General features: G+C 39.1%; 1 protein-coding gene and 1 pseudogene across 1 annotated transcript; both read left to right on the forward strand.

The window, feature by feature from the left end:
• Window positions 1–25,088: 25,088 nt before the first annotated feature.
• SEC62 (SEC62 homolog, preprotein translocation factor) lies at window positions 25,089–49,943 on the forward strand. Its single transcript, XM_039236514.1, has 8 exons — window positions 25,089–25,195; window positions 32,811–32,919; window positions 33,853–33,958; window positions 39,349–39,553; window positions 39,790–39,882; window positions 42,838–42,898; window positions 43,818–43,937; window positions 48,091–49,943. Exons 1-8 carry the CDS (start codon window positions 25,160–25,162, stop codon window positions 48,558–48,560), a joined length of 1,200 nt encoding a protein of 399 aa, XP_039092445.1. The 5' UTR covers window positions 25,089–25,159; the 3' UTR covers window positions 48,561–49,943.
• A 4,715-nt stretch (window positions 49,944–54,658) lies between these two features.
• LOC120234596 lies at window positions 54,659–54,858 on the forward strand (annotated as a pseudogene).
• The last annotated feature ends 7,172 nt before the right edge of the window (window positions 54,859–62,030 follow it).

The following is a 62,030-nucleotide window of genomic DNA, read 5'->3' on the forward strand; positions in this document are numbered from 1 at the left end:
CTGACGTGCTTTCCTGGCATGTACTATTACCAAAAAAAGCACTGTGCTTAATCTTAGATCCATGCATAAAAAAAGAAGCAGAGGACGCAGGTGAAGGAGGGTCTCAGCTCCCTGTACCTTTCTGGGGAAGAAGAGGAGTCTGGAGTTGCTTATTCACACTAAGCTTGATTTCTTTCCAGATGAATGACACGCCGGGGTACTTTTTAACAACAAACCTGCTTTAGAGACAGAAATGGTATTGGGCAATGAAATTTTCACTCAAATTATCATATAGAAATAGTGTTTAACTTTTCTGCAAATACTACTTTAGTTTTGAGCATAGAACAAAGGCCAGCAAGCAAAAGACGTCTCTCTTATGTTTGAAAACCAATCACAATGAAACTGTGTTTGCTAAATAGGATCTTCAACTTGTAATATTCTGTATAGACAGATTGAATAAGCATCCACATGATGGAGTGCTATGCAACTGTTTCTATGATGGAAGTATTTATTACAGCTCTTAAAAGGCAAAAATAGAATTTGCATTAAATCATTTTGCAGCCCTGAAAAATAAGATCTAGATGATGATCATGAATGACTGCTAACATCACAAATAAGGAAACAACCAGGCATTACACGCCTCCTTGCGGAAGTCCATAACAAAATCCAAACTGTGGGAAACTGCATGGTAGAAACTGTTTAATAAGTGTAAAGTAGAAATGACCTGATTATCTTCAACAGACACATTGCAAAGAAAAACAGAGAGGAAAAAGGAAAATCAATACCTTAAAAGATGCTAATGATTCATATCACCTAGATGTAAACATTCCGGAAACAGGTAGTGATGATGGTCGTACAACATTGTGAATGTAATCAATGCCACTTAATTGTACACTTAAAAATACTTTAAATCACACATTTTGTGAATATATATACATATGGAGAGAGAGAGAGATTTCCACAAAAAAATTGTTTCAAGATTCAAATCACCCAATACAATTATTTGGATGCCTACTGAATGCACTATAAACAAATTAAGTAATTGGGGAAATTTGAACACAGAAAAATTCAGTGCTATTGAAGAATTGTTACCTTTTTTAGATGCGATCATAATACTGTGAAGGTTTTTGTTTTGTTTTGTTTTTTGTTTTTTTGTTTTTGTGGTAGGAACATTTAACATCTCCTCTTAACAAAATCTCAAGTGCACAGTATAATATTGTCATTTATGGCCATATTGTTGGCCATATTGTTGGCCATTATATAGCAGGTCTCTAGAACATTTTTAAAAATTCACCTCTTTTTTAAAGACTTCCTATCTTTTAGAAACATATACTAAAACATGTACAGATAAAATGATACATGTTGGATCTGGGGTTTGATTTTACCTTAACTACAACATTACCCACTTATTATTTTATGGAGGCTGGCAGAATACTCAAGACTCTTGAGTCAGAGACAAAGGACTTTACTACTCACGACACAACAAGCAGCCCACACATTAGTATATTTGTGTTGGTTTTCCTTGCTCTCAAGTGCCACAGGGATAACAAAGATGGGCCTAGAGATTGCCTGTACATGTAGCATCTTGCATCCCGGCTGAGCGGCACTGAGCTTGGGGACCCACTAATTTTGCAGCAAGCAGTAAGCAGGCTTGCTCTTTGGGCTAGCGATGGAATGTTGGAGGCGAGTGGGGAAGAGATGTTATCTCATTTCTTAAGGTTACCAGTAAATGATTAACCCTGAAAAATGGTCCCGGTGAAAGAACAGTCAGGATCTTGCAGTCTTGGCCCACCCGGAAAGATCTGTAGGAACAAAGGAGGCCTGGAAAAGAATGTCTCTTCCAACATATCATGCCATGGATTTGCTTCAAAAAATCCATTGAGAAGAGGGGAGGATTAGTGAATCGGTGGGATTATAGGTGAAAAAACTTTGGCCATGAGTTGATACTTGTTGAAGCTGGGTTATGAGTACATGAGGGTTCACTATGCTATTCACTCTTCTTTTATGTAGTTTGAAATTTTTCCATAATAGAAGTTTTTTTAAAAAATGTATTACTCAAGAGTTATCGTATACAATATGTGTGGCTTTCTAATATTTTCCAATAGAATATTCAAAAATACATATTTACTACTTAAAATCTATGGGATATTTATGGGGCACCTGGGTGGCTTAGTTAGTTGAGCACTGACTTTGGCTCAGGTCATGACCTCATTGTTTGTAGGTTCAAGCCCTGCATTGGGTTCTGTGCTGACAGCTTGGAGCCTGTAGCCTGCTTCAGTTTCTGAGTCTCCCTCTCTCTCTGCCCCTCTCCTGCTCATTCTCTGTCTCTCAAAAATAAATAAAGTGTACAAAAAGTTTAATGAAAATAAAAAATAAATAAAATCTGAGGAATATTTTGTTTTCCATTAATACTAAGAGAATACTTCAAGCAAATGCAGTTACTCATGATAGTAAATATTTACATTGTAATTTTATTATAGCTATATGAAAAGTCTGTTTTATAGAGAGTTGTAGGCAATTTACTGTACTTGTCCATCCTGTCCTGAGGAAAATAAATCTCTCTTCACAGAAGCCAAAAATACAAGGTCTGAGGTCTTTGATATATCTGCTAATAGTCACAAGATATCATTGTGCAGCCATGAGAAGTAATCTCTCCAGAAGTTAATAGTTCACCTAACATCACTAGGTGTCATTTTGAAAAAATCTGAATGCTTTTAGGCTGTGCACATTTAAGACACAAAATGCATTTCTAATATATTTCACCACTACCCCTTTGGTTCATTCCCTACTAGGTAATTTTATTTTGCTAGCTAGAGTGACCATAAAAGGTTTATTGACTGATTATTACATTGAATTCAATGCTTACTTGCTTTTATTCTGCTAAGAAGTCATTCTCATCAAATAAAACATAAAAGCAAGAGTTGCAAACACCTTGTTACTATAAAAAAAAGGTTTACCACCTCTTGTCTTAGTCGGTCTGAGCCACTATAATAAAATGATACAGACTGAGTGGCTGACAAACAAAAGAAATTTATTTCTCACAAGCCCAAGGCTGGAAGTCCAAGATCCAGGTGCCAGCATGGTCAGCTTCTAGTGACAGCCTCCTTCCAGGGTGAAGCCTGCCAGCTTCTCATTGGGTGCTCACGTGATGGAAACCAGACACAGCAAACTCTTGTGTCTCTTCTTAGAAGGGCAGGAATCCCATCCACGAGGGCACCATCTTCATGAACTAATCACCTCCCAAAGGGCTCACCTCCTAATACCTTCACATTGGGGGTTAGGATTTCAACATACGAATTTGGCGAGGGGACGCAAACATTCAGTCCATAATACCTTCATCAGCCCATTTGCTGTCAGTCCCCTCTGAACATTTTTTGGTTCTTTGATGCCTAAAAAAATATTCAGCAATATCAGCTCCCCCTTCTGTATCTTTGGGGGATGGCGGGGGGTGTGGGGAGTAGCCAGGTTTTTGCACTTTTTCCTTCCACAGTTCCATTCTTATATAGAAAACAGCAAATTTCACATTAAAAGGGATGAGAGAGTTCCAGAAAAGATGGTAAATCAGCTGGTATAGGAACTTAGAAACCCTGCTTTTTAACTATACATCTTCCTAACCATGCCCCTCCTAAGTGCATGCCCTGGGAAGCACAAATATAAAGAGTATGTTTCCCTCCTGGTGGTCATTGTGGTGCTCCTGCCCTGCAGACCTCAGTCTTCATACTCATCATGGGTCCTGCCATCCCACCTTTCTTGCAGAGATGGCTCTGCACTGGGTACCTGAAGGTCACTGTCAAAATCTAACCTGTGCCACTGATGTGTAGCACTGGAGGATGTGGACTACACGGGGCCCAAGCATTTGTGTCAAGGGGGAGAGGCCTCCAAGCATAAGAAAATGTATAATGCATTCTGCTTAAAGTAAAAAGTACCCAGGAAACCTCTCCTCAGAGCAAATATCTCCAAGCGCATCTGTAGCCTGACCAAAAGCTCTACCTAAGAGAGAGAGCTGCGAAATCAGAAGAAAGAGAACAAGAAGAGGGAGACTCAAGGGAGAAAATGCAACCCGAGTCTACTGGCCAGCCAGTCACCACCCACGGCAGAACGGAGTCAGGGTAGTCATGTTTCCCACCACAAAGCACCCATCTTTTAAGCTAATTCCAAACACTACAGGGAAAAACAACACTGACTCACACATACAGTCCATTCCCGACCAGAACCTTGGCTCATAGAAAGAGAAAATGTTTTACTGTATTCTGAGTGGAGAAGAAGGGACATCACAGGCTGTGAGGGAATGCTCTCTCTAGTCACACTGCCAAGGAAGATGAGTGCCACCCGGACAGCACCTGGCAGATGCTCATGGCCCCTCCCCTTTCCCAGTCACTTCCTCCTACTGAAATCATTTCCGGGTTGTCTAAATTAGGGCTCTGAGTTTGGACTCTGCTTTTCCCAGATAAGCAAACTTACCCCAGAGTTTCGCCCACTGTGAGAATTTTTCAATTCTCAGAAGTCTCACCCGTCCCATCCTTGGAGGGGTGTCCCTCCCAGTCCTAGGGACCAGTGACAGACAGCATCCTTTGTTCTGCCTCTTGATTCTAAATTCCTTAGGCCACCATCCTGCCCATTCTAAATTCAGCCCACCTCACTCCCTGAGCACTTCCTGTAACAGGAGGCTATCCATTCTTTCTTCCAAATTGTTCAATTCTCCTACAGTGGTCACCTCAGGCCGTCTCCCACTCACTGCCCCAAGGTCCTGGGGAAATGACTCCAGGGAGACAGCATCAGAATCTCCTCTTTCCCCTAGGGCCCCATTACACACTAAGATACAGAATCCAGGAGCTATATTTATCAGGTAGCACTGAAAGAGTCTTCCTTTTGTGTCTGCAATCCATTCTGCTTCTCCTCTCTACTTACCTGGGCCCTTAAATTCTGTTTAAGCACTTCTAAGTCTTGATTCCACACTGTTGTAGAGCTCTTTGATGAACTTAACTGGACACATGGTGCAGAATCCGTAAGGCAAAGTTTCCGTGTCTGTTGTACATCAGAAGCCCATTTCTTTTCTAAGATAGGCTGTGCCATTGGCTGCCTTGAATCACAAACTAGAAATGCCATTCAGCTGCTCTCCGAACACTGCAAAATGTCCTGCAGACACTAGAAATTTCAGCAATGTCTGTATGGGCCAGGCAGATAACATGCTTAACTGTCAACCTGTTTTTTGATATCACAAGACTAATACAACGAGTCCTATGAAGAAAACAGTATTTGCTGGAGTTCTGTCAAATGCAGTCTTGTGCTTTGCCTTGATAATTTGCTGCAGTTTTCCTTCAGCTACCCGACAGAAATTACGACTGTCTACAAAGAGCGCTGGAACATTTGGTAAATAATAGTTGAAAACAGTTCTCCTAATATTTTTAAGACTCCAATTATAATCCTACTAAAGCAACATTTTCTTTTCAGATACACATTTAGTTCCCCAGACACTGGATAAATAGAAATAGCTTCATTCAAAATATCCAAAAGTAGGGGAGCCTGGGTGGCTCAGCCGGTAAGGCATCTGACTTCAGCTCAGGTCATGATCTCATGGTTCGTGAGTTCAAGCCCCATATCAGGGTCTGTGCCGACAGCTCAGAGCCTGGAGCCTGCTTTGGATTTTGTGTCTCCCTCTCTCTCTGCCCCTCCCCTGCTGGCACTCTGTCTCTCAAAAATAAACATCAAAAAAAATTTTTTTAAATAAAATATCCAAAAGTAATTTTGTCCATGTGAGGTTTTATTGTTTTGTTTTTTTTTATGAATTAGATGATGATCAGCTGGTTCGTTCTTTCATGAGATTGGAATTACTATGGTAATCCACCAGGTATCGAATCCTTTAACACTCAGCTTTTCCTAAATTAGGTTGGTCCTTAGTGCTTTTTGGTAATACCAGTGGTGTGCCACTAAAACCACTCATCTAAGTGAGCAAACACACAAAGATTCACAGCACAGGATTTAGAAAGAATCAGCCAACATCTGATTGTACAGGTTGTAACTAAGAGAGATATCAGCCACTCCAAAGGACAAATCTGTAAAAGGCTGTTGTCTGGGAGCATATGGACAAACTCTTTAATTCTGGCCTAATGACTTCTTCCATGCCCGAAGCATAAAAAATCATTATTCACCAGCCTTTGCATATACTCACCAGCACGTTCGACAAATGACATCCACAGAACAGATTCTAAGCACTGCTTCCCTTGTGGAGAACTTTCCAGAATGAATGGTCTGATTGGGTTACTGCTTATGATTACTGTAATTACTTATGATTATGTAATTCATAAATCAAGGCTTTGTTTTAAAGTTTAGGATAAGGGGAGGGGGGCCTGGGTGGCTCAGTTGGTTAAGTGTCCAACTCTTGATTTTGGCTCAGGTCATGATCTCAGTTTGTGAGATAGAGCTCCAAGTTGGGCTCCATGCCAACAGTGCAGAGCCTACTTCGGATTCTCTCTCTCTTTCTCTGTCTCTGTCTCTGTCTCTCTCCTCCATGCTCTCTCTCAAAATAAATAAATAAACTTAATAAAATAAAACTTTAGGATAAAGATCAACAATACAATGCAAGAATTCTTGTGAAGATTCAAACACTTTTCATAAACATAAAAATGTTTTAGGGGCACGTGGGTGGCTCAGTTGGTTAAGCATCCGACTTTGGCTCAGGTCATGATCTTACTGTCTGTGGATTCGAACCCCGCGTCAGGAGCCTGTTTCAGATTCTGTGTCTCCCTCTCTCTTTGCCCCTCCCCCGCTTACTCTCTGTCTCTGCTCTCAAAATAAAATAAAGACATAAAAGAATTTTAAAAAAATGTTTTATTTAAAGATAGTAGCTTGTTTCAATTATCTGGTTTTGAGATGGTGTGTCAATTCATGTGCTCTGTAACACAACTGCTATACTTCTCTGTTCCCAAATGCTAGTTCCTCCTGCTGAATTCGGGTAACGGAGAGACTAAGGAAGGCCAGGAGCACTACCAGTAAAAGATTTTAACCAAGGACAGGAAAACACACACCAAGTTTAATTTTTTGAAATGAAAAAACTTTCACTGTGCACACAATGTTTCTAATAATACTATTATGTCAAAGTTCAAGAACAAGATAACAAAGTATGCTTAAAATTTCCCATTGTTTTAAGAATTTTGTTTCTCTCCTATACAATGGATACAGTTGCCCTCATGAAACTGAAATACTTACATGGCAGTTAACACAGCTGACCTTGCGAAAATAAAATTAAATTTAAAAAAAATCATCATTTACACTTTCTAAGTTAGAAAAGAAATTTTAAAATATTTTTGACTCTCATTTATCTTTTCCTTGGGTAATCAACGAGTGTGTCCCTGTTACTTCATGCTATGCCAATGATAGCAGTTTGGCCCTTCTTTAGCATGGACAAGGATAGCAAGTAATGTGAGTGTGACAATTAGTGCCAGGCACTTGATGTCCAAGAGGTGGCAGATGGAATAATATAGCGCCATGCGAATATAGGAACAATGCCATCCTTCATCATGCTCTCCTCCAGCCAGGGCTTCCTGGAAGCCACAGCTCTGCGAGAGACTTGACACCTCTAAGGACACTTCAGCCTGGGGCTTAAGAACACCTGAGCACAGCCCACTTGGCTCTCTGAAGAACTCGCACGGCATGTCTTCGTCAACTTTTGTTTCAATTTAATTCTATTAAATTTATTTATTTTAATGTTTTACTTATTTTTGAGAGACAGAGACAGAACGTGAGCAGGGGAGGGGCAGAGAAAATGGGAAACACAGACTCTGAAATAGGCTCCAGGCTCTGAGCTGTCAGCACAGAGCCCAATGCGGAGCTTGAACCCACGAACCATGAGATCATGACCTAAGCTGAAAGTCGGTTGCTTAACCGACTGAACCACCCAGGCGCCCCACTCTGGTATCTTATTGTGAATATTCTTTTGAGTATCTTTATACATCATTAATTGTATTCATCTTTCATTTCTCCCAGAACCTAGCACAATCTTGCCTGAGTACATATTCAGTAAAAGGATGAATACTTGAGCATCCAAACCAGCTCCTTTTTTTCTTTTCTTATGCTGGTGGAAATAATATAGTAACTGCTGCACCATATCAGCTCCCATGTGCTTGCCAAAGGAATTCCAGGTACTGGCATTTACCTGAAACCATCAAGAAACCACAGTATTTACTAACTGCCTCAGAAACCCCCCTTAAAAAGAGCACTTCAAAAGTGGAGAAGCCCTTATTTTGGAGTTAGAAGATCTAAGTTTGAATTCCAACTGGATCATTGTATTTCTCATTTTACTTCTTTAAGCCTCCACCTTCTAGTCTGTGAAATGAAGGCATCGACCTATAGGATCCCTAGCAGTTAAAATCTTATGATCTATCATCTATCTGTGTTTCTACCCAAACACACACACACACACATACACACACACACACACACACACGCATACACGCATGTGTAAATTTTTTACTTTCTATTGAAGAAAGGAGCCAGGAACTAGCCTTTGAGGTACTAGTATGACAAAATCTGGTTTTGTTTGCTTATTTTCTAAAAACTGAAAATCTGTAGGAAATTGGCCTACAAATACTTTCCATAGCTGGGGTGCATGGCTGGTTTAGTCAGTAGCATAAAATTTGTTTGTTTGTTTGTTTGTTTATTATTTCTGAAAGAGACAGAGCACAAGCAGGGAGGAGGAGAGACAGTGGGAGACACAGAATTCAAAGGCAACTCCAGGCTCTGAGTTGTCAGCACAGAACCCAATGCGGAGCTTGAACTCACCAACCATGAAATCATGACCTGAGTTGAAGTCAGATGCTGAACTGACTAAGCCACCCAGGCACCCCAGTAGCATGTAATTCTAGATCGTGGGGTTGTGAGTTCAAGTCCTACATTGAGGGTACAGTTTACTCAAAAAAAAAAAAAAAAAAAAAAGGATTTTCATGCCTAATTCATAAAATGAATTAAAACAAAATGATAAAAACATTTATGTGTGGCTTTTGTTAATTTTTAGTCAGATTCTCAGATGAATGCTGTAATTCTGTCTGAGGATCCCTCTCTTGTTTCATGGCTTTACACTCTGTTGTGTCATTAACAAAATACCTGCCTCTTCTGCCCTCCCTACTCCCAAGGTCACAAGCAGAGAACAGCTGTTCACTGATCTGTGAGTGATGAGTTCTGTCTGGTAAAGGAGCCTAACAACAGAATCAGAGAAATCCTAATATCAAAACAGGTTCAGACAGAAAGAGATTGGTAACTCAAGTGTCTGGGTGAAGAGAGCTAGGACCATCACCACCTACTCTTTCTTGCCAATCAAGCTTGGAGCCATTTTTCAACCCCACACTAATTCCTGGAGAGCATTTAAGAAATAAGATGTTTCCAATAGAACGTGGGCTGTGCGGGGGTCTCCTTCATGGCCGCGCCTCTTCACCTGCCTAAGTGGGGGTGGGTGAAGTGTGCTGGGGGGCTGCGGAGGACCATGCTGGGGGAGCCCTGGTCCTGGATGTCTGCCCACTCAAGTGCACCAGGGCCTTGGACCTCACCACCTCCAGTGTCTGCTTTTTTCCAAATAATCAGTCAGAACAGAATTGTTTATTTCCACTATGACTGAAATGTACCCACTTCTTACTCATTTCCTCTAGCGTGGGACATTTTGCCCCTCCACTCGTCGCACCACAGTGCCAGGCCTGGTCGGAAGCGTTGTCTGTGACTCCTGGGGTCTAGGCCAGGCTCTGCCAATCCAGTTATCACTGCTGTGGCCACCAAATAGGATGGGGCCTTAGAACCTGGGCCCTCCTGTTCCTGAGGTGGTGGGGAGTCAGTGCTGTTTCCAGTGTAGCTCGGAAAGCAGTTCTGTCTTCAGCTACAGTCTGCTGCTGCTCCTACTCCTTTTGTTACTAAACCTTGGATTTTATAGTTAAAAAGAATTAGTGATGGGGCGTCTGGGTGGCTCAGTCAGTTGGGCATCCCACTTCAGCTCAGGTCATGATATTGTGGTCCATGAGTTCGAGCCCCGCATCAGGCTCTGTGCTGACAGCTCAGAGCCTGGAGCCTACAGATTCTGTGTCTCCCTCTCTCTCTTCCCCTCTCCTCACTCATGCTCTGTCTCTCTCTGTCTCTCAATAATAAATAAACGTTAAAGAAAAAGAATTAATGCATGGGTCACATGGCTCAAGAAGGTATTCAGTGTTACGCCTCTGCTCCAATCCTGTCTTCCAGCTACTAATTACCCTCCTATAACAAGCAAAAATGTACATATATTCTTTTACCTTTGTTTCATGAAAGCATTAACATACTACGCCTGGCTTTGTTTTTTCTTTTTTTAATGTAACAAAATATTACATCTTGCCAGTGATGGAGTGAGTGCCTACTGCCTGCCCCACTCTTGCCAACGGTTTTATCAAAACTTTTGATCTTTGCTAGTGTGGTACGTGAAAAATATCCGTATAATTTTAATTGCTAAGGCTTGCCCTGTAGGAAGTAGCAAAAATGCATGCTGGCGGTACCTGTTCATACTCTACCTCCTGAAGAAGAAAAGAGGAGAGACTGACACCCCTCCACCCCTGCCCTGTGTTTCCGTTACCAAGCCAGCCCTCCCATTGGCATCCAGCATTGCCTCACTCCTGAGGTTCTTTGTTCCAGAGAGCTCTTTGCCTATGTCTCCTCAATCTAGTAGCATCTGGAGACTACCTTAAGCCTAAACCTGAAGGGCCGAAGGGAGGAGACTGTTTCCAGAACCCCAGCTGAGAGATCTGAATGGAGACGACCACCTAGCAAGAGCTGTGATCTTCAGCCAAGGACAGAAACAGACCACTGCCTCCCAGCAGGGAAGTGAACCAGCAGACTACCCGACCCTCTCTTCCCACCCTCCAATCTCCTGCCAGCACTCTCCACTGGCTGAATGGAAACAGAACGCTGAGGGGGAGGGAGACCACCGATGTGGGCTCCTGATCACAAAGCAATCCCCTGAAAGGTGGAAAGGGGATCTAGAGAAGCAAGAGAAGTCACCAAATGTGTGCTCACAAAATGGAAAATCTCATGTAACTTTGTAACTTGTTCCTCAGATTCTTTACTTTGTCTCTTGAATTTTCCAAGCTTATGTAAAGGCAAAGGTTGGGGCGCCTGGGTGGCTCAGTGGGTTAAGTGGCTGACTTCAGCTTGGGTCATGATCTCACAGTCTGTGAATTCGAGCCCTGTGTTGGGCTCTGTGCTGACAGCTTGGATCCTGTCAGATTCTGTGTCTCCCTCTCTCTCTGTCCCTCCCCCGCTCAAGCTCTGTCTCTCTCTGTCTCAAAAATCTCTCTCTCTGTCTCAAAAATAAATGTTTTTAAAAAATCAATGGAAAGGCAAAGATTTTCAGTCAGGACTGTCCATGCCTTACCCCAAGTTAGATTTTTCTGGTAGGTGGACACTCTACTGCATAGTAGCCATAATTGCTTCTGTGTCCCTTATAAGTTTTTTTTTAAATCTCATCATCTGGATCTTGGATTAGCACAATTAAAGTCACATAGAAGAAAAAGAACTGAATCAGAATGACATAGTTCCTATTATTCACTTGCAACAGGGGATAATGTCTTATGAAGAAGATCTGCTTATTTCCTGGGTTGGAAATAGCTAATGTGTGTGTTCTGAAGTAAGCTAGGGCAAATTATTGGTTTAACTTTAGATCCTGTGGTCTCACTATCTTAAGACAAAGGGTACAAACAAAGCCCTATTGATTTTAGTATCTAAATCTTAATAGTACCTCAGTCCCACTTGCTCAACTATCTGTAAGAGGCCCAATTTTTTATAGTGTCTTTATTTCTGGAAATTTGCTAGAATCCTTGGGCTCTTACATGTGTCCATATGAGTCGGTAATGCCCATCATTTGCCATTCTGGTAAGTTTGGCTAGTATTCCAACTCCAGGGGCTGGTGGTTCCATAGAAGTGACACACAGGACTGAAACTGCTCCTGCACCCATAGCTGTGACTTGCACACTGGCGGATCAGAAACTCAATAAAGCCTGGAGCTACATCTAGCGTCCCTGAGCTAGAGCCCTGCGGCTGGTCTAGCGGAGCTGGAAGTAAAGTGTTGTCCTTGAGGTTAAAGCTCCAAATGTTGACCTTAGAAAGTGAAGGGGAGATTACTCCCTCTGGGTAATACTCAGGAGCAGTGGTACAGGGTCCCACGACTTGAATCCAAAGTGTTAGTGCATTTAGTTTCACAGTTATTTGAATTAATGCAGTAAACAACCTTTGCCAAGGGTCACACCTACTGCCAGAGGTCTGTGCTTAGGTAAGTGCTACAACCTTCACCCCTTCTGAAACTCTGTTTCTGGGTCTGACTTCCCTGGCCAGGCTCTTTCTTCTCTTAGAAAGTACTCCTATTGCTCTCATGCCCCACATTGCTCCTCTGATGAGCACCCTGCCAGGCCATCACACGTGTTGGATACGCTATCACGGAGTTCTAAGTCTTTTTCTTGCAAAGATGTTCAGCCCTGATGTAGAAGGAGTGGATATAAACAAATTCATAAAGAGAGATGTTCCCTAGGTCCCCTCCACAAAACCACATGAGCTCTTTTCCAGACCCCTTCCCCCTCCTCCCCTGATACAATACAACCACACAAATAGCACAAAAGGGAGTAGTTCTTGTGGGGTGGAACAGAGAGCACAGTACCTAAAGATCACTGTGTTGTCTCCCATTCACAACCCATTCCTAAGTGATGGTCTCCAGAGAGTCAAGCCAAATTGAGAACTAACTAACTAACTAAATAGTTCCCTGCAGTAGTATCCCAATTAATAAGTGTAGAAGGAATGATGGAAACAGAAAACTACCATTTGGCAAACACAATTGTCATAATTATTTTAGGGTTAACGGACCCTAAAATGAGTGGGCAAAAGTATGATGAAAAGCGAAATATTTACATAGTTTCAAAGTGTCACTTCATTAGATGCTTATCAGTTTCAAAGGGAAGACAGTAACTTTCCAGTGATTAAAATCTGGCAGATGCCACCTTAAGTGATTAGCATCACCAGTGATGGGACACATCAAACATGTACATTGAGAGGCACAATTTCACTTCTGTGATATTCTTACCCAAAATGTGTCATCTGAATGTAATCATGAGGAAAAAACAGACAAATCCAAATTGAGCAACATTCTAACTGACCACTACCCTCCAAAGAGTCAAAGTCATGAAACAAAGAAAAATTGAAGATTTTTTTTTAAGTTTAAAGACTAATAAATCGTGAAAGCTAAATGCAATGCAGGATCTGGAGTTGGAACTTAAGCAGAAAAAAATATACATTAGTAGGACATGACAAAATTTGAAAGGTCTATAGGTTATTAGGTAGTATTGTCAAAATAATTTCCTGCTTGAAAATGGTACTGTGGTTATATAAAATGTTAACATCTGTACGCTGGATAAAGAGTAGATGATAATTCTTCATATTATTTTTTTGCACCTTTTTCATAAGTCGGAAGGTTTTTCAAAATGAGTAGTCGAAAAAATTTAAAAGTAAATTTTAAAAACCATGACTGAGCAAAATTCATTTATTACACTATAGGTTTGTGGACACAATAAAAGCATACATGTGAATTAAAAGAAGTAACTTCACTCTGGAATTTAAGACTAGACAAGCAAATTTCTCCTTTGATTAGTCAAGCATAGAATTATTCAGGCATTTCTTAAAAGCACAATCTAAGCTTTCAGCATTTATTTTATTGCAAAACTTGAAGGTCAGAATGGCAATTGTATGTAAAATTTCTTAGGTAATTCAAGTCTGTACTTGTAACAATATGAATAGATCTCTGACGGCCATTGTTTTATTATGGCAATAGGGTACTAAATACACTGACCTTCGTTTCAGCAATTCCTGGGTACAAGGTGGATGGAAGAGGAAAGTTTTCCAGTTGGCAGGTGAAAAATCAAGACCCTTCCCAATCCCTTTCCTGACAAAGTATAGTTTAGGAAAGGAACTTAGGACTTTTTTTTCCCTAAATATTTATCTTGAGACAGAGCGAGTGCGCAGGCGCAAAAGTTGGGGGTGGGGGTGGTAGTGGCAAAGACAAAGGGAGAGAGAATCCCGAGCAGGGAGCTCCCGGTGCAGCTCCACCTCATGAACCCTGAGATCAGGACTGGAGCCGAAATCAAGGGTTGAGGCTTAAAGAGTTTATGCCCCACCCCCACCCCCACAGGCTTGGGGGAACACTGCCCAAGGAGCTTTTGCCAGTCTGGGACTCTCCCCAGACTCTGCAGGAATTCTCTGGATTTCCTCTCGTCTGGGAACTGACGACTTCCTGCCAAGGTTACTTCCTCCTCGGTGAGGCTCCAAAGGCCCAAAGGGGAACCAGTTTGACGACCCTTGACTAAAAGGGTGAGGGATTTCCCCTTTTGCCCTTTGCAGGGATCCTTCCCTCCCCCTCCTTTCTCTTTTTGGCCCTCCGGCGCCCTAGACCCAGTACTTCCCAGACAACTTTGAAGTCCTCCCGCCGGGGCGGCTCCGGGGTGTGGTCTAAAGGTCTGAGGGCGAGCAGGTCGGACTGTCTTCACCTGTGAGGGCAAAGGACCCCTTTCCTCTGCTTTCTCACTGTGTCCCCCGAGGTCTGTTCCCAAAGTCCGGCACCATTGGCAGTTCGCCCAGGGTGCATCCGCATAGCTTGCAGATTTGGTTGGGCCCCTTTCCTGACGCCGGTTAACTCTTAGCCTTCTTTCGCTTTGTTCCTGCGGAGCCGGCTGCCGTCTTGATCCCTGGACAAACGTGTTCCTACGCTATGCGTCTGAGTGGTGAGTGCTACTCCTTTCCCTGACGGTCTGGCCTAACCAGTGTCTGGCTCTCCCTGTTGCCAGGGGACACCCCGACAGAAAGTGCTAGGCAATTTGCTGCGACACTCTTGGTGGGACCACCCAACTCGGGATGCCCCAACAGAATCGGTCGCCTTCTATGTGCAGCGACCCCAAAAAGTGTCAGTCGCCCCATATTGGCCGCAACTCCTCTCTGTGGTGGGACACCACCAGAAGAGTCAGTCACCTTGTATTAGGTCCGGTCCTTTTTCAGGTCAGCAGGACAACCCGACTGAAATTGTGACCACAAGTCGGAGCTCCATTCCATTTGGTTGGGATGCCCTTTTGGAAATCGGCAGCCGGTCTTTCCCAGTATGGGATAAACCCCCTCTCTTCCTTTCCACTCAATTTCGGGTTATGTTCTTAAAAGTTAGATCAAACTTGACCCCAAGGCCTGAGGATGTTTCCGGGCCTCACTACAAACTCCTAGGTCAAGAGGTATGGCCCTCCCATGGAACTCTTTCTTATAATACTATTTTCTAGCTTGGTCTCTTTCGCTGAAACTCCAAATGATCAGAAGTCCCATATGTGTCTTGCTTGATTTCATGACCCTGAATCAGGACCTCGACCTAGGTGCCTCTTGCAGAATGCGTTTGGCTGCTGACCGGACACCTCCTGACATATTTGCCACTGACTCTCTGTTCCTCCTCTTGGTAGACCCAGGGTACTCTTGCTGTATCTGGCAACTTCCCCCTCATTCATTTCCCATGTTAATGGCTATGATATCTGACATCAACTGTGCTTAGTCTGCCTTAGAAGGGGAGTTTAAGAAATATTGCCAAGCAGCTGCCAGTTTTGTTTTGGGGAAGCTCTCTGTCTTCTCTGGCCCAGCATGGACTATCCATTTTCACTTGTTGATGAGGAAAAAAAAAGAAAAACAAAAAAACAACATGGCGTCTGCTCTTTTGTCCAAGCTTACAAGCTTTAGAACCGGGAGTCCTATTTCTCTGCCCTCAGGCAGCACCTCACCTCTTCAGCCTCTTCCCTTCCCCTCCTCCTATTTCTGCACCACCTTGGGTGTGGCCAGCAAATCTGCTCTTACACCATCTTTGGTGCCTCCTGCATCTTGGACTCCCTCCCCTTGCTTTCTATGAGCAAAGAGTACCCCCTTGGACTTAACACCACCCACTTCAGATTTCTCCACAGGTGCCCCAGGTAGAAATTGGCAATGGGGAACAAACGGATTGACTTTTAAGTCGACCCAGGTGGAATATAATTAGGTATTTAAGCTAACTGAAACTTTTATTCTACCAAAGTTTGCTGAAGGTTAAATAAGCTCATGATCTCTGTTGGAATTTGTTAGCGGAAAAGATGACTTAAAATGATAGGTAGTGTGTCTCTCTCAAGTTTTCATGGGTAATTGTTCAGATAGATTTCAAAGTGTCTGGTAACCTGAAACTTTAAAGTTTGCTTAAATGATAAATTGAATGAATTCATTGGCCATCTAGGTCTTTTCCAAATAGGATGGAATGCTAAAGCATTGATTACGAAACATAACGTTTATCTGCTTTTGACATCTTATTGCATAAAAACTAAGGATATTCCAGTCTGCTGGAAAAAATGCTTTGTGTTTGGTTGATTCATAAATTTTCCATCCACAGAATTCTGATGTAATAGTTCACAATTGGTTACTAGTTTTCACTGGAGACTAAAATTTTCTAAGAGTTAAAATTCTGCTAAATAATTAGACTGATGGAAATAAGGGAAGTAACTCTGTATGTAGGAAAATAGGAGATGTGTAAGACAGATATAAGGAATAGGAATACATTTTTGTTGAAGGTAAAAGAAAGTAATTTTGTTCTAAAATGAGACTGCAGAGAAATGGCTTCTGACAAAAATCTGAATGTCAAGAATTGTAGAAGGTTTATGAAGGGAAGTCTTTGGAAAGGAATTTTACGCATGGTCAGGACAGACTAAGATTGAGATGAATGGACTTTACTTTTTAATGTTTGTTTATCTTTGAGAGAGAGAGACAGAGTGCAAGAGGGGGAAGGGTGGGGGAGGGGGGGACACAGAACCCAAAGCAGGCTCCAGGCTCTGAGCCATCAGCACAGAGCCAGACACAGGGCTCGAACTCACAGACTGCAACATCATGACTTGAGCCAAAGTTGGACGCTTAACTGAGCCACCCAGGTGCCCCAAGAAATGAATGGATTTTAAAAGTGCACTGGTATAAGATTGAAATGCTGCTTTCTTTCTGTTAATAAAAGCTTTCTTGGATTGTTGGTCTGCTCTTGATAAGAAAATGTAAACAAAGGTTTTTTTTTAATCTACCCAGAAAAACCAGTTTCTATGTTTTGTCTTTATCAGGTCTTTGATTAGCTGTAATCCTACTTAGTCTTGTGCTTTTCTGAGATTTTTTAACAAACTTCCCTGAGACTTAAATTGTAAACAAAGTCGCTTTGATTAATTAGGCTTGTTTACTTGTTATGTTCTATGTTCTGGGCTTGTTTACTTGTTATGTTATGTTCTGATATTCTGATTAATAAATTTTTTTAACATTTATTTAAAACTTTTTAAAAATGTTTTTCGATTTATTTCATTGAGAGAGAGAGACAGTGTGATCAGGGGAGGGTCAGAGAGAGAGAAAGACACAGAATCAGAAGCAGACTCCAGGCTGAGCTAGCTGTCAGCACAGAGCTGGACATGGGGCTCAAACTCAACGAACCTTGAGATCATAACCTGAGCCAAAGTCGGCTGCTTAACCAACTGAGCCACCCAGGTGCCCCTGATTATTAAAGCAATAAAATGAATAAGACTTTTGGAAATTAAAACTAACTAAAGCTGTGTTCAAACTGACTAAGAATTCTAGTTTTTGTGACATTTATTTGAAACATTGCTGGCTCTCTAGGGTTTGCTCTTCTAGATTAAGGGAACTTTCTCTTAAGATATGTGTGACTTACAGAAATGTGATAAAGTATTCATTTGTGAACCAATTGAGCATTTAACTTTTCTCTGAATTCAGAAACTCAGTGAGTATTCTTTTTTCCTTGACAATCATAGTTATTTGCATAAGTTCAATAGGAATCTGTTCTTGCAACAGGACATCATTGGTTATTTTAACAAGACTTTGACTGGAATGTCATTTTTGAGAGAGACTTGCATGGACTCTGATATGACCAACCAGCTTTAAGGGACTAAGGTTGACTTTATGAAACATGGAGCCATAAAGCCCATTGGAAATGTTGGCCTGATAATTTGCTTACAGAGTTCCCAGCAGCCTTACCAGGTGAGTAAAGAATGTCACTTCCTGGCAGGTGCAGGGACCTCAGGATATTTGGAGACTTCAAGAAAAGAAACTCACCCAAACCTCCAGGAATCGCCAGCATGTCTGACAAGTATGTGGGTGACCTACAGAGGCTACTAAAAGTTCAATCTAGATTTCTTTTTTTTTTTTAATATTTTTATTTATTTCTAGGAGAGAGAGAGAGAGACAGCATGAGCAGGGGAGGGTCAGAGAGAGAGGGAGTCACAGACTCTGAAACAGGCTCCAGGCTCTGAGCTGGCAGTCAGCACAGAGCCCGACGTGGGGCTCGAACCCACGAACCGCGAGATCATGACCTAAGCGAAAGTCGGACGCTTAACCGACTAAGCCACCCAGGCGCCCCCAATCTAGATTTCTTATGAAAAGTTCCAACAAAACAGATTTTAGAACATCTGTGTAATCAATCACTATTCTTGCTGAGTTTATGTAAAAAATTTGGCCACATTTGTTAGAACTGGACTTGTTTTTCAAACAAATTAGTCTTAATTTGGCTATCTCTGTAAATAAAGGTGATTTTAAAGAAAAAATTATGTTTCAATAAAACACCTTTTCAAATGTTAAATTCTAGTTCTGGAATTAGATAGTCCTGGAATGCTTATTTTCTGCCTAAGATAGACAATTTAGGGGAAACTTCAGAGAAATCACCACCATAGCTCATGTCTAGACAATCTTCATGCTTGATTTCCTATGGGAATAATAAGAGGATCCCATGGACATTTGCTTATTTGAACATCTGGAAAATGGAATGGATTTCCTGTCAATTGTATAACTCAACTATCACCTTGACCAATTCTGTGTCTGGGATGACAAAATAGTTCCTTAAAATCCAGAGCATACCCCACCCCATGGGATTAACTATGGATTTAGGGAAACAATGGATGGCCCCACTTACCTTAAGATTGGATTGGATAATGCACTTGGGGATGCCCATATCCCCAGACAAGTCTTCTCCCACTTGTCAGTGATTCCTCTTAATTAGGATATTGTTAAGGCTAGACATCAAGCAGAGAGGGCTTCTTGATGGTTTAATCCCTTAGCCTCCAGAGATGTAAATTACCAGTAGAGGCTTTAGCCAAGCATACAGCTACCTTTAACTAAGGTCATCAGGCAGTCACTCACAAATCCAAAAGATAGCCCTCCAGACTGAATGGCCCTTGATATCCTGACTGCAGCTCAAAGAGGAACCTATGCTTTATTAAAACAGAGGGTTATATATATATATAGTCCAGATTACCACAAAAATATTTCTGGATTTCTAACTGACATGGATACTCAAATTGGTGCTTTAAATTATCCCTCTTTTTACTTTAATGATTGGTTAAACTCCTGGACTAGAGGAAGATTTGTCAGCTTAGTTGGGTTTCTTTTAATTCTTGTTATTCTAATTATACTGTATGTTATATCCCTAGGACGAACTGACCACCAAACAGGTACAGTCCAAAATCTGACCCCTCTTTTCTTAGGTAACATACATCTAAAACTTATATCCGGAGATTGGGTATACCTTAAGACTCTTTCACAGGACAAAAAGCCACTCAAACCTGTCTGGATCAGGCCCTATCAGGTTCTCTTGATCACTCCCAACAGCGATAAAACTTCATGTCTTCTCCCCCTGGATCCATCTTTCCAGAATCAAGAGCATCCCAGCCCCAGATGAGGAGCCCTCTGCCAAGTACAGTTGTGAACAACTGGAGATCTATGCCTGTTACTCAAACAAGACTCAGGTGATACACACACAGAGACCTAGAGGCCCATAAATCTGGCCCCTTGCTAATCCCCACTCTCTTGCATTTAATCATTCTATGATATTATCTTAGAAAAACTCCCGGGATTCTTTCCTTCTGAAACTCACGATTTCTCCTTCCCAATTCCAAGACTTCATTCTCGACCTTTCCCTTCAGGAGGATCTCTAAATTTACTCGTTCAGAAATTATAACTTACCTGGAACTGTTTGCCCCTTACTATTTTGCTCTCACAATACAATCATGACCCCTTTTTGAGCTAAGCTTTGCCTTTCTCATTGTAACCTTCTTTTAGCTACTTCCTTCTGGGACCATGCAATAACAAGGATGGTTTTGGAAAGAAACCTGTTCATGGCTATCCTGACTCCTTCCCTTCTTAGGACTCCTGGCCTCAATACTCATGCTCCTCATTATTGGTCCCCCTCTCTTTAATCTCTTTTGTTAAATTTGTTTCTTCTAGAATCCAACAATTCCGTATATGAATGATGGTTCAACAGGAATTCCAGCCCATACCATCAGAGGGTCCTCTCCATAACTTCACAGAACCCCTGATGGACCAACAACTTTAGGTAGGGATGTCTATACACTCATCATTCAGCAGAAAGAAGCTACTGAAGATGAGACCTCCGCCTAAATGCCAGATATTTGTCATTGTCGATCTGTAGAGGCTGCCTGTAGGCAAACAGGCTTGAGCAATGGAATGTAAGGGCCTACAAGTGGTTACCTGACTGAATACAGACAGGCCAATCAGGTGCTCCACCTCAAAATACCTATAGGCCCCATCTGATCAATGGGCTACTTAAAATCAGGCACAGTTACCAAAAAAGAGAGAATTCCTTATGTTGCCTTACCTCCTTCTCTTCTGCCTTTGAAAATGGCCCCCACCCACTGCCTTGTTGCTGACAACCTCTCTGCTGCCCTGCCCGCTGCTCCCTTGCGGTGTATTCAGTAATCTACCTCCTTTGTTCTGCATCAAGTGAATTCTTTCACTGCCCATGCCACTGGCTTCCACTCAATGGTCACTCCACATTTGGGTCCCCTATCCAATCAGACAGACACTACTCAGACATTACATGAAGTGGGCACTGGACTAGACGTTGAGTCCGAATGGTTCAGTCTGGTAGAAAGGAAATAACAAATTATAGTGTGAACTTATATACTAACAATAAGTGCACAAAATGTTATAGGAGCTAGAGAAAGAAACAGTTGAGTCTGCTGAAGAGAGACTTCAGCAGGGGGTTCACTGTGGAGGGGACCTGTTACCTGACCTTTGAAGGATATGGCAAGTGGAAAGGGGAACAAGTAGTAAACATGTGAGTGTGAAAGTGCATGTGGGGGATGAGGGAGTAGGAGGAGAAGCATGGTCTTGATGAGGGATGGAAGCAGAAAAATGCTTGCCTTTAGCCTAGAAGGCTGACCTATAGCCTACATAATTTCAATAAGGATCAAATACGCATTGGTTGCTACATTAAAGGATCTCATGACTGCCTGTATATCTCACCAATAGTTAGTATCAAACTGAATGATAAGCACCAGAGGAATCTTACTAAAGTAGTTATTTACGAATAGAAATTCAAAGAAAACATGATCTAATACTCCCTGTACGTCCCCTCCACCTTGAGTACTAAGCACATAACCACCAGCTTCATACAGCAGAAGTGCAGCTCTTTCTGCCCATGGGTCCTGTCCTCGTGCTGCTTAGATGGCCTTACTAAGTTGCACCCGAAAATGTCTCAAGAATTCTTTCTTGGCCATTGTGCTTGACAACCCCGCAACAGTCTCAACAGTGTCAAAGATGAAAGAGGAAAGGTAGGCGTGAGCTAGGTGATTTAAGGAAGAAGATAGTAGTTAGATATGGCTAACTAGCAGAAGATGGAAGGCTAAACAGCAGAAGATGGAAGGCTAAACTCTTGATCTCCTGATTCCCTTACGATTAGAGTTCTGGCTCTAATTTGATTTTGTGGCAGGGTATCAGGACAAAAGTAATGAGGCCATCTTCCTGCTGCTGCTGACCTGTACTCTGCTGGCAGGCAAGGTCATGGAGTTACAGGGTCTTTCTACAATTCACTGCAGTGTCCAGTTTTGACTGGGAATTAAGAGGCAGTTGTAGCAGTGCTGGCCACAAGCTCTGATGCTGGCTTTCTAACAGAACAATTATCCTAGTAGTCTCTTGGACTCGGTATTGCTAATTGTGGATTCCTGACTCCCCAAAGATAGAGATGTCCCTAACTCATCTATGTTGCAGGGTAGTGGAAGTCATTCAGGCAGCCCCAAGCCTTTCAAGGATTTGGGAAACCTCAAATTCCCATAATTAAGTTCCTTTCTTATTTTTCAAAATGTTTATGTATTTATTTTGAGACAGCATGAGTGGGAGAGGGGTAGAAAGAGAATTCCAAGCAGGCTCCACACTATTGGTGCAGAACCGGACATGGGGCTCTATTCCATGAACTATGAAATCATGCCCTGAGCCAAGATCAAGAGTTGGACACAACCAACTGAGCCACACAGGAACCCTGGAAGTCCCTTTCTTATTAAAATACTTAGATGAGTTTCTCTTTTATTCATTGAGCCCTGACTAACAAGATGAAGATAAGGAAATCTAGCGTGTTATATAGTACTTTTTCAAAACAAAAATGCTTGTTTTCCAATGATACATACTCGGTGTCTTATCCATGCCATTTCTTATTTATGTTAGAAGTCTAAAGAATCAGCTAATTTAAAAATATTAATAAATTTTCAAATAAAATGGGGCTTTTATATTAAATATATTAAATTTATTTTTCTTTGTGGTAACAACTTTAAGTCATTGACATCAACTACATATTTTTATTTTTTATTTTTATTTTTTAAGATTTATTTATTTTGAGAGAGGGAGGGAGGGACAGATAGAGTATAACAAGCATGCTCCATAGTCAGTCCAGAGCCAGATGTGGGGCTCAATCTCACAACTGTGAGATCATGTCCTCAGCCAAAATCATGAGTCACATGCTCGACTGACTGAGCCACCCAGGCACCCCAGCTGCATATTTTTTAAATGCTCTTATAAAAGCCATCTCCAAAAATGGCCTGGCCTCTATTTGCTATACATCCCTATAATTTCTTTCTTTTTTATTTAGTCACACATCTATGTTTAACATATAAAATGGACCCAGAGAAAGTGTTATTTAAAACAAAAATATGAATGTACCAGTTTCCAGTTTACTTAAGTCTGATCAATGTGAATATATTTCTTTTCTTTTTAAGTTTATTTATTTTGAGTGAGAAAGAGAGAACATGAGCATTGGGAGGGGCACAGAGAAATGGAGAGAGAGAGAATCCCAAGCAGAGCCCAACTCAGGGCTCCATCTTGAGAATGGCAAGATCACAATCTGAACTGAAATCAAGAGTTGACAGCTTAACCGACTGAGTCATCCAGAGCCCCGGGAATATATTTCTATATACTATTTCCTTCCAATTACTGGGATGGTAGAACCCAAGAAGCTGAATTTTTCAAATCCCCATCTATTCATCAGTCCTCCAGAGAGGCAATCAACAGTGGAGAGCCCGTTTAATAAAGCATGGTAATGAGTCTATACGCCCAAAGGAATCTGGTAATGAGTGAAGACCTCTATTTCTCTATTCTATGAAGCAAGAAAAATCTAACTTTCAGAAAGAGCCCTAGGGAGAAGAAGTCACAGGGCTCAGGGGCAAAGAAAAGTTTTGCTTGGGCAAAAGACAGGAAGAAGCAATGCTCCCCTTTTGGTATAACCAGTAAGCCACCCAGGCGCTCTTCAATGCTCCCCATTTGGGAAAGAAAGAACGGTCAAATGACAGGAGTCAGATTTTAAATCAAATGGAAACCGGAGCAAGAAGTGGCTAGGATAAACTCCTTGCTACCTCCATCAGCCATCAAATATGTAAATAGAGTGCTGGAAAGAGTGTTTGAGCTGCTTTTATATAAATATTAAATAAAAGAAATTTGACATTTGGCTTGTGTGAACATTAGCCACCATGAATGTTGTACACAATTGGGAAGCCATGGGGTGGGGGAGTGGAAGATGGCCTGTAGCATTCAGAGGGTAGAGTTGGGGAGAATGATTAGGAGGCTCTCGCAACAGTAGTTCTGGTAGTAATGCTAAAGACCTGATCAAAGCAATGGCAGTAAGAATGGTGAGGAAGGGAAGAATTCCAGACATCTCAGTTGTAGAATCCATTGGAGTGGTGACTGATGGACAGAGAAGCATGGTTGGGATACCTTCAAAGTTTCTAATATGAGTAACTGAACAGTGATGAAGTTATCAGAATTTTAAAATATAGCAAAGGGGGCAGGTTTTGTAGGGGAGGTGGTGATTTTTATTTCCATTTTAATTTTCCTTAAGGAAATTCTACACCCAAGGTGGGGCTTGAACTCACAACCCCAAGATCCAGAGTCCTGTGCTCTACAGACTGGGCTAGCCAGGTGCCCCATGAAGTGATTTTTTAATTGGGACATTCAGTGGAGAAATCCAGGAGACAGATACGGTTTTTTGAAATTAAGCTGTAAGCATGGTAAAGAATCCCTAAGATAATAATAGTTTTAAGAGTAATTCACTCCCAACTTTTTAGGCTCTCTCTCCCATTTATCTTACTAGTTGCTTGTACTTCCCTAGGTTCCGACTCTTGGATTCTAAAGGTCACTTTTGAGAAGCAAGGCAGAAAATGGAATGGAGAATCCAAGCTTTGTTTTAGGTGAGACATACTACCTCATACTTCATATGGTAAAAGAAAATTAGCTTAGGTCTCAATTCTGCTGTCTATCAACTGGAGACAAGATAAATCAGTTCATATCTCTGCCCTCAGTTCTTTGTTTTCCCATCTTTTAAATGGGATTAAAAGAATTTACACATGGGGAGTGGGTAGGTCAGGACTCATTGAACATATAGGAATTGCCACAGAGACGTCTGGATTCCCTGAGTCTTTAGTAATACTATCTCTCTCTAAAAGCCCCACCCCAAACGTACTACCCTGAGTGGGGTGGGGCCCGGGAATCTGTATTTTAGTAGTTCCCAGGTGAGTCAGATGCTCAGTCAGGTTTGAGAACCAAGGACTCTTTCCAACCCTTCTGTTCTCTGAGCCACTTCTCATATTTCCTTCTGGTCCCAGAGATTTCCAGTTCCCGCACCAAAAGGAGACGAGGGAAGAGGAAAGAGAAGGCGTCAACACGGTCCGCGCGGGGCCCAGCCTCCCCCGGACCTTCTCCCTCCGCGGGCGCCGGACGCTAGCCGCCAGCCGCCAGATTACATAACGGGACCACGGCCCGGTCTCGCGAGGTTTCCACCCACTTCCCCCCCGCCCCCCTCGTTCCACGTCAGAGGGAACCGGGCGGAGCGGCCAACATGGCGGAACGCAGGCGACACAAGAAGCGGATCCAGGTAGTAAAGGCGAGCCCTGGGGTAGGGGGCTTCAGGGCGCTCGGGAGTAGAGGAAGCGAGGGAAGCCCCCGGGAAGGCGAGCGAAACCGAGGGCAAGAGGGGGCGGCGGTTTCTCCGCGAGGCCCCCGGGTGCGGGCTGCGTCGTTGTGAGGGGCCTGAGGGGGGGGCGGTGTTGGCGACAGCCGAGACCGAGGCGGAGGCGGTGGGGCAGCGGCGGAAGGTGAGAGGCGCCGCGCTCGGAATGGGCGGCGGAGGCGCGTCCGCCAGCCTGGGATTCCTGTGACTGCTCCGGCCCAGGCCTCCTCGCGAGCTCAGACGCCGACCTCCCCGGGCTCCTCCCCTCCCTTTCCTACCTCAGCCTCTCGCCTTCGTTATCCCGAAATTAAGGCCATGGTAATTAGGGTAGGAGGAGGCGGAGGACTGACCTAAAGCAGTCGGTTCTTTGTGCGCCAACGGGAGGACCGTGGAAGCGGGAGTCATCTGGGTTTGGTCAGCAGCCCCGGGGGCCTAGGCGACGGGCTGCCTCTCCAGATGTTCAGCTGCGTAGGACCCCCCCCCCCCTTCTCCGTGCTCGGAACAGTGCAGTTGAAGCTTTCCGGCTTTCAGGCGACACAGTGTAAATAAACACAACCTCGTTGGTCCTACAACGACCTGGTCGCGCCCAGAAACCTTTCACATGCCAGTGTGTCATTCTCAGAGCCTACATAACATCCCTCCCTCATTCCACATGCCTGTCATCTGTGCGTATCTCCCCTGCCGGTTCCCCTGTGGTTCTAGCTTTTTGCCAAGAAGATTAAATGTATGGAACATCTTGGACTCGGGATGTTTTTTATGAGTCCGTTGCCTCATAAGCTTATCTGCCTAGAAACCTTCGTAGGTTATCATAAACGGATATAATGTTGTAAGTTGTTAATATACTAATCACAGATTGTTAACGCTCACCATTGTCTTTCTGTTTCTTAGTATTTCGTTGCTTCGAATGATTTTTTTCCCCTATGTAATGTTTTATTTCTCCATTAAAAAAAAAAAAACAAAAACTATCACTTAATTGGACGACACCACAGGTGATTTGAGCCGTGCAAGTTAAAATTCTCCCGAAGGCTGTGAAGTACTAGGAGGAAAAAGATGCCAGTGGTCAGTAAATTTGGGATTTTGGAATTGGGCAGAAGTAAGAAAGTCTACGAGACAAATTGCCCCAAGTTCCAAGGGTTTAAGGGGATTATGGAAGAAATTTCTGATTATACTATTCCTAGTTTCGGAATTTAGTGTTATTGGTGGGGTATGGATATACAGTAACTTTCCTTAGAATTTGTACTGAAGTTGCCAGTCAGATTTGTACTTAACTGTACGTATATCCCAGAGTACATTTTATGCTCTTTAATACACATTATTTGCACAATTTCACCTTTAACATTGTGAAGGTGATCCTTATTCACTTTTGAAAAGCTGCCTTTTTTTTTTTTTTTTTTTTTACCCCCCAGCTTTGATCCTATATTAAAGAGTAAGGTAGATTAAGAAGCTGTATAGTAGGGGTAGTGGCCGGGAGCTAAAACTTGAGCCAGTGTGTTCTGTTTGCACCCTAGTTTCACTGATACTAGTTGTGTAACTTTGGCAAGTTACTTAACTTTTTACCTCAATTTACACATTGTAAAAAAGGATATGTACCTCAAAAAAAGGAGGTGTAGGGTTGTTGTGAAAAACAGGTGAGTCAGTGATTTGTTGTTAAAGGTTATAGAAGTTATTAAGAGTGTTTGGCATATAACCCCTTCCTTTTCCCTTCTCCAGAAGGATGAAAGATTTAGGGTGGTTTTGGTTTTTGTGAAGCACTCCGATATACTGAAGAAAGATGAACAGCTGTCTATTCAGTAAATAAACCATTAGGTTGTGAATTCCATAAAGTATAGCTACTTACCTAGTACTGTTTATTTGAGAATCAGATAAATATGTGAAGATCCAGTTGTTAAAAATCAGCTTGGCATATTCCTAAATGAAAATATATTAACATTTATTATATCCAACCTGGAGGTTTACACATAGCAGTGCTAGAATGTTGTGGAGATCTTGGGATTGCTACTTGGAGTGCTACTGTGCAGTGTTATCAAATTAATAAAAATGTACAATATCTTATATTGTCCTTGGGTCTCCCCCCCCAACCCCGAAATCAGAAACTGTAATATTGGCCTTACTTTAGACAAAAAGACCAAATGTAATGTCAAAGTTCACAGTTTAAGTTACAGAAAAGATTCTTTTGTAAGACCTGAATTTCCTGTTGGTTACCTGATGTTTCATGTTTAGAAAAGATTCTTAGGTTTAATAAATTCAAGTGACCTTGAATTGTAATTTGTACATTGGAGAAAATGATTGGTATGGTATCAGAGTTTGGAAAAGTAGCTAATTCATTTGCTTTTTCTAGTGTTGCATAATTTCAGATTCTGATACCCTATCAGAGTTGGAAAGAAGTGGACTATTTTGTCACATTTTCTTCTTAGATTCACTTTACTGATCATTGAGAACTGGAAATGAGCCACATGTTTATTAATGTTAGGAGATCTTAATGATTCAGATTCTCAAATGAGAGTGATTTCAATCCAAATTAGTGAACCATTTGAAAATAAATAATTTTTAAGATTTAAGAAATGAATTGCGTAAGTTTTAAAAAATATACAGTATGTGCGTATTGGTTAACAAAGTGCTTACTGGCCTAGTATCATGAAAGTTTAAAGTTGAGGAGGATTTTCAGATAGTAGAATTTGTTTGGAATTCTTTTGCACAAGTGTAGTTCTTAAGGAATGCAAGATGGTAAAGCTGTATAACCTCGGTACCCCACTAATATCATCCCATACTGATCGTCCTTTAAACTGTTTTTAGGACCTACATCTAAAAGTGTTACTAGTATAAAACTTACTGATCTAATATATCACTATCATTTTATAGATGAACTAAGGTTCAATGAGGTTTTGTGACTTGACCCAGAGTCACTCATCAAGGTAGTAAAACCAGATTTAGATCAAGTCTTCTGGTTCCCAGTTGAGTGTTCTTTCTACCTCCCCAGTGATAAAATAAAAATAATTTTAAGAATTGTTCTGAAATACTTTTATCCTGAAATTCTTATATTAAATACTATAACATAAAGATTTAACATGACTTGTCCCTGCTAAAGAGAGAAACACCCCATTTAGTATTCTGCTTATGTGTATTCAGTTGAGTTTTGGGACATTTAAATGGCTTACTAGTTCTTAGAACTTTTATAATCTGCATCTCAATTAATTTTATTGTACCCATCTGTCTTCCTAGCAATAAAACCCTGACATATCATGGGCCTATATGCTTAATTTCAGAAAAGGGAAGGAAGGAGAAAGTTTGTGACTATATAATCTGACTCTCTGAGACTTTATGAAGAAAGTAGAAAGAACCTAGGAAGCTAGTCCTAAATCTGAAAACTCCCCCAGAGGCTTAACTGAGGGCTTGCAATAGGAGTCAAGCAGTGGGGGTGGGGTGCGGGGTTGAGGGGGTATATACAGAGATTCTTCTGAAGGTTTATTAGTAACATGCTGTGTAATTTAAAGCAGATAATTTATCTAAGGCCCCCTCCAGCTTTCAGATTTTACTCTGTTAATTTATTTGCATTTCTCAAATATTTTATACTGCTTGTATGAAGATACAAATTTATAATTTGTTGACTAACCTTTTCTTTTTTGCTTACTTCACTTGACAAATCAACCAAACTTATTTCTACTGAATATAGCAATGAAAAACATTCTGTAAGGTTGAAGACTGGCTTATTTTTTTTTAAGTTTATTTATTTATTTTTGAGAGAAACCAGGACAGCACGAGGTGGGAAGGGGCAAAAGTTGGGGGGAGAGAATTCCAAGCAGGCTCCACGTTGTTAGCGCAGAGCCCAACAGGGGGCTCAAGCCCAAGAAACTATGAGATCATGATCTGAGCTAAAACCAAATTGGACACTTAAACCTGACTGAGCCACCCAGGGGTCCCAAAGACTGGCTTACTGGTTCTTAAGCTAATACTTTTTCTCAAAAAAATTATCCTAAGTACTGGCTAAAATAAAATGCAGCTAAAAATGTTAACTCCTATTTTATTATAGTATTTGCCTGTTGATCTATTTTAAAGTAAAAATAGTATTTAAGTAATTAAAAGAAAGTGTTCTAACCAGCTTGTATAATTTTGGATTGTGAGTTGAAGCAGCCAGCATCTTGGTATTTGGGTGCAAAGATGGCAGTCTAGCCTCAAAAACCTATTGGCTTTTCACTTTCTAAGACATTTGAGCTTATTCATTGAGCTATAAAGTTCTCTTCATTTGAGGGTTGAAGACCTGGCTTCTTTTTTTTTTTTTTAAGATTTAAAATTTTTTTTTATTTTGAGAGGGAGAGGGAGAGGGAGAATCCCAAGCAGGCTCCATGTTGTCAGTGCAGAGGCTGACAAAACCATGAGATCATGACCTGAACTGAAACCAAGAGTCAACATTTAACTGGGCCACCCAGGCACCCTTGGCTTCTCTGTATTAGTGGTGATGTTATTCCCAAAAGGTCTTCACTTTTTTGTTAAGTTTCTAGAAAAGTTATGAAAATACTCTGAAGATTTGGTCACATCAAAGGAGAACAAAGAGGGGAAAGTACTATAGTCTAAAGTATAAACAGGAAGAGAGTAAGACTGTTTTATACTCTTAAGGCTGCAGCAGGGCAGCAGTGGGAGTGACTCCGTGGTAGGATCTATCTAACCAGCTCTCCATGGTCATGTTCTCTTGATAGTCTTCTATAGAAACCTTTCTTTCTGGCTTCAGAGCCCCAGCAGATGGCACAAATTCTGTACTTTTCACTTAAAGGCATTCTGCAGTATAACTTACATGTGGTATAATCATCGTTTCATAATATTTCACAAAACAAATTAGAAACTTATTAATGATTTGAACTTGAAGAAGGACCAAGGAAGGTTATCAGTTGTGTTATAATACCATTATCTTGATAGAATTCACTACATTTCTAGGGAATTACTTCAAAGGAAATTATTGACACTTATAAAAAGTATCAATGGATTAACTGTGTCTACTTGGGTAAGATTATCCAAGCCCATATTTTCTGGGTCTCTTCTGTTCATCGTTGCTTAGTATCTTTAATTTACAGAGGAGGGAAAAGAAATAAAAATAGATTGAGTCTTTCTTGATGTTGTTAGAAGAGCTTGGTGAACTTTGAAGTTAATTGTTAAAGTGAGGTTTAAAAGTGTTATTGATTCATGTAGTATCAGATTCCCTACTATATAATAGTAGAATAGACTTCCATTTCTTGTGTATCCTCATATCAGATTTTACATGTGATGCCTCTGTCAACAAATCAGTAGATGAGTATATTTATACCTGTGTTTAGCAAATGGTTTGATTGAGTGCTAGTATGAGTATAGACTTGTCATGCCTAAAGTTGATGTGCTTGAGAAAAATGTATGATATGAAAATAACAATTGCTATTCTGGATAATTATAACAAAAGAGATATACCTTACAAATTTTAGTATTAACTGAAGCACCTAACAGTATTCTAGGGTAAACACTCAGTAAGTATGTATTTTATGTATATCTAGACTTACTTCCCATGGTTATTTTTAACCAAGCGTGTACAGTAACAACTAATCAGTTAATTACATAAAACTTTACATTGACAGCAGATGTAGCAAATGAGAAAAAAAAATGAGCATATGTGGATGTAATAATAAAATAGAATTGGTTTCTACAAGCCAGTTAGTAGTAGCTCATTTTCAACTATCTGTAATATTACTTTTTTGAATACACAAATATGTAGGATATTATTTCTAATAGATGAGCCTCTTAAGAAATGCATTGTATTATACAACTATAATTTAATACTATCATTTAACATGATACTAACATGTTAATATATTTTAGCGTGATTTCAAAAATTGAAGTACCGGGGTGCCTGGGTGGCTTAGTTGGTTAAGCATCCAACTCTTGATTTTGGCTCAAGTCATGATCTCATGATTCATGAGATGGAGCCCAGTGTCAGGCTCTACATTGATAGCACAAAGCCTGCTTGGAATTATCTCTCTCCCTCTCTCTCTGCCTTTCCCGTTTGTGCACGCTCTCTCTCAAAATAAATAGTTTTAAAAAACACAAAAATTGAAATACAGACTTTTCCACCTTTTAGTGTGTCAAAAAGTATATTTTGTGGCTAGGCCCCAAATTATTATGATGAACCTTATAGATTTTAGTGAACCAGGAGTGTTAAATTTTGTGAATTAATTTTGTTAATAGTGTTAATTTTGAAATGCAATGTTTTAAGATTCTATATTTCTATGATACATATTTTTCTATATAAAACTAAAGATTTTTTATTCATACAAATATTTGGTTTTTACTATAGTCTTCATTTGGATTGAATAGCTTGAGCTTTTAATATTTATTGCCACATGTAACCCACAGATGGGGTAGTTGCAGAGTATAAGAATCATACATTGTTAATTGGGCAGTTGGGAAAAGAGGATTTGGAAAATGCAGAGGAAGAAATATAAGAAGTAGCTGCCAGGTGATTTAACAACCAAAGCACAGGCTGTCACTTCAACAAATTACTCCTTTTCAGGATAAAATTGAAGCTGGTAGCTTGATTTGTTAATTGTTCCTCATTTTTATGAAACATAATTGAATTCAGACGTATCTGAAATTTGTGGGAAAACTGACATAAAGACTGATTTGGATTATTTTTTCTATTTTGTGTTATTAGAATGTCTTATCTAAAACATAACTGTCTTTAGCATTGTTTTCAGCATCCTAGATTCTTGGCAGATAATTCTTTACTAATAATTGACGCTTCATTTAAGAAACAGACTTTCCCGAAATCATTCACATTTAGATTACACATTGCTGGAAATAGTGCTTGAGTGCTCTCCGTAATGCTTACACATGTAATTAAAGACAGTACTTTTTTGTTTTCGTAGTTTATAGCACTATAACAACTTCTAAAAATATATTTATATCAGATGTATACAAATGTAGACTGCTTTAATTTTCTTCAGTATATGGGTGGGGAGAATAAGTACACAGGAGTAATTGAAAGAGAATAGAATACACATCTTTAGTATCTGAAATAGTAGTATTAAGGCTCCCATGCTGGGACAGATTTCTCTGGTTAATTTGAGAATTCTTTCTACAGTTTGTTGTCCATTGTTCAGGGTACATAGCTTTGACTGTTAAATTTAACATTTACTTATGACACCTGTTTCTACTTATTTTGACATTTGGGCATTCACTGCTGGCAACCTTTTATCTTTTAAATTATTCCTTTGTGGCTTATAAAAAGAGACCAGGCAAGAGTGAAGGTGAGCTAATACAAAGTAGTTATCATACTGGAAAAACAACTCAAAATAAATGGCTTAGCTGAGGTAAAGAGGCAGGTTTTGGTCCTATCAACAAGTATTTGAAAAACATGTAATTTTTAAAATCTCTATTTTGTATTTTGTATGTATTACCAGATCTGCTCCAGAGAAAACTTGAAATAAAGGCTTATACTCCACTTTAAAAGATTTGTAGGACATAAGTAAATTCAGCTCATGAATTTGTGAAGTAAATGATTACACTAAATATTCTTATTTTGCAGGAAGTTGGTGAACCATCTAAAGAAGAGAAGGCTGTAGCCAAGTATCTTCGATTCAACTGTCCAACAAAGTCCACCAATATGATGGGGCACCGAGTTGATTATTTTATTGGTAGGATTATATTAGTAAAGTTATAGTAGTGTACATATTTTATGAAGATACCTAAATTTCAGATATATAGACATTTTAAAAGTGCTTTCCAAGTATTATACAAAGATGCAGCTGGGTGATGGGCATAAGGCAATTGATTATCCTTTGATTGGAAATGTCAATGGTAAAAAGAGAAAAGAAAGTGCTTTGTAATAATATTAGTTGCAAATTTTTTTAATGGAATTTATTTTCAGTATTAATACTATATTTTGTTCAGATAGTATATGTACTTGAAGATACATATCTTCGTATATACATATGTATGAAGATACATACAGACTTATAAAACTCTGGAATAGAATTCAGTGTGAAGCAAGTTGATTGGAACCAGTGTAGGAGCTTTGGTTCTTCACATAATCCAAAAGACCTCATTTTAAGCTAATATCCTCTATAATATGGCTCCATAGCTTATAAATAGTGATTGAAAGAAATAATATAAAAATAAATGCTAATCTCTTCAGACCTATAGATGCTTCTAGTGATAGCAATAGATTGTTCACAGAGTTTATTTTTCAGTGGGTCATGGTAAATTAATGACAATTTTTATTACTGTGAAAGGGGAAGAGTTTTGGTTTGTTTAATCTACATTTAATTGTGATTATTTAATACAGTGAGTCTTATAATGATTTACATGTTTTTGTTTAGAACATTTCTACATAATATTTCTTGTTTTCATATTTTTGAATGTCAGTTATTTCTCAGCATTACTTTAAAAAAATGCTTATTGCTATGTTTCACAGATTGAGGTTTTGAGGAATTGTTTATCATGATCATGTCTGACTTAATTTCCTTTGAATTTGGTTCTATTTTAAGATGCCAGAATACCTTATAAATTATTACTTAGATATTAATTCCCATGTATACATAATTTAAAATGATAAATTTCTTCTTTAGCTTCAAAAGCAGTGGATTGCCTTTTGGATTCAAAGTGGGCAAAGGCCAAGAAAGGAGAGGAAGCTTTATTTACAACAAGGGAGTCTGTGGTTGACTACTGCAACAGGTAGTGTTTATTTCTTAGTGATGGATAACATCAGTAGTAATTTCAAAATGCTTGCCATAGTCCTGAAGCTCCTTACCCATTTTTTCATTAAATGTAGTGATATTACAGCATAGCTCAAATAACTTTTACATATAACCTGGATTTTTTTCAGTACATTTGGAAATGCATTTATTTGGTATTGGACTATGATATTTTCATAATTTTAATTTGTATTATGTTACACTTATACATTTGCTAGGCTGACTGAACTGAAAGATCAACAATACAAATCTTCTATACCAGTGTCAAAAGTAACCAAAAACTCTTTCTTTTCTAGCGCAAATGGCTATGGAGTCTTTCCTAAAACTTTGGCAGGGATTCCTAATAGATCTGTTATATCTGGATTGTTTGTTTTTGTGCCTGTATGGGGTTAGTTAGTTAGGTACCCTTCCTTATTTTGTTTAGTGATTGCTGATGTATTCCTTGTAAAATCAAGGCAACTACAACATCTGCCTATTCTTGATTCCATGGTGAGGCATAGATAGTTCAGTAACATATCCATGTTTTTCATAATAGGTCTTTCTCCTTTGGGAAAAACTTCTGATGGTGAGTGGTATACAAAAACCACTTTCCTCTTAGAAATAAGTATACTGATTTTTCTTTCAGTTTTTTCTTTTGGCTTACTTACTACTTAATGATTAAGCATATTTATAAAGATGTTAACAAACCAAATTTTGTCTTTATGACTGAACTTTATAATTGGTAGGGATCTAACATTTTAGATTATTTTATGTTTGGTAGGGACATACATGTAGTATTTGCTAATATGTTTAATGGCACTGAAAGTATCAGCCCCATAACACCTCTCTAAAAACCACTGTTTCACAACCTCGTTTTAAAACTGTGAAGTTAGGGGCACCTGCAGGACTCAGTCAGTTGAGCATCTGGTTCTTGATTTCAGCTCAAGTCATGATCCCAGCGTCATGGGATTGACCTCCACGTTGAGCTCCACACTGAGTATGAATCTTCTACTTCTGCTCCTCTACCCAGCTCACTCACTCTCTCTCTTTAAAACAGAACAAAATGTTCTTAGTTGCCGAAAACTAGAGTCACTTTTGGACCTTTCAGAAACCATGAAAATTTCACCCTTAAGGCAGGAATGAGCTAACAGTGGTGTACCTCGTATTTTTCTATACAGCCATTTCTGTAGACATCCAAAGTGCAAATTTCCCTGCCTGCCTCAAAAATAGATTTATGTTTTACATGTGGTGTGAAAATTAAGAGGTACTATACATGCAAAAACAGAGAAGCTGGTTTGTTTAATCTACATTTATTAGATTTGCCCAAGGGCACACAGCCAATAAGTGATAGAGCCAGAATTCTAAATCCAACACTCTAGCTCCATACTCCATGCTCTTAGCCACTGCAATATACTACCTCTTCCAACTAAATGATTATGCATTTAATGAAGCAAAAATTAAGATGAAGGATTCATCTGTCAGTACTATTTGAGTATTAAATCTGTGAGCCCAGACAGAGCAGCAAGTATTAATTCACATTTCTTATCTTTTTAGGAGCCTTGATACTTACTATATGAAAAGCCCTAAAGACCTAGTGATACACTCACTTTTCATTGTGGTGGCTATTCCCCTTCATACCAGGTTGTTTATATCCTTTTTGCATGAAAGTAGAGAAGCGTAACTACCTGAATGTTTCAGAGCCACTTCTGATAACAGCCATGCTCAGCCCTCATGGGTTCCAGCCTGACTACAAATAAAACCACGAAGAGATATTTGTCTAGTCTCATTTTATGAAGCTGATAAGTAGACTTGAGGGAGTCTGAAGAAAAATAAAACAGGAAAATGTAGGATCATACACAGAGCAACCTTTTCTGATATGCTCCCTGCCTCTTAATGGCCTGCTTTGGGTATAAATCTTTAAATCTAGCACCGTTCTAACTCTGCATGTGACTTTGCACCTCCAACCCACTCGTCTAGTAATGTCTTTCTCACTGTCATTCATATCCCGCCCTCATGCTCTCTTCTGGTCTTTCATTGATCATAACCTGCCATTTTCCCCAAATGGTTTTTTTCCCTCTATCCTGCCTGCCTCTCAATATAAATATCCCTCAAGTTCTGTCTCTACCATGTGCTATTCCACAGGTCCTCCAGCCTACATTAATCTTTGTATCTAAGGTCCTACAGCATTTTAAAGTTAGTTCATACATTATAGCCCTAAACTATTTTAGAATGTTGCATAAAAATCATTTTTAAAAATTCCTTGCCAGCCATATCTGAAGACAATTGTAGGACTGTTTTCTGCTTAAGTGTAACTCCGTAGCAATAAGCACAGTGTGAGCATTTAATAAAATGTCACCATTGCTACATGGGTGAAAAACAGCTGTCTGGCTTCAATAAATGTTTGTTAAACCTGAAAAAAAATAAGAGATGAGGAAAAAATATAAACAATTTAATGACTTCCCATAAGCTGCTTTTAAGAATCCATTTGTATATTCAATAGACAGTTATCAAATATCTGTTGTATTCCAGGCCCCAAGAATACAAAGATGACTGTGACTTGGTCCCCACATCCAAAGTATACATTCTAGCCTTTTTATTATTATTATATATTAATATATTTTATTATTATTATATTATTATTATAATGCACTGTGTTCTGTAAGGAAGACAGGGATGAGAAAACTTCAAGAATGGCTTCACAGAGAAAAGGTTTAATCAAAATTTGAAACATAAATAGGTGATTACGCAACAAACAATGGGAGAAAGGACAGTCAGTCCTGGCAAAGGGGACACAACATACTGGAAGAAGAAAGTAGTTCTGTGTAAATGCAAGAGAGCTTTCTGTGAGTGATTTGTACTATATGATGTGTTAAATAAATGAAGGCACTGGTTTTATTACAATACTAAATGTCATCTCACTTTTCCAATCATAGAGTGAGTTTAAGTAGCCATTCTTTAAAGACCTGTCAAGGAACATGTCAATAATTTTACTTATTAATGAACAGATTGATGCTATAATATAATAATATGAAACCAAAGTATGTGTATATTCTGTAACTCTTAAATGAAATTTAAGGTTTTGCTATAGCAAATTTTGCTTACTTTGAGTACATGTATTCCAGGCACCATGCTATAAACAATCTACATGTGATTGTGAGATAGATACCCCATTTTAGAAATTTTACTGAAATTAAATAATTTACCCAGTCCCACATAGTTAAGTGGTAGAGGTGGTATTTGAACTCATGTACCTGAATATGACACTTTCAACACCAATTTCATTGGTTAATAGTCTGTGGTTGACCCTTGAACAACCTGAGGCTTAAGGAGTGTCAACCCCCCACAAAGTAAAAAATCCATATTTTTAACTTCCTCCCACTTAACTACTAATAGCTTATCATTGACCAGAAGTCTTACCAATAACATAAACAGTTAGTTAACTTGTATTTTGTATATGTGTTACATGCTGTGTTCTTACAATAAAGTAAGCTAGAGAAAAAATGTTATTAAGGAAATCATAGGAAGGAGAAAATACATTTATAGGACATGCTGTATTTATTTTAAAATAATCCATGTATAAATGGACCTGTATGGTGCAAACCTGTGATGTTCAAGAATGAACTGCACATGGGTAGCAGGTGATGGTACAGTCTTTGAGGCATTTCACACAGTTGCAGAGTTTTATGCTATGTAGATCTGAACAAGTAGAAGGCCAAATGAGAAGACCTAGAAATTAGTTTTGTGGAGATGTACATGGAGTCCACTGATTGGGCAGCAGAATAAAGGCCAGCCAGGCAGTTCAAAGCAGATGCCTCAGAGGGCACAGCATAATGACCAGAAATAAGTGGTCATTGGAGGAAGAAAGCATCTAATTAACAAGTAGTATGATGTACTGGAGCAGGCATTAGTGGAGGTAGAATGGTGGATAGTCAACAGGCACAGATGGTGGCAGTGAGACTTAGTTTGTAGGTTGTGTTTTGGCAGTTGTACATTATCAAGGAAGGAATGAAGAAGCAAATCAGGAACTCTGAAACTGGACATAAGATTTGAAAGGATGGTTTTTAGGTAACAAAGGTAAGGGCAACCCAGTTTCTTGAGTAGATGTGAGGCTAGAAACGAATTACCACTTAAGATTGACTTAATTTAGGGCCTTCTAAACTCATCAAAGAAATGAATAAAGCAAAGATATCTTAAGTAGTTTATAATCTAGTCAAGGGAGCAGACAGACATAAATTATATATTAAGTTAGAAGATGAAGGCAATGGCTAGGATAACAGGAAACAGGAGAGAGGATGGGGGTGGGTTTATAATTTTAAGAAGGATAGGGCTAGTTGAGAAGGTAACATTTGAAGGAAGTAAGAGAATGAACCAAAAGGAAATTCTTAATTGAAGGAAGAGCATTCTAGGCAAAGTGGGCATATAATGTAAAAGCCCTCAGGTAGGTATGTTTTAAAAAAGTAATTACTGAATAAAGAACAATGTATTGAGAGAAATTAGTGAAACAAGGAATACTTGTTGGTGTTTTGCCAATATATTGTACAATTTTCAGTTTGTTCCTGTAGTAGTTGTTTTCAGAGTCCAGGAATTTCACCTCAGCATATTTAATTACTCATTACTTAATTGAAGATATTTTTTAATAATGGCAGGCTGAACCGTGAGAGAAAAAAATAACATCAAGAAAAGACTGCTGAAAACATGATTGAGATCAGTCAAATCATGGGCACATTTTATTTTATTTTATTTTATTTTTTTTTTTTAAATTTTTTTTTTAAATGTTTTTTATTTATTTCTAGGAGAGAGAGAGAGATAGCGTGAGCAGGGGAGGGTCAGAGAGAGAGGGAGTCACAGACTGAAACAGGCTCCAGGCTCTGAGCTGGCAGTCAGCACAGAGCCCGACGCGGGGCTCGAACCCACGAACCGCGAGATCATGACCCGAGCGAAAGTCGGACGCTTAACCGACTACGCCACCCGGGCGCCCCTCATGGGCACATTTTAAATCTGATATTTCTTAAATTGATATATTTATTTTCCCCTTATATCTGCTCTTGAATTTGAAATTTAACATTAAATAAAGCACCATCTTGACTTGTTCTTAATTCAGAGAAAAGTTTCATAAGGATAATTCCAAACCTATAAAATCTTCTATCTAAATTATATGGTTGAAAAATAAAAATTAGGTTGAAATTTTTTATGTAATTAAATTGGCAGCACAGTTTTTTGATTAGAGGTGTGTTGACTATTTTTCCATGAATTTGCTAGTTGTAATTTCTTTCATGACTTGCAGGGTATCTTTATCTTTGCTCATTTTTTTCTGGTTTAGTGTCTTTTTTCTTTTCAGTCTATATCTGTATAATTGATAAGGGATGTAATGTCATGCCATTTTTCCCATAGGCTTTTAAAGAAGCAGTTTTTTCACCGGGCACTAAAAGTAATGAAAATGAAGTATGATAAAGACATAAAAAAAGAAAAAGAGAAAGGAAAAGCTGAAAGTGGAAAGGAAGAAGATAAAAAGAGCAGGAAAGAAAATCTAAAGGATGAAAAGACGAAAAAGGAAAAAGAAAAAAAAAAAGATGGTGAAAAGGAAGAATCCAAAAAGGTGATTTCAGCTAAATTTAAGTAAAGATAAAAAATTATTATTTGCACATGATCACTGGCACATGAGCATTTTATAAATGCTGCGCAACAACCACTTAGGGTTATTATGAATACCATGATTGAGAATTTTTATTTCTGTGTCTCACTCAAATAGTGAAACTTTCTTTGATTATATGAATGAAAATCTTACTGTATTTGCTTTTTGTGTGTTTTTTTTTCTTCTTCTTGTGTTTCAAGGAAGAAACTCCAGGAACTCCTAAAAAGAAGGAAACTAAGAAAAAATTCAAACTTGAGCCACATGATGACCAAGTTTTTCTGGATGGAAATGAGGTGAGAGTATCTACCTTATAAATAGAAATCCAGTTTTCCATAGGAGTTTTTAGAATTATCTTTGATGACTTTACTAAGAAAAGAAGTAATTTTGGTAAATCTAAACATGTAGATACTACTTTTTAAAAAATGAATAATTTCTCTGAAATAGTGTTATAAAAAGTATAGGATATTAGTCAGAATTAGGTTCAGCTGTCTGTGAGTAATAGGAAACCTGAAATAACAATGGCTGAAAACAGAAAAGATGCTTGTTTCTCATCAATGAAATCTGAAGGTTAGTACAGCTGTAACAGCTCTATGGTAGAGCTGTGTGGATCAATTAGTAAAGGTTACCTTATGGTCCAAAATTGCTAGTTAAGGGACATGTCTTCTCTTTATAGACATCTTCCAGGAAGCTAGCCTGGATTGCAGTGGCCAGAACGTAGTCACATGGTCATGCCTACCTGCAGTAAAGTCTTAGAAATGTACTTTTTGTACTGGTGGTCAATTGCTTATTAGCTAAAATGTAGGATTTCTTTTACTATTAAAGAAAAAAGAGTAGAATGGTTAATGAAGGACACCAGTAGTTTTTTGCCTCTTACTAGTCAGACTTTACACTGACTATACACTACTTTAGAGGCCTGAGATTTCCAGTGTTACTTAATGCTTTACTCAAGGAAGTTGTTTTTATTTCTTTTGTAATGGAGGATTTGTGTGATGGTAGCCTTCCATTAAGACTGCTTAATTTAGTCATTTAACCAATACAAAACCATTAGTTATATACTGGCCATTGAATTCTTGTGAGTTTCAGGGCATATTTCTTCTTGCTATACCTAATACAAAAGTAGTATATGGAAAGTAGTGGTTCCTAGAGCTATGAGTTTGAAATTCTGGGAAAGCTTTTGAGAAAATATGTACTCTTGGCTCATTCTACACATACTTGCATGAGAATATGTAGTATGGAATCTAGGAGTGGCATGTTTGTGTGTATTTTGTATAACGTGTCCCAGGGTGTTTCTGATGGAATCCTTGGTTAAGAACTACTGGAATAGAAGACCACGGGTCTTCCCTAATGTGAAAGTTCAAACGCCTTCAGTTAAATATCAAATATTAGCTGTATGCAAAGATATTTTTATAGGTGCTTGGAAAAGCATGATAAATAAGACAAATTCTTTTTTTTGGGGTGCGTATAGTCTAGCAAAGATACAAGCTTTTAAACGTATAACTGTATCATAGTTTGGTGAGTGTTATGAGAATATCAGTGAAGAATAGTAAATTTAATCAAGACAGGATAAGTTGGGTCTGGAGACCTTGAACACTTGAGCTGAGTTTTGAAGGATAATTGGCAGGTTACCAGGTACACTGGGAAGGAATTACAGATCTGTTAGGTGAAGGACACAGCCCGCACAAAAGCAGGAGTGCTTGCATTCCTTTTCTTTTTTTTTTTTTTTCTTAATTTTTGGTTTAACGTTTTTATTTATTTTTGAGAGAGAACAGCACAGAGTGCAAGCCAGGAGGGGCAGAGAGAGAGGGAGACGCAGAATCTGAAGCTGGTTCCAGGTTCCGAGCTGTCAGCACAGAGCCCAATGCGGGGCTCAAAAACTCATGAATGGCAAAATCATGACTTGGATCAAAGTCAGTCACTTAACAGACTGAGCCACCCCGGCGCCCCTGGAGTGCTTGCATTCCTAAAAAGATTATATCTTGTTCTACAGAAGGCAACAGGTTTTCAAGCTTTTAAAAGTGAGAAATGTCTTTAAAAACTTGGTTTTTAGAATGCTAACTGGCAGAAGTGATATTTGTGGGTCTGATTACTAAGGGAAATGTGCAGTTTTTTTAAAAAAGAAGAATGGTGGGTGCCTGGATGGCTCAGTTGATGAAGCACCCAACTCTTGATTTTTGACTTGGGGGCACCTAGGTGGCTCAGTCAGTAAAGCATCCAACTTCGGTTCAGGTCATGATCTCACGGTTCATGAGTTTGAGCCCCACCTTGGGCTCTGTGCTTACAGCTCAGAGCCTGCGACCTGCTTCAGATTCTTTGTGGCTTGGGTCATGATCTTGTGGTCATGAGAATGAGCTCTTCGCTGAGTGTGAAGCCTGCTCTCTCTCCCTCTGTCCCTCTCCCCTGCTCATACACATGCTTGCTTGCTCTCTCTCTCTCAAATAGAAAAAATAAATTAATGTTTTAAAAAAGAGGAGTGGAACCGCCAGTGTTACAAATAGGACCAAATCAAAAAGACAACAGAGTTCTAGTTAAACTAGAATCAGGAAATGGAAGAGTACTGATATTTATGGAAACTAAGAGATAAAACTAGAAATTTTAGATGGTGATTGGAGTAGAGTTCTGATTGCTCTGAATGAAGTAAACTTCTCTTGTGTAAAGTAAATCAAGTTTTAAAGCAGTGGTTCCCAGCTTATGGGCTACAGACCCTGCCACAAGGGAGGAGGCCATGAAATTATTGCAGGTAGTCATGAGTCTTTATGTTCACTAAGCATGGATCTTCATTAATGATTTCTTTGCATTTCATCAGTGAGAAGGAATAAGGCAGAGTTGATTGCTGCTGGATCTGTAATAGACCCAGGGCCTGGCTAGTTCTTTCTAAACTGTGCTCTTATCCCAGACTGCTTCTCCTTATACAAGTGTGCACCATTACATTAGCGACAGAAAGTTGTACGGATGCTGCTCTTGGGGTCAAAAATAAGCAGTGGTTTGCACACATAAACAAATTGTTAAATACATGGGAGTACATAGAAATTTACTTAAGTGCATTACAGAACTTATAGTTTAAAAAAAAATTTTCCAACTGAATAAACCCAAAGAAACATTACTCCCGAAAGAAAGGTCTTTGGAATTTGTTTACTTAGAAACTTAGTTCTTATATGTGAAAAAGTTGGAAATGACTGTTGTATACAATATAGAAGTAAGCTTAACTTTCTAATGTAACCTTAAGCACTGGGGTTTCTTGATTCTTCTAGGTATTTGTGTGGATATATGACCCAGTCCACTTTAAAACATTTGTCATGGGATTAATTCTTGGTAAGTACAATCTCTAAAATTTAGAAAGGAAAATAAAAGTGCAGAAGCCATAGAGAAAAATATTTAACATAAAATAGTTATCTTAAAAGAGATATATTTCAAATAAGGTCAGAAGTTAAATGACAAGCTGAGGAAAATATTTACAAGACATTAAAGCAAAAATGAAGAGATTAACAACCTGGTAGAAAAATGGTAAAGGTGGCCCACAGATAAAGAAATACAGTGATCAGTAATCATGAGCAGTAAGGTAACTTAGCCTTGAAGGAGTTAAATAACTTGTCCAGAGTTACTTAGTTTATAAATGATAGAGGTAGAATTTGAATCCTGGTCATTCTTGCTTTCTAAAGACCTAAAACCATATTTCTGATTTCACCTGATTATTCCATGTGGTTCCACTATACTTAGAAAAAACTGGAGCTGCTTGTATCCAGTTTCCCTAACTATTGAAAAACCATCAGAATACCTGTTGAGCATTTCAGTTTGTAGGTGTCAGAGCTTCGCCCCAGACTCAGAATCTTCACAGTGGAATCACTTTTTGATTTAGTGTTGTTTGGTGTTGGTTTCTTTCAGCTTCTCTATGTAGCAGACAGATACATTCAGACAATAAGATAGACCTTACTTGAAAGCAGCAGTTGATCATTTAAGGAGCTAACAATTTCACATTTTTAAACAACAATTTTTTCTAATTATATGTAATTTATACTAGAAAATTCCTAATCTCCAAGAGTAGTTGTTTAAAATGTTAGGTTGAATTATGTGAAATAGCTGATAATTTACCATTTTCTGTCTATAAAAATGGCAATTTTATGTTTATATTTTCAGTTTTGACCCCTAGGAATGTAATCACTGTTATTGCAACCAAGCCATTTAAATTTTAATCTAAAAGTTTTCTATGTAACTTTATCATTTCTTATTCTAGTGATTGCAGTGATAGCAGCCACCCTCTTCCCACTTTGGCCAGCAGAAATGAGAGTAGGTGTTTATTACCTCAGTGTGGGTGCAGGCTGCTTTGTAGCCAGCATTCTTCTTCTTGCTGTTGGTAAGTATTACTGGTAAATTTGATCTCAGTAAGGTAGATATCAAGTAATTTGGGTTATAATATGGAGCTTCAAGTAAAGCCTAATAGCAACACTAATGTAGGCACATCAAGAATTTTATGGACCTACGTTTTGGGTCACATCCCAAAACTCGCTTAGGCTTGAGGTAGAAGATGTACCTGATTAAATTTGGACTGTTGTGAAGAAAAAGTATTTAATGTGTCTTCATCTGCATGTAGATATGTTTTAAAGTTTAGCTACAGAGACTTTACTGTTTTTATGATGGTTGATCACTTATTAGACATAATCATTTTAGTAAGACATTTTTATATTTTTACTTAAGGCAAATGAAACTTGTATTAAATATTTAAATTCTATAAGCTCAATAAATATATATTCAATTCAGTAAATGCCATTTTGGGAAAAATTTTGCACCCATGCACCAAAATAAATTCCAGATGTATTAAGGTGTTTTAAAATGGTTTTTATTTTATTTTATTTTATTTTATTTTTAAATACTTTTATTTCTAGGAGAGAGACAGCGTGAGCAGGGGAGGGTCAGAGAGAGAGGGAGACGCAGACTCTGAAACAGGCTCCAGGCTCTGAGCTGGCAGTCAGCACAGAGCCCGACGAGGGGCACGAACCCACGAACCACGAGATCATGACCTAAGCGAAAGTCGGACGCTTAACCGACTAAGCCACCTAGGCGCCCCTAAAATGGTTTTTAAAAATCAAACAAGGAGACTAATGTTTTATTACACGTCTGGATGAATGGGGTCTTTATAGCTAAAAACAAAACAATATAAAAATCACCTACTTCAAATGAGGAAATTAAAAACAAATGATTAATAAATAGATAAAAAATTCTTACCACTAGTAGTAAAACAGTAAAATTAAGATAATGAAGTGGGTTTTTTCCCTGTTTAATTAGGAAGTTTTTGTTTTTGTTTTTCCTGGAATGGAGATACTCAGGGCACCTGGCTGGCTCAGTCAGTTAAGTGTCCAACTCTTGATTTTGGCTCAGGTGATAATCCCACAGTTTCAGAGATCAAGCCCTGTGTCAGGCTCCGTACTGACAGCACAGATGCTGCTTGGGATTCTTTCTTTCATTCTGTCTCAAAATAAATAGATAAGATAAACTTTAAGAAAAGAAAAGAAATGGAATCCGTTCCAGGGAGGATCTGACTGAAAGGAAATGCACCTAAATATAAATAGTGGTGATAGTTGTGAATAATTTTAATACTGTACTTTATACTTGTTTGTATTTTTTACGAGTATATTACCTACCATGAAAAAAACATATTATTTTACTTAAAATGCTAGTCTTTGAAGCTATTTCCAAATAGGGTATGGAGATTTAATTTAACTTTTTACTTTGAGAAGGAAGTGAGAATTTTTCTCAGATTATGTAAAGTTGTGTATTGATATTTAAACTTATATACAGTATATAATTCCTTGATCCATCTAGATTTTATATTGGTATATGGTACTAAGTTCTGATTATTTTCCCTAAATGACAAATCTACGTTCCCATCAAGACATAAGTCCGTACTTCCTATACAAAAAGAAAAAACATCGTATTATTGACCTAATATCTGACATACTTTGACCAAGATTATCTGAACTGAGCACATGTTATTCTGAGGTTCTGTGATACATAATAGATTGCTATGTTATAAAACATTATTCGTATAGCCCTAGCAATTTGACTTTGCGTGTCTCTTCACCCTGGACATAAGATGTCCTGGGTTAGTGGCACTAATTGGACCCAGTAGCTTATGTAGTATTTTCATTCAGCTTATCATGTTTATGGGCCTCTGTTTTTTCTCTGTGATCTCTGATATGTGAAGCTTTCTTCACTCACCTTTCATATTTTCCATCTTCTAGCTTAGTTACCTTGAGAAAATCCCCTGATGGTTCTACAGGTAACACAGTGCATTTGTGGGCCAAGAAATGATATCTTAAGATTGTGAAGCAGCTAACTAGTGGTAGTATACTACCTGCATCAAGAATGAGAAGCTATAAACTTTGATCTGACATTAGATAGAATCAAATTGTATCTTCTGGCTCTCAAATCCCTGAAAATTTTGAAGCTCTTTCATTTTGCTCTTTAAAATATCACTTTTTCAGTAGTGTTGTCTATCATCTTTCATTTTAAATATACTGTGGATTTAAGTATGCATTATAGATTAAATAATCTTGTAAATTAAACCAGAAAGCAAACCCAACATTTTGTTGCTTCTATTAGGCACTGCAATTCCAAATATACATTCAAATAGTTTTGATGGGTAGCCGACTTACAGACTGGATATTTAGTTTATATTATCCTATGAAGTATTGTATATTAGTGAAAATATTCAATTTGGTGCTACTCTGAATATGTATAAGACCTTTGGCAGTTTTCTAAATGTGTCCTGTTTAGTATAAGGATGGTGTAAGAGTACATATCACAGTGGTTTGCCCATGATTCTTCCACTTTTGTCCCTGGTAATCTAATACGCCATAGAGGAAGAACTGTAAAACCTGTTAGGATTCTGCTATGCCCAGTTTATATATGTGGAAAATTTAAGTTTCATTTTTGCCATTCCATATTGCTTTTTCTTAGATTTGAGTCAGGAGTTCGTATTATGGACCATTGGTCTTATAGCCCTACAAAGTCTATAATAGTATCATAATTTTATTTGGAGCAAAAATGTGTAGCCTCCTTAAAAGACATTCATTATTTCTTTTATCAGTGGAATTTATTCTTAAATCATAATTTCAAGCATATTTACCATTTGTATTTGTACTACAAAAGATATTATTATGTAGAGTCTTTCAGAATATTTATGTTCTTTGTGAAAATAGAAATTACTACTTCATAAAAGTCAAAGCTATAACTATTTCCATGTATTTATCCAAAGCAGAATAATGAAGGAGGCACAGGTGGTTGAGCTTTTTTCAGAGCTAATGTGAAAATGATGATATAATTGTAAAGAAAATGAAAACCAAACCAAAACAAAATCATAATCTGTCATAATTGTCCATAATATTCGCATGATCGTTATGACCTCAAAAAACAAAACAGGAAAATCACATAGCTCTGTATAACTGGTAAATTAAGAGAACACTATATGTAATACGAGGGTTTGTGTTTTTGATAACTTATTACTATAAACTTCTCAAAATCTTCCATTATCTAACCACAGTTTTGATTTTGAGAGTAATATCAAGTGCTTTTTGTTTAAGCAGTCTGGCTTTCATTAGCACAGTATTGTTTTCTAATATTAGGAGAGGAATCATCCTTAAATAAGCAGAAATGACATATTAACAAAACTGTAGCTAGAAAAATGTTCTTTTATTGTTCAGAAGTGTGTAATTTTACTTAGAAGACTCACCATTTAGAGTATGCACATGCCATGGACCCATGAAATACTTAGGGCCCTTTGGAAATGTATTTCATTTCTTTTAAAATCAGCAGTAGTGGGGTTCCTGGGTGGCTCAGTATGTTGAGTATCCGACTTCTGGCTCGGATCATGATCTTGAAGTTTGTGAGTTCGAGCCCCACATCAGGCCCTGGAGTCTGTGTGTCTCTCTTTCTCTGCCCATCCTCCGCTCATACTCAACTCTCTCTCTCTCTTAAAAATAAATAAGCATTAAATTTTTTTTTTAAATCAGTATGCACATGTATGTAATAATAAACCTATGCAGTATTATTTTATGTTTATACCACTATGGTCAAAAAGAGTATAATTTTTAATAATTTTCTACAGAGGAATTGCCTCACAAAGGCAAAAGTGCCTACTAGAGTCCAGGAAAGTCAGGATGCAGACTTGCTTTTTCCCTTTTAAAGGCTTCTTAAGACATCCTTCATCCTAACTTATTACATCTGTTACCATTTTCTTACACCATGGTCTCACGCATCCTGAAACATCCAGCTGTGCTTATTGATGTACGACATAGCCAGGTGTGCCCTCAGGATTGGAGCAGAATGCTCTGCACCTGGAATACTGTGGTTGCTGCTAGACTAGTCAGGATTTCATTGTTTGTATATAAGGTACATGTGACGTGCAAATAATAAACTCTGAATGTTTTCTCAGTTTTTTATTAACAAATACTCCCTGCTATCTGAGTCAATGCTTTACTTATTCAGTTAGAGCCATTTTTCTCCTACAGCTCGTTGCATTCTGTTTCTCATCATCTGGCTCATAACTGGAGGAAGACACCACTTTTGGTTCTTGCCAAATCTGACTGCTGACGTGGGCTTCATTGACTCCTTCAGGCCTCTGTACACGCATGAATATAAAGGACCAAAAGCAGACTTAAAGAAAGATGAGAAATCTGAAACCAAAAAGCAGCAGAAGTCCGACAGTGAGGAAAAGTCAGACAGTGAGAAAAAGGAAGAGGAAGAAGGAAAAGCAGGACCAGGGAGTCCTGGAACAGAAGGCTCAGGAGGAGAACGGCATTCGGACACAGACAGTGACAGGAGGGAAGATGACCGGTCCCAGCACAGTAGTGGAAATGGGAATGATTTTGAAATGATCACAAAAGAGGAACTGGAGCAGCAAACGGATGGGGATTGTGAAGAGGATGAAGAAGAAGACAATGATGGAGAAACAACTAAATCTTCACATGAAAAATCATAATCTGACTAATTTGGGACTAAATAAGTGCAAGAGGTTGGATTTTCTATGTTGGCTGATCATCCTAATGTACACATGACATTTGTAGCATTCTTAAAATCCATTTGCTGAAATGTATTTGACATCCCAGCAGTTATTCAGTCCTTCATTTCATAGAATACTATTATTGGTACAGTCTAAAGCCATTTATAAGTTGTATCTATTTGATAATTTTCAATAAGTAGGTCTTAATCGTTTTGATAGTTATCAAAGATGCATTTTCCACAATGATATTTAGATGAATGGCATTTTTGATAGTTGTATGGCTTTTTACTGTTAGATTAATTAAAATAACCAAAAGGGATAAAAGAGAACACCAACATTTCAGATTCTGCATAGTTATATAGCCATTTCACAATTTCTTTAAAATGAAATGCTTAAACTCCTTGTTCTTGATAGTTAAGCTTTGGTTGATTGTAAAAGTATACCAGGGAATTTCTAGGATTCTGAGTTAGCAGGGTTCAAAAGCATTTTGTGGAAACAAGCCAACTAGTAATGATGCAGCAACACTTTTAGTTTAGCTACAAATTTTCCTTTTCCAACTTAGGAAATCCAAACTGATTTGTACATCTGACTCAGAGAAAGATAGTCATCTCTATCAGAGAAAGCAAACAGCATTGGTTGGAAGGCGATGGCTCTTCCCATTTCCTTGTCGTAAAGTAAAATGTATTCTGTACATAATTTACAAATAAACATTTTATTTTAATTGTTACTTATTATTTAGACATTTTTCTCAACACTTAAATTTGTAAAATTAAGACCATGTAAGGGTATGTTTTTAGAGAAATGAAAGTTTCAATAACCCACAGGACATCTGTGCTCTTTCTACAGCAGCTTCGGTTTTGTGCCAACATTCCATGTATTTGAATATGAGTTAAAAAGATCCTTAATAAATAAGAGCAGACTTAAAGTAGCTGTTTGTACGCCTTAATGTTCACTTTGATTTATCTTAAATCAATACATTCAGAAAGGAGGTACTGTATTACCAGACCAGGAGGCACTGCTATGAAAGATAATTTACTGTTCTAAAATATCAATTTAAAATAAAGAACCTAAAAGAAAACATAAGAGAACCATTGGACTCTTAACTGGTTTGAACTAGTTTTGCAGCTGGATTTTATGTCTTGCATACCTTAGTTACAAATCTTTCAGAAAACTCGTGTGTTTACCTATGAGTATAATATCATTCCTTGGACTTAGACACGTCTAAAATGATAATGTTAAATTATTTTCCTTCAGTCACAGTGAGCATTTTGCTTTGTAGTTCAAATAGGTGTTGTGGGTAGGTCGTTTTTTTTTCTTTAGGCTGTTTCCCATCTAGTGTCTGACTAAAGATGTTGAATTTTTCTAATTGTGAAAAAATACATTTTCTGTATACTGACACATTTTATTAAACATGGCTTGACTGCTTCTTTATAGTATTCCTTGTAAGTGGACACAGAAGTACAGCTATTTGATGTTAATGCAACTCTGTCAAGGCTGCAAACAGTCATCTTAAAAGTTTCCTCCCGCCAAATGTTCATTGATTTAAGTGCCTGGGTGTTTTCCCTTCACATTTTCAGAGGTCTGCTGCTTATATTCACAGGAAGGGTATGCCATAATTACAGCTTCTGTGCTTCTTAATCACCAATAGCACTAATCCTTATTTTGGGGTATGGTCATGGTACCAAAAGTGTTTTTCAGATATAAAAAAAAAATGACCTAACTTTTACTACTATAATACCCAGGCACTCAATATTAATCCTAAAGCTCTTTATAATATATGTAGTAGGTCTAGTCTTAAAGACATTTGGAGCATGACAAGAAAGTCAGCTTCTTATTGATGTTTGTGGATTCTTACAGAATGTTAGTACAAATTTTTATAAATACCTGGTGGTCCCTGGGGGAAAATACCATCCTTACCGATAGAAGATGGGTTAGAAATTTCAGCTCAGTGTCTCCTATTATTCAAGGTTGTATACCTAAAGCAACTAAAAATCAAAAGGCTGCCACTATTTAACATGCCTCAAAAGAATAGCTGGCTGTCTTTGTTGGCTAACATTAAATATTCTTATTCCAGAGCATGGAGGAATTGTCTACATTAGTCAATGGAATGGTGATTTCTTTTTTAAAAGGAACTTCAAGTTTGCTATGCTACTGTAAGTAGAAGCATGAAGTGTTTGGATAATGTATGATTTATTGTGGAGTAGGTATAAATTGGCCTAAGGATTAACCAGCTGAGTCCAGATAATAAGAATAAAGCATATGTAATTCTTAAAGTCAATGTATTAGATTGTTTTCCCTTTTCCCTCCCACTAATTTCTTTAATTTTCCAACTATATGGCCTAGACAACCTTAATTGAAATAATTTGGAATTAATCAAATACTATTCAGAAACTAATAAATTTTAATGTATCACATCGAAATTATGCAGTGGTGATGGGTTTTAATGTTTCTCCCCTTTTTGGTTTTACATTATGAGTACCAATCAGCTGCCAACTATAGAAAAATGTCTTTTGTAAATTGAATTTTCTTTTTTGAATCTTTATTAGGAACTGGAAAACCATAAGTGCAGTTGATTGTTCTTCATGGCAGTTAGATTCTATAGTCACCACTAACACAGAATTAATGAATCCTGAACCATTGCTCCTAGGGAAAATACAGGCCTATTGTTATGCAAGCCTCTGGTCACATTTTTATCAACTAATCAATACATAAGCTTATTTCAGGTGTCTTTTTGTTTTGTTAATTTACTAACATTGAAGTCATAGTCAACAGTCCTGTAACTTCATGCTTCACTGAAGCTCACCTAACACGTTATTTTCTGCATGAGGCATATCACAGCCTTCTTGCACCTATTAGGAACATTAGCACTTCAGCACTACATCTGGGGAGCATTTTAAACAGAGAAATCACCAACGAAAGCACAAAAGTGCCAACAACTTGGCACTAGCTGGAGCAAAAGATATTCATCTATAGTATGGGAGGTGAAACACCTTGCTCAACCCCAAGTGGGAACATACGCATTGAGCAAGTCAAAATTTTCACTGTAGAGGTGACCCGGAGAGTACCAGGCAAACATGCAAACACAGAATCCGTTAAGTACTGACACTCAATTGTACTTAGCTACATCATAAAGCTATGACATCCATCTGCCTGAGCTACATGATGCTCCCATATTTCCATAACATTTTTTTAAAGATTTTATTTTTAAGTAATCTCTACACCCAGCATGGGGCTCCAACTGACAACCCTGAGATCAACTCTGCTCCACCAGCTGAGTCAACCCGGTACCCCTTCATAACATTTTAAATGTCCACTGTCTGAAAGTAAATACTTAGTTCCTAATTATTGGTAGTAGTTTGCTTTTTACTCTTTGTTTCAGTAGCATGCCAATTCTCTGTTTAATCATCCAGTAACATTAAGTATTTACTGTGAGCCAGAATTTTACTAGGCATAGCCATGAATTTAAAAAGTACAAAAATAGGGGTGCCTGGGTGGCTAAGGCAATTAGGCATCTAACTCTTGATTTTGATTCAAGTCATCATCTCACAGTTTGTGAGATCAAGCCACATATCGGGCTCTGTGCTGACACCATGGAGCCTGCTCAAGATTCTCCCTCTCTCTGCCCCTGCCCACTCTCTCTCTTTCTCTCTTTGTGTGTGTGTGAGTCTCAAACTTAAAAAAAAATTAGACTAGTTAAATATTGCAGCTCTGCCCCCCTTGGACCATCAAATACTGTGATATGTGCTATGATAGGGACTTTTCAAATGTACTGGATATCTCTGTCCCGTCCATCTCTACTTCACCCACTTCCCCATGATGTTGATGAAGAGACCACAGCAGTGAGCTCCTTTGCCTCCTGGCCTCTGGGTAGGTTTTTCCAAGGAGTGCCCTGGTCAGAGATAAACTAATGGTCAGAATATCTATTCTTTTAGCTCCATCACCATCTCTTCCAAACTTCCCTTCACTACTTTCCTTTGATTTGCCACTCCCTGTGTTTTTCCTTCTGGCCAAGAGGTAATGTCAGCTCTGCTGCCACTAACCTGGAGTTGCTCAAGTTACTGTGCTTCCTGTCGTGGCTCCCTGCTCCCATACTTTTGTGCAGTATCTCCTCAAATTATCTTAATTTAAGGACCACCTGCTTCCTGTTGGAACCAAGACAAATAAACCAAAGAGAAATCCCTAGAGAATAAATATTCCAATGAGTTTACTACCTCTGAGAGGTCCTTGTCACCAATTATCAGAAAGAATACAGAGCAGCATGTCCTAACAGTTTTGATAACCAAAATCCTATTCTAGTAGATGTCTTCTTGGACAAGCTCTTAGGCCAAAGTCTGCAGCATTTAGTTGTGAGCTTATGAGTAGATCCAAATGCATTTACTCCACTTTTCCAACCTACCCCAGAGATCCTTTGAAACTTAAATAAGTCACATGGCTTTTCCATCCAAATAAATTTTCAGTCTGAGAAAGGTCATCTTTTCTTAGATTTATAGTTTTAGGATTGTCCAGAAGGCCCATAATCTCTATCCTTTGCCTGTCAGTACAGAGGCCAGGAGGGCTAAGTTTCTCTGGAGTCAGATCTCCACACTTTGGTCTTAATTTCAAACGAATGCCATGATCAATTCAACTTTTTTGTGCCATGGTTTCTTTTTCAGAATAATGTTTTTAAGTGCAGAAAATGAAATGCATTGCATTACAAGGAAACCAATTAGGGGCACCTGAGCGACTCATTTGGTTGAGCTTCTGACTCTTGATTTCAGCTTGGGTCATGATCCCACAGTCATGGGACCAAGCCTGGTGTCGGGCTCCAAGCTGAGTGTGGAGGTTGCTTGGGATTCTCTCTCTCTCTCTTTCTCTCTCTCTCTCTCTCCCTCTCACTCCTCCCCTGCTCATGTGTTCTCTCTCTTAAAAAAAATAATAAAAAAATGTAAAAACTTATATTGAAGTACGAGTTATCAAAATGTGTAATGCAGCAATATATGTGTTCATTTAATAACCACATCTAGCAGGAAGTTTGACAACTGCTATGATATCAAAGTAGCATAAACAGTATGATATCTCTATAATTATTGTGATATTAAAACACCTGATTTCTATTGTTGACAAAGTCACAACTATGGCCTGATGCAGCTCTGGATTGCTACATTTATAATCAAAAGAAATGCTAAATTCCACTTAAAGTTTAGAGGAAATAATTTTTATTTGCATCCAAGTTCACATATCATCTGGATTCTACCCTCAAATCTTTTAGAGATCTATAGACTCTGGGTTAAGAAACCCTGACCTAGCTAACCAGATATTGGTGGCAATATTTCAAATAGAACTATAACATCATATTCAAAGGCCAATGATACTTAATTTAGCATGATTTAATATTTAATGTTAATGTCTACTTCGTTAACACATATGTAGCAAATTACATGTGTAAGGTTTTATTTGTAACAGATTATACCTTGCGGTATCTGACTGGCTAGTCGGTAGTATACAACTCTTGATCTTAGGCCTGTGGGTTTGAGCCCCACACTGGGTGTAGAGATTACTTTAAAAATATCTTCTAAAAAAATAGATTATACCTTAACTCCTAAACAAAATTGCAAGACTTTTCGTTGGAACTTTATAAATGGAGGAATCAGGTTACATTCTTATCCATACTGAGGTTGTCTTTCAATCATTCAATAAACATTTGTGGGCCATTCATTAAGCAATCACTGAACTCAAGGAGCTAGTTTAGTGAGGGAGGGACAAGTACTTATGCAAACAAGAACTTGCAACAGACTGTAGTGTGATGTCAAGAGTATCAATTACATGCTTATGGGATCACACGTATGAGTACCCAGCCCAGATAGGGAGGATCAGGAAAAGCTTGAAGGATGAGTTGACAATAGGTAAAAAATTGAGGAAGGCTAGTTGGGGCCAATGCAGTGAGGTGCACAAAATAAAAGATAAGGAAGTGAGTCTGGCATGTTCATGGAACTGAAAATAGTTGAGGTACAGCTAGAAAAGAGATGAGTCTAGAGAATCATGGCATGTGGCTGTCGGTCAGACAGTCTGTGGGACCAGCCTGCTGCCGTGCTGCCGCCATGATCATACCTATGTGCTGCCTCACCTGTGGCAAGATGGCGGGCAACAAGTAGGAGGCCTAGCTGAGGTTGCTGTGGGCCTCGTACACCGAGGGGGTGCCCTGGGCTCACTGGGCCTGAGTGCTTGTGGGCACTGCATGCTGCTGGCCCACGCTGACCTGATGGAGAGGCTGCTCAGTTCTGTACCCCTGGAGAAGTGACTGTGCTGGAGCCTCCCGCTGCCCTGCTCACCGCGGGCAGTCAGCATTGTGCCTGGGGTTCATTCTACTGAGGTAGAAGAGCTGGGAGCAATGCCTGACCACAGCCACATGGGTATGTGTATATCCTTCCTCTGGAAGGAGACATCCAGTAAAGGTCCTTGCAGAACCAAGAAGGAGAGGGAGAGAAAGAGAGGGAGAGAGACGGATTAGAGTCTGAAGAAGAGTGGAGATATAGGTGCCATGGTTTGCCTAGAATCCTTTCCTTTGGGAAATACCCATTCCCCTCTGTTGTACTCCTCATTCCATTCTGGAGTGGCCCCAAGAAAAAGCACATGACCCAACCCAGGCCAACCCCAATCGTCTCCGTTCCTCAGGATCCCAGTTTGAAGGACCATGGGGGCCTGGAGATACCGATGACATGTTGCCTCCACATGGACTGAGCCTGTCTAGAAACAAAACTAACATGAGAAAGGCAGGACTAAGTCAAGCCCCACCTAAAGCCAACCTCAGACTGGTTACATGAACAAAGAAATTCCTCATTTTTGCTTAAGCTACTTTGAGTGAGGATACCGTCACTGGGAATTGAAAGGTGACTGACTTACATAGGACAGTAAGGATGAACAGTGACACTGACATCCCTTTAGAGGGAATTGACTCAAAGCAGGGAGGTGCCACCATCAGATTTGCATTGTGGATGACACTGACCACTGGAAATGGGCTGATGAGGGGCATGTCCAGAGGGAAAGAGAATGATGTGATTATTGGAGTGACCATCAACTTCTCTGACCATTTCTAACTATTCTCAGATCTGTATGTTCTAACCACAACTCTCCTCTTGCTTAAAAATAACTTAAATTTTTTTCTTGGGGCATCTGTGTGGCTCAGTCAGTTAAGCATTAAACTTTGGATCAGGTCATGATTCACAGCCCCACGTCGGGCTCTCTACTGACAGCTCAGAGCCTGAAGCCTGCTTCAGATTCTCTGTCTCCCTTTCTCTCTGCCTCTGCCCTGCTTTCTTCCTGTTCTCTCTCTCTCTCTCTCTCTCTATATATATATATATATATCTATATATATCTATATATATCTCCCCCCTCCATCTTTCTCAAAAATAAATAAATAATTAAGATTTTTTAATCTTAATTTTTTAAACTTTTTTTCTTATTACAAAAAACTCAGAAAATATTTAAGGGCAAAAATGAGGAAACAGAAAACCCCCAAATCTACCCTCCAGGGACAATCACCGTTAAAACTCATATACATCTTTCTAAACCCTTATGTATGTGACATGTGTCTGCAGGTTCACAGAGGTGGGAAAAGGTGTTAAGTAAATGAGACCATACCATATGTAACTTGCTCTTTAAATATCAAAAATCAATGATCTGGAAAAAGAAAATTTTTTTTCTAGAAGAACAACTCATTGATCAATTTACATTTTGAATTGTATTCCTGTTCATCATATCCAGACTTGAAATGCAAACATATGTTAACCTTAGATTAAGTGTATGCCAAATGCATGTCACACAGATTTCTACACTGCAGTGTGTTTGATGATCGATGTATGAGGGAATCAGAACATTTCATTCTTAACTTTCCCGTATCTTCAAATATACCCCTTCCCCTCTTACAGAGATGGTACTTTGCCCTGAAAAGACAAACTGAAATCACTAACAAGCAAATTAGTCTAAAACTGAGGGAAAGCAGTGAGTATGTAGAAAACGGTTTGCATTTTTAGAATCTAGTCAGTATCTGTGAGACTTCACAGCTGGAAAGAGCTGCTGGTGCTGCACGAAGTAAGCAGGCTGCCTCTGTCCCTACTCCTTAGTTGCATGTAGGCTGCAAGGTTTGCAAAGTTGAAATTTTTATTCTTAGTAACTTCTTCTCTCACTTAACTTTAATGTTTATTTTTGAGGGAGAGAAAGGGGGAGAATGAGCAGAGGAGGGGCAGGTAGAGGGGGAACAGAGGATCCAAAGCAGGATCCATGCTGATAACACAGAGCCTGATGCGGGGCTCAAACCCACAAACCATGAGACCATGACCTGAGCCATAGTTGGACGCTTAACCGACTGAGCTGACCAAGCCACCCGAGTGCCTCTCTCCCTGAACTTTAATGAGAGAACACCAGAGTTCTCCACTTCTCAAATTCCTATGCACTTTCCTCTACCTCACCTTCCACCCTACCCACAACCTGGTCTCTTTCCACAAGACTGGTTGCAAAGTTTATTTCTTTAAAATGTATGCACAAGGATTCTGAAGATGTCTAGTACTTCCAAAGTGACTTATTAAGTGACAGTATTAAAGGGGAGCATGGAATGTTTGTTCTAAAGGGTCTAGCAATGCCAAGCCACAATTATAAACAGATAGTTTCCCTGGAGCAGGGAAATGAACACCTGGGAAATAATCTCAAAGTTTCAGCCCCACTGCCACCCCACATTCTTTATTCTGCCCTGTATACGTTGAGAGGAGTGTGGTGGTCAGTAGGGACAGAAGGAATGCCATGTAGACTTCTTCAGTGCTTCAGTTTTCTGCAGCAGTTGGGAGCCAGGGCTTCTGAAGAATCTAGAAACTGGGAGACCTGATTCACCATCCTTTCTTTTCTTCATTCAGCCGGCACTTCTTGAACCCCTACTGTGAACCAGACAATGGAAATACACCATGAGGAGCCTGCAGCCCCTGCTCCCAGGCAGCTCCCAGTCTGAAGAAGGGGCAAGCAACCAGCCTCCGCCATGCAAGAAAAGGTACAGTGTAGGAGATCCACATCTACCCAGTGAGCTACAGTTTCTGCCACTGGTGTGTTTCCAGCCCAGAGTGGGATAAGGCAGCTACACATTCAAACCCTACGTGCCAAAGAGAAACATTGGTGCTGTGGCACTTAGAGAGAGAGAGAGAGAAGGAAGGCGCTTGGGGAGGCAAAAAGAGAAGACCAATGAGATAGCATTTATCCAGCCAGCAAGAATTTTACAGCTGCCATCACTCATTCCCTATCTTTTTTTACTATTAACAGATGCTTTCCCAAACAGACAATATTGGCCTCCAGGAGTTTACAAATCCAAGTGAGAAACAACCCCTAACTGTCAGGGTGGGAAAAAAGGAACCAAAGGATAACACTTTGGGCTCTTTGCGATAGATGCTTCCAGCACTGAGCCTTAACATTTGGACAATATCAATAAGTGTTCCATTTCTCTCTTAAGTATCTTGCACTTATCATGCTAAAGTTAAAACTGCTTAAAATAAAATCCATGAGGATACTCATTTTGTTCACCCTACCCCCACCTGCTATGTTACAAAGAGGAAGCAACCGAAGACATTGTTCTAGGCTGCTGAGAATTTCATTTCCTTCCTGTTGGAAGCTTTTTTTTTTTTCTTAATACACCATCCAATTACGGGAATTTTTTTCCAAATAGATTTGTGCTCTAAAACTTACTCCCTCCTAGAGCAACATTAAGAACCCCCTGCAGATGAAGGCAGCCAAGAACTGTGCATTTAGAGAAGGTGGTTTGCTTTAATGTTGTCTGTGATCAACTTCCTGTTGCCTTTTAATGTTCTGCTGCTATAACAGTTCAACTGGATAATTTGGAAATGTATACATGCACGACAAATATTTTAAAAGAAACTTTTATTATTTTTTGTTTATTAATTTTTGAGAGAGAGAGAGCACACAAGTGAGGGAGGGGCAGAGAAAGGAGAGAGAGAATCCCAAGCAGCCTCTGCATTGTCAGCACAGAACCCAATGTGGGGCCCAAACTCACCATCCCCGTGAGATCGTGGTCTGAGCCAAATTCAAGAATTGGAGGCTTAGCTGACTGAGCCACCCAGGCACCCCTAAAACAGACTTTTAAAATAAAGTGTAACATACCTAAGAAAGGTATACATGTCATAAGTACATGGTTCAGGGAAGCATCACAAAGGGAACATACCCACATGACATCAGTCAGACCAAGCAGTAGAACACCGGCCCTAGAAGCACCCCCCATTCCTAACACCTCACAAGAACCTGACTCCTTCCCTCCCCAACGTGCTCACTTGTGACACCATGAATTAGTTTTGCCTCTTTTTATTAATGCTTTGTTTTTAAGACAGCGTGAACAGGAGAGGGGCAGAGAAAGGGAGGAACAGAGGATCCGAAGCAAGCTCTACATTGACAGCAGTACAAACCACGAGATCATGACCTGAGCTGAAGTTGGACGCTCAAACCACTGGGCCACCCAGGCACCCCTAGTTTTGCCTCCTTTTAGCTTCATGTATATGAAATCATATGTAGTTTTCTGTGTTGGACTTTTCAATTTTGTGACATCTATATTGTATATAGTAGCAGTACCTTCCTTTTCTCTGCACAGATGATTAATCACACCCTGGATGGGAGGAGACCTACTCAGAAGAGTGTGAGGTTTCCCTTGGACTGGAATTCCAAGTGCAACTCCATTTCCTTATCTCCCAGTTTAACTTTGGATGAACAGAACTGCCATTATACACTGAGAGTAGATTCCTGGCCAGAATAATAAATTCCTGAGAACTTTCTAACCATTGTAACTCAATCCCTATTAAGAATTTTTCTGTTCCTTTCACTGTGAATTCAACTAGTATTTGCTGAGCACCTGCTATGGACAAATCCTTGTGCTAGGTATGCAGAGGACAACAATCCCAGCCACAAAGCACACACTGAAAAGAAGGAATAATAAGACAAGTGCACAATAACTATCTTTCAAGGGCATAGTCCAATTAGAAATGATAAGAGACATACAAGGTGCTTTGGGAATTTTAATGTCAAAGGAAATCACACTCATTCGAGGGATCAGAAAAAGACTTTAGGATGCTGTCTGAGCCTTGAAGGACCAATGGGATCAGTAGAATGATCTGTGTATTTGTTTTTTTGTTTTTATTTTAGAGAGAGAGAGAGTGCCAAATGGGAGGAGAATGGCAGAGAGAGAGAGAGAGAAATTTAATTTTACTCCAGTGAGTGAGGAGCCTGACACAGGGAGGCTTGATCCTACAACTCTGGGATCATGACCTGAGCTGAAATCAAGAGTTGGATGCTCAACCAACTGAGCCATCCAGGCTATAATGATCTGTGTCAATATTCCAGGCCAAGGCTGTATCCTGAGTAAAAACAAGCCAACAAACCAAGTAAGCAATTAAAAAACAAAGACAGACTATGGGGAATCTTACTAAAAAATATTAAGTGTCTTGATTGTCTTAATCATAAGGAATATTGGAGAGTGAGTCTAGAAAACCACGTGGAAATCATATTACAGGAAAAAAATTTTAAAGGTTTTATTTTAAACAATCTCTACACCCAACGTGGGGCTTGAACTTAGAAACCTGAGATCAAGAGTCTCATGCTCAACTAACAAAGCCACCCAGGCACCCCTGCAAGAAACCTTAAATATCAAGGTAAAGAAGAAATTTTTTCCAGTGGCTTCTTCTACTGGTTTCTACCCTTCAGCCTACAATTGTGCTGAGACCTCCCCCTTTTCCAACAACCAATTTCTTTACACTTTACTTCTCTCTCAAGTATTTTTATCCCTTCTTTCACTCCTTGTCCTTTTTAAGAATTCTTATTCTCCACTTTAGTTTAACACACTGCAGGCTCGTTTCTGTACAAGTATTCTTCTGAAATCACTGCTGCTAAGATCTCTGTATCTCTCAGAGCTCTTGGTGACAACGAATTAAACCACCTCTGGCTAGAGGATACAGAAATGGAATTTATGGGGAAGGATGTGAATGCCTCCCAGATTGAAGGGAAGACTGAAAAAAATATGCTTAGAAAATAGGAAGAAACCAGGAAATATCTGGCAGCCTAGAAACCCAACCATCAGAACAGGCTACTCAGGTCTTCAATGTCATTGCATCCTGTCACCACACTTTTGCTTGAATGATCTGACTGCCCTCTTTGGATCACTCTTTCAAGAGTCAAGGTTCTGGGTGGGAGCATCCTTCTGGCGGAGCTTGGGTCATGGGTGTGGCCCCTCACCCAGGCTGGGAAAATGAATTAAGAACAGATCAGACAAACAGAAAGCAACTAGAGAGATGGTATATTTAAGACCAACAGCTTGTGAGATGATGACCTGAGCCGAAGTCGAATGCTTAACCGACTAAGCCACCGAGGTGCTCCAGAGGCTTGCTACATGTGACTGGCCTCCTGGCCCTCAATCGAGTTCCTCTGTGTTGAACACAGCAGAAATATGTCATTGCCACCTCCACCAAAATTGATATCAGCAGTGTGAAAATCCCAAAACATCTCACTGATGCTTTCTTCAAGAAGAAGCTGCATAACCCCATTCACCAGGAAAGTGAGATCTTTGACAAAGAGAAAGAGAAATATAAGATTACAGAGCAGTGCAAGGTTGATTAGAAAGCTGTGGTCTTGAAAATTCTGCCAAAAATCAAAGCTGTTCCTTACTTCAGGGTTACCTCTGCTCTGTGTTTTCTCTCACAAATGGAGTTTATTCTCACCAATTGGTATTCTAAATCACTTACAAAGAACCTAATTAAATAACTGATCCATAAAAAAATAGAGAAACAGAAAAATTTCAAATCAAGAATCTAAGCTTCTACCTTAAAAAACTAGAAAACAAATTAAGCCCAAAGCAAGTAGAAGGGAACCATAAAGCAAAAAAAGGAATATCAATGAAAACAGTAGAGTAAAATCAACAAAACCAAAGCTGGTTATTTAAAAGTATTTAAAATAGGTACACTTCTAGTAAAACTCATAATGAAAAAAAGAGAGAGATGAAAATAAATATCAGATGCCTACGGACATTAAAGAAACAGTAAGGGATTTATGAACAATTTTATGACAGTAGGTTTGATAAATAATTGGAATAAAATCCCTTGAAAAATACAAATGATCAACGCCCACTCTAAAGGAAATAGGTAACCTGAATATCTTATATCCTTTTTTAAAAACTAAATTTGTGGGGCACTTGGGTGGCTCAATGGATTAAGCTTCAGGTTCTTGATCTCGGGTCAGGTCATGATCTCACAGGTCATGAAACCAGGCCTGTAACAGGTTCTGTGCTGTTAGCTTGGGATTCTCTCTTACCCTCTATCTCTGCCCTTCCCTTGCACACACACACACACACACACACACACACACACACACACTCTCTCTCTCTCTCTCTCTCTCTCTCAAAATAAATAAATAAACATTAAAAATAAAAAATAAATAAATAAA

The sequence above is a fragment of the Hyaena hyaena genome, unplaced genomic scaffold (assembly GCF_003009895.1).
Source record: "Hyaena hyaena isolate Hyena2069 unplaced genomic scaffold, ASM300989v1 scaffold_112, whole genome shotgun sequence".
Taxonomy (NCBI): Eukaryota; Metazoa; Chordata; class Mammalia; order Carnivora; family Hyaenidae; genus Hyaena; species Hyaena hyaena.

Bases quoted from the DNA above. Each gene is read 5' to 3' on its own strand.
- SEC62 (XM_039236514.1), top strand. From the start codon at position 25,160: ATGGCGGAACGCAGGCGACACAAGAAGCGGATCCAG. The intron at 42,899-43,817 runs GTAAGTACAATC...TTCTTATTCTAG, and splicing joins TGTCATGGGATTAATTCTTG to TGATTGCAGTGATAGCAGCC. The intron at 43,938-48,090 runs GTAAGTATTACT...TTTCTCCTACAG, and splicing joins CATTCTTCTTCTTGCTGTTG to CTCGTTGCATTCTGTTTCTC.